This window comes from Neoarius graeffei, chromosome 5 (assembly GCF_027579695.1).
Source record: "Neoarius graeffei isolate fNeoGra1 chromosome 5, fNeoGra1.pri, whole genome shotgun sequence".
Lineage (NCBI taxonomy): Eukaryota > Metazoa > Chordata > Actinopteri > Siluriformes > Ariidae > Neoarius > Neoarius graeffei.
The window spans coordinates 37,077,883-37,149,971 of NC_083573.1; the positions used below are offsets into that span (position 1 = coordinate 37,077,883).

Consider the following 72,089-nt stretch of genomic DNA (forward strand, 5'->3'; position numbering starts at 1 on the left):
TAAGGGGTTTAACCCTTTGATGCAAAACATATGCACACCCCTTCTAATGCACAACATGGGTCAAAAATGACCCGCATTCATTTTCCATGTTATTTCATGCTGGCTGAGTTTTTCTTTGCTCTGTCTTTTGAAATCAATTTATTTTATGATTGAATATTCCAAGTATTCTTTAAATATCTTGTTTTTAATTACCACCAATCATTAATTGAATTTTTTCTTTCCTATTTTATGAACAAAAATACTTTTTATATTACTACACATGGGTCATCCAAGTGTGATTTAAAATTAAATGTCTTAATACTATAATAATAATTTGTTTCAAGTAATTACTTTAGCAGTGAATGGGGCCAGTTATTTATTTATTAACTATGTAGTTACAGTAGCTAAGCCAACTACAATAAAATTAGCTAACTAAAGTAGAATATGTCAACAGCTCGGTAGCTAATAGTAATTACTTGTAACTTTCTGACAAGTAATCTACTCACTCTCAAGGTAACCTAAACATAATCCATTTTTTTTCTAAGGTAATGTTAGAACAATTGAAAAACATTACTTACAGTACATGTATTAGATGGGCAAAGGGCGTTGTGCTGAGCTGTGAAATGTCTGACACAAGCACAATTCACAGTTCCCACCAAACGCTGTAGTAAATGCATGCGGGTCGTTTCTGACCCATGTGTGTAAACTTGATGTAGAATTACAAAAGCTGTGCTTGCTCATAACTTAAGAAAGGAAAAATAAAAATGATGATTTGTGCTAAACAAAAACAAGATATTTACTGCATATTTGGAAAAGTAAATGACAAAATGAATTTATTTCAAAAGTATATCATAGAAACACTCAGCCATACATGAAATAACCTGGAAAATGAATGCAGGTCGTTTTTGACCCATGTTGTGCATTAGAAGGGTAGTGATACAAAAAGGGGTTTTTATTCAAAAAGTAAGAAAGGAAAAAATAAAATAAGGATGTATGATGATCAAAAACAAGTTAATTAAGGAATACCTTGAATACTGAATGATTGAATTAATTTATTGCAAAGATATAGAAGATAAAAACTCAGCCGGGTCACTTTTGACCCATGTTTTGCATCAAAGGGTTAAGTATGACATACTGAGTTCATGCTATGTTTTCTCTGAATACTAAACAGGTTAAACAGGAAAGCTGTTTTACTCAAATCTTAAAACTCTAAACTTAAAGCTCTGTCACTGTCCTTTTGTGTACTTTGTACTTTGATTGGACAATCTGTGCTTAGTATGTGCACTTGAAGTTTGTCCTCTAAAAAGGAATTTGGTGGGGGAGAATGATAGTCAATAATGCACCTCATTACGCCTGTGACTATATTTCAAATGTTCCTTCTAAGTCTCTGCTTACAGATGTGTCTACAAAATGGACTGAAAAATATCAACCCAAATGGAGAGCCACCTGACATGGGTGATAGGCTGTGTGAATCTTAACTCTGCTAGCACATTTCTATCAGCCTCTCATGTTTTTAGCTCTGTAAATATACACATTTCAAGTGCAGTAAAAGGGTCTAAAGTAAAATTTATCGAAAAGCTAATAAAGTTCTGCTTTCTTATTGCAAATTGATTTAACGTTATAGGGATGTGATGGTTCAATAACTTTGTTTCCTCTGTCTGTAGTTAAGCCAATGGAGTATAACAGCACAATCTCAAGAGTCTCTTAGTGCAGAGCTTCACTCAAACTCCCAGACGTTCTCCCTGCGCCAGGCCATCACTGGGCCTCAAACTCCAACACCACGGTCTTACAACTGCACCAATCGGACTTTGGACCCCTTTGTCCTGGAGCCACAGAAGCAAATAAAATTAGGTGATAGTAGAGAAAACAGGAGGCACAGCACTACACTGCCACTGCTAGAACAGTGGAAAAATGACCCTGATTTAAATTTTCTGTTCCAAGATGAGAATTCAAAGAGAAGGTGTACATCATTAGGTCCTCTGACAGAGTTAAGTACTTGTTCTCCTCACCATGACATTGAGAACATCAGTGAGAGACCACTCTTTGGTGCTTCCTCTACTGTTTCGGCATTCTTTCCTCCCGAAGGGTTTTATTATGAGCCTTACTATCGGTTTCCACATCCATCCAATTCTTTTAACAGGTCAGAAAAATCAGGTATGACTCTTTACACTCAGCCAGATGTTGAAAAGAGGTGCCTTGAGCCATCCTGGCACTTGACCGCTCCTTATATATAAGCTATATATAAATTAAGTAGTTATATGCAGCAGGCAACTTATGGCTAATACTAGAGTGTTAGCCATAAGCTGCCTGCTACATATAGCTACTTAATTTATATATAGAGTTTATTGTGATGCAGTGACTTTGTGTGTCATTACGAGATGTTTAAAAAAAATTAAATAGATGGAAAGAAATGTGTAATAGTGAAAATAACACTTTTCAGATGTGTACTTACTTTAACTCTGTAATTGCAGTTTGGGGTCAGACCAGAATTCTTCACCATAAAATTTGTTAACTGTTAAATATCAGACTGTGTAATTTCCTCTTACAGAAGTGTACTGCAAATTTTAATTTGCTCAAATGCATATATATTAATCTGACTAATAATTCTTGGGAAGAAAAAAAAACCCACCATTTCAGTTTGACTGACATGTCACAATTATGTATTATTGTGATTTGGTCAGCATAACAGGATGGATGAACACGCCCAGTAGCAGTTGTGATGTGGAGAGTTTGTTTTCTGTAGGTTTTCCTGCCAGTAAGTCAGCCTTCTGTATGAGGTTTTTTTTCTTGTTTTTTTTTTTGATAATTGACACAAGTGCATGTGCAATAATAATGCATATGTACTAAAGGTTGATGTAATCACATTCAAGCAAGAATACAAATTTGTAATAAAGCATCATTTTATTTACATATTCATTTCTTCATATCTTTTTGCTTGTGTGTGATTTCACTTATTTAACAGGATTTAGGCTATTTTCTTTCTGTTCATTGTTAAGTCTCATCACAGGTAAATCATCACTTAAGGAAAATGTAATTAATAATTGGTACTATCTGTTTGCAGTCTTGCATAAGCTTCTATTATTTCATGATTCTTTAGTAGGAAACAACTAGACATGAAGCATAAATTTGTTAGGGCATTAGGTATGATGTCTCATCATCCATTTGTGACTGGTTCATAATATATTCTCTTTGTCTTGCATCGTCTTTCTGCTGTCCATTCTCCTCCATCTTGTCATCATCTTGGCTTTGACTGTTGCTGCTCTTTAAAGCTCTCTTAAGCTGCTTCCAGAACAGCCCCTGTGCCTTGACGGGATCTGTGCAGTCCAGGCCTGGCCACTGTAGATAAGTCTTTTTCAACATGACCTTTCTCATCTGATGATAGGCAGAGAGCTGTCGCTTTTGGATGTGCTCCAAAAAGACAAGTAAGAGCACGTCCTGCATCTCATCAAAAAGACGGTAGCTGGCCAGTTGGATTTCCAGGGAGCACCACTCACTGCGGAGGAAGTTTTGGCTGACCACACATACAGTCTTGCGGCTGTTGTAAACCGCTGCCACAATGTTGTCGATGATGTTACGGCCTGGCTCAAAGTCCCGGTGGTGGAGGCAAAGTCGGAACCCACTGCCTTCAAGATTTGGGAGAAGATGCTCCATCACCCATTCCTCATCTGCCGAGTTGTAGGAGATGAAAGCGTCGTATATGCATTTTTCTTCCTCTTCCCGAAGACGACGCCACTGCTCGCTAAACCAAGAGCGGAAGACGTAGTAGCCGTACTTAAATTTCCAGTAGAGCTTGACATGAAGTACTGGAATTATTGTTAGTAGCAATGTTACAGCATAAGTGGCGGCAAACAAATACTTTTCTAAATATGAACATACACGGGTGTCAAAGTTGTAAAAGTTTGCCCCTTTGACATCTGGACAGGTCAGGTTATAAAGATATACAACCTGTACTCTTTGGGTCTTGTATGTCCAGTTCTGGAGGTCGCGATTGGGACAGTTGCAGCTGAGAGGAGTATTTCTAACATCTAGATACTGTAGATTAGTCAGGTTTTCCAGCAAATCCACATCCATAGTCTGCATGACATTGCGGTTAAGATGCAATACTTTCAGTCCTGTCAGATTACCAAACACCTCTTTTGAGAATGACTCAATGCCCATGTTCTCAACCGTTAATTTCTCCAGCTTCTGAAGGTTTTTGAAAATTCCTGGCTTGAGTTTGGCCACGCCAACACATGAATCATCTAATGTTAAAAATTGTAAGTTTTTTAGGTCATCAAATATGTCAGTGCTGAGAAAAGATATATGATTGTTGCTGAGGTAAAGACTTCTTAGGGAAGTGAGACCACGAAAAAACGCAGGAGGTAATACAGTTATGCCATACGGCATCTGTCCATCTAACTTTAAGTCAGTCAGCTTTGTTAGGTTTAAAAATGGGGAGAATGCGCTTCTGTTTAAGTAATGGATGAAATTGCCCTGTAAATCTAGCACTTGCAGTGTGCGATGCAGGCTTCCAATCAGGTGACTGTCAATTTGTGTTAGACGATTGCGGTCTAAGTAAAGATTATTCAAGCTGACCAGCCCTTCAAATGCTAGAGGTGTTAAATGTGTTATCTTGTTCCCACCTAAATCTAAAATGTTCAGCTTATTGAGAAAGTAGAAGGTATTGTTAAAGATGACAGAAATTTGGTTATTGCGCAAATTAAGTATCTGAAGATTGTGAAGGTCCTGAAAGCTCTCGTTATATAGATCAGTCAGAAGGTTGTTGTCCAGACGGAGTGTAACAAGGTCTTTAAGGCCATTTAGTGCTTTGGGATCCAAGTAGGCAATTATGTTTATATTTAGTTGAAGAGTTGTAAGTTTTGGTGTATGGCTGAAGGCAAAGGAATTTACTTCAAGAATGCGATTGTAGCGGTAGCTCAGTTCTTTCAAGTGCAGAAATTTTGAGTGATTATTGCAACTTATTAGCTTGGCAAAATGGTTATGTTCAGCTTTGAGATTCACGAGATATTTTTGTCCTTCAAGGAATTGCAAACAGTTTATGTTCTTCAGATGATTGGATGAAAGGTCCAAAACCTTAGTGATAGTGGGGCAGTCAGATAATGTGTTATTATTCAGATTTGTTAGACCATTGCTTGTCAGATACATTTTTCCAATATTTTTCTTTGGATAGTGTGACAGTTGTTTGCACAATGAAACTAGCATTTGGGGCTCTGTTAATCCCAACCCTGAAAAATCTACATACCAAGGCCTCACATTGGTATGATTAAGGAGCGTCATTATAGAAATGTTGGTAGAATGCAGACGTAGATATGTCAAACTGCTCAGGTTCAGACCAAAGAAAGCCTGAGTTGTCAGCCCTCTATTATAAGAGAGATCCAGCACCTTGACACTACTTAGAAAGTCATTCCTGCATTCCAGTGTGGTCAGCATGTTATTACCGAGATAAAGATGGGAAAGTGACTGTGGCAGGCTGGCTGAGTGTCGTAAAGTGATAAGTCTGTTGAAGGAAATGTCCAGTTTCTTCAGCCCTTTCAGATTTGATATGGAGTGCACTACTGATGAGAAGTTCCTTAATTGGTTCCTGTTTAGATTCAGAATCTCTAATTTAGACAAACCAGAAAATAAGTCCAAAGGGATATTTGTCAGTTTGTTGCCAGTCAGGATCAAAATGCTGAGGTTCTGGAGCTCACGGAAGATGGAAGAATTGAGATAAACTATGTCATTGTTGGACAGGTTTAGTGTGTGAAGATATTGCAGATTAGCAAAGGCATCCTTGTCGATGTACCTAATGCGATTGTTGCTTAGTAGCAGGACACTGAGCTTTGGCAAGTGACTGAAGCTTTGAGAAGGAATTTTCACAAGTTCGTCTTGAAAGATTGAAATGTTTGTAGCAGAATCTGGTATATCATTAACAATGTCCGTAACTCTCCGAGCTTTGCGTTGTATGCATTTGAAGATTGTATGGTTTGAGTCAGGATGTTCTATGCAATTACTGAAACTGTAGCTCATGCTGAACTGAAACATCAGTGCAGTTATTGTTACTGAGATCAGTGCTTGGTTCCTGTATGATGCCATACTTCCTAGAGCAGTCTTTGTCCCAGTACGTTTTCAAAAACAAATCTTCAGGTCTTCATTTTGAGCTGTACCATTGTATATTTTATAATAGAGAAGATCTGGGCTCTCCAGGCTTTTATGGTCAGCCACTGTTGTTTGGAAAGAAAGTAGGAAAGAACAACTGTTAAGCAATTTTTACTTTCAAATATGTTCTTGACTATTTTGAAATGGCCATACTTGATAAAATAAATAAATAAAAATTTAAAAAGAGAAAGAAAGTACATAGGCAGAGACACAACAAATAATAATACCATGCTTTTATGGGTTATAACCGAGGCACTTCAGCTCTGTTTGTCTATTTGAAATTAGCACCCGCGACTTGCCAAATGCAGGTGATTTTGCGTAGTGGTGGGTGAATTTGCTCAACCTACCAGTCACAGTGGCGGGTAAATAAAAGTAGCATATACAAAGAAATAATGTAATTGTAATAGAACTACAACCCCGATTCCAAAAAAGTTGGGACAAAGTACAAATTGTAAATAAAAACGGAATGCAATAATTTACAAATCTCAAAAACTGATATTGTATTCACAATGGAACATAGACAACATATCAAATGTCGAAAGTGAGACATTTTGAAATTTCATGCCAAATATTGGCTCATTTGAAATTTCATGACAGCAACACATCTCAAAAAAGTTGGGACAGGGGCAATAAGAGGCTGGAAAAGTTAAAGGTACAAAAAAGGAACAGCTGGAGGACCAAATTGCAACTCATTAGGTCAATTGGCAATAGCTCATTAACATGACTGGGTATAAAAAGAGCATCTTGGAGTGGCAGCGGCTCTCAGAAGTAAAGATGGGAAGAGGATCACCAATCCCCCTAATTCTGCGCCGACAAATAGTGGAGCAATATCAGAAAGGAGTTCGACAGTGTAAAATTGCAAAGAGTTTGACCATATCATCATGTACAGTGCATAATATCATCAAAAGATTCAGAGAATCTGGAAGAATCTCTGTGCGTAAGGGTCAAGGCCAGAAAACCATACTGGGTGCCCATGATCTTTGGGCCCTTAGACGGCACTGCATCACATACAGGCATGCTTCTGTATTGGAAATCACAAAATGGGCTCAGGAATATTTCCAGAGAACATTATCTATGAACACAATTCACCGTGCCATCCGCCATTGCCAGCTAAAACTCTATAGTTCAAAGAAGAAGCCGTATCTAAACATGATCCAGAAGCGCAGACGTCTTCTCTGGGCCAAGGCTCATTTAAAATGGACTGTGGCAAAGTGGAAAACTGTTCTGTGGTCAGACGAATCAAAATGTGAAGTTCTTTATGGAAATCAGGGACGCCGTGTCATTCGGACTAAAGAGGAGAAGGACGACCCAAGTTGTTATCAGCGCTCAGTTCAGAAGCCTGCATCTCTGATGGTATGGGGTTGCATTAGTGCGTGTGGCCTGGGCAGCTTACACATCTGGAAAGACACCATCAATGCTGAAAGGTATATCCAGGTTCTAGAGCAGAGGTGGGCAAACTACGGCCCGCGGGCCACATACGGCCCGTTGGCGTTTTTAATCCGGCCCGCGGAAGACAATCATATAAACACGATTGAGCAGATCTATAAACTATAAGCGTCAGTGTTATCACGTAGACAGGTGTTCTAGAGATCCGTCTTTCCAGTCAGTCGTATTCACGCGAGATTACGGTACATTTGCAGAGTGGTGCAACGTGTGCCATGGAAGTCATTCTGGCACCCGTGCCACTGATGATCTCGAGAACACAGGATAAAACTTTACAATGAGTGGTCCTAAAAAAAGGAAAGTGGACAGTGAGTGCAGGGTGTTCAATAAAGAATGGACAACTAAATATTTTTTGCTGAAGTCCGATCAAAGGCTGTATGCCTTATTTGCAAAGAAACCATTGCAGTTTTAAAGGAATAAAACATCAAACGGCACTTTTCCTCCAAGCATGCTAATTATGCTAACAACCAGTCAGCGCAAGCACGGACGAATACAGCTCAGCGGTTGCTGAGTGAATGTGAGTATTAACACTTTCTCTTTTTAAAACTATGTTGGAGCTGTAATAAGATGGTAGTCACATGTTTACAGACAATAATAATATAAAAAGTATAACTCTTAGTAATTTTGGTTGTCGTGGGTGGCTGCTGTAGTGCTGGTGTTTGTTTTTAAGTACCGTGTGCTTTTGGGTGTCTGCTCCGCCCCTCATTTATGTCCCTGTCTGCTATTATAGGTGTATTATGAGCAGCTGACCTTGCTTCTGCTTATATCTGTTCCTGGACTTTTGCCTGTGGAGGTTATTCTGATCTATGAGTGGCCTTTTGGAATATGAAAACCTGTTTGGAACCTGTGTTTTGATTTTTTGAGGACTGGAAATATTTCAGTGAGTGACTTTGAACCTGAAAACCAGTTTGGAGTTTTTTGCTTTCTTGAGCTGTTTTGTTTGATTTTGTGGGCTGGATGGATCCAGTGCCAAACCACTGAACTGCAAACATGTTGGCATGGTGTGGTACCCAAACTGTTGAACTGCAAACATTTTGGCATGGTGTGGTACCTCTCCTACTAATGGTGGTTGGTTGTACTGGCAGGCTGGAAGTGGATGGTTAAAAAAAACACTCAGGTGTAAATCTACGAGTTCAGTGAAATGTACAGAAATGATATGTACTGATATGTAATTTAGTTCAATTTAATGATATGCAATTTAGTTGTATGTATAAAATGATACAAATATACAAATACACTGGCATCCTACTCATCCTGGCAGCTCAAAGACGTAATTTAAGAATTAAGTGTGCTACTTTTCTTACTATCGTGTGTGTGTGTGTGTGTGTGTGTGTGTGTGTGTGTGTGTGTGTGTGTGTGTGTGTTTGTTTTACTTTTCTGGATGGATCCAGTGCCAATCTATTGAACTGCAAACATTTTTCTGCTCTGCCTTTGTTGACTGAGAACTAAAATAAATGTCAATCTGATCTGCATTTGGGTCTCTGTCAGTGAAGGCCTTACAATAACACTAAAGCTTTTCCGGTTTATGTTTGATATGTATGAATTTGGTGTTGGCCCGGCCCGCCTGGCAAATTTCAAAAGTCAATGTGGCCCCTGAGCCAAAAAGTTTGCCCACCCCTGTTCTAGAGCAACATATGCTCCCATCCAGACGACGTCTCTTTCAGGGAAGACCTTGCATTTTCCAACATGACAATGCCAAACCACATACTGCATCAATTACAGCATCATGGCTGCATAGAAGAAGGGTCCGGGTACTGAACTGGCCAGCTTGCAGTCCAGATCTTTCACCCATAGAAAACATTTGGCGCATCATAAAACGGAAGATACGACAAAAAAGACCTAAGACAGTTGAGCAACTAGAATCCTACATTAGACAAGAATGCACTGGCGGCTCGTTAATAGGGGCGATTTGGGCGACGCACTCCCAAACAGGGAGGGAGATTTTTTTTTTAATCTACTCCTACTACCAACAGTAATGTCATTGTCCAATCAGGCTAAGGTCGCGCCTGGTGTAGCCACGCCCTTTTGGGGCGATTTCTGTCAGGTTCAGATTTGCCCCAAAATCTCCCATTGACACTAATGGTACGTACTTTTTTTCGAAAATCATGCTCCCAATGCATTTTCTATTAGGTTTTATGTGCTCGCACAAGCAGCGTGCTTACGTCATACGCCTGTTGCGCCGCGCAAGTGTTGCCAGATTGGTTTTAAGTGCATTTTGGCGGGTTTTGAACATAATTTTGGGCTGGAAAATGCAACTTGCGCGGGAAATGTGTGAACATTCTATGAAGAAGATGGCGAGTGTTGAGTGCAACAATACGATAGCGTCTCTGAAAGAAGTTCCCTTTAGTCGTCGTACCAATGAGGAGAAAACAGCAATCAAACAACTAGGACCTCCTAGACCGAATTTAAACATCAAGCAAGTGTCTACGAAGGGGGAGAAGACCTACTCAAGAGGTTTTAACAAGAACTGGTACTACCGGAAAACTTGGCGAGCTGGCTGTGATGTAGTCAATGCTCTTTTTTGCTACCCTTGCGTTCTCTTCCACCCTGGAAGTAGCACAGCAGACGGTACAGTGATATCTGATATTTGAATTTACTAGGCAAAAGTTGTTTTTGTGTGTGTGTGTGTGTGTGTGTGTGTGTGTGTGTGTGTGTGTGTGTGTGTGTGTGTTTTACCAATGGCAGTTTAACATTGCCATGTTTTTGTTTTACCAATGGCAGTTTAACATTGCCATGCTTGGAATATTTCAGTAGCCTCAAGTTCTCTCTGACTTGGTGTAAATTAAGCATATTTTCAGTTTTTATATATTGTACAGTATGTGTTCATTGGAGCCAGCAGCACCTTACCTTTTTTCCAACTTGTTAAGCCAAGTTGCACTGACTACAAAACCTTGTGTAACCTTGTGTGTATATAGCTAAATAACTAAAGCCTTTTGTGTTCATTGACATGCTTGTAATACTTTAAATTTCCTTTTAAGGCATGGCTTTCTGGAGGAATTCTTGGGGAAAAAAACTGCAGAATTTATTTAGAATTATTTGTTGTTAAAATGGTGCAATTCCATATTTAAAAAACCACATAATTAAGCTGCACGTTTGTTTGATGGTTATGCTTTTCTTCATCTTTTTCAAAACTTAAACACTTGTTTTGGATTTATATCCTGCCACTTTAATTGCATTCTTTAGAATTGAAGAAATTAGAATATGTTTATAATTAAGAATTTGTGTCTAATTATTATAGAATACTGGAATAATATGAGAAAATAAATGAGTAATGTAATATTAATTGATTGTGATGCCAAATGTTTTGCTTTGAAGGCTTCACAATGAATCTTCCTTAGTTTTAGCCTGGCAAGCCAGACTAAATGTGAATATTTGCCACTCGTAGGCAAAAATATTTTTGACCGCTAGGCGGGTGGGTCTGGTTTACTAGGCTACCTTAGTTTGCCACCTTTAACTTGTTCAGTGTTGCCACCTAGTGGAGAGAAGAGATATTGTCTATATTGATATCTGAATTTACCAGGCAAAAACAAGTTCGGCCAATTGATTTGCTACCTAGGTCAATTTACTTCAGTCCTGTGGACATTTACGGTCCGTGTAGACATAACGGGGGAAAATTGCCCCCCCTGAAAAAAAATTCAGGAGCCGCCACTGCAAGAATGGGTTAACATTCCTATCCCTAAACTTGAGCAACTTGTCTCCTCAGTCCCCAGACGTTTACAGACTGTTGTAAAGAGAAAAGGGGATGTCTCACAGTGGTAAACATGGCCTTGTCCCAACTTTTTTGAGATGTGTTGTTGTCATGAAATTTAAAATCACGTAATTTTTCTCTTTACATGATACATTTTCTCAGTTTAAACATTTGATATGTCACCTATGACATATCAATAATGAATAAAATATGGAATTTTGAAACTTCCACCTCATTGCATTCCGTTTTTATTTACAATTTGTACTTTGTCCCAACTTTTTTGGAATCAGGGTTGTATTTGTGACATTCCACAATGCAGACTGAATCGCGAGTCTTCTTGTTCTACTTGGACACTTTAACGAGGAGACAATCTCCTCATTAAAGTGTCCAAGTGAAACAAGAAGACTCGGATTCAATCTGGCAACTTGGGTATAAAATGCTAACTAGCACCAACTTGAGTGCAAAACATTAACTGGTACTAACCTGAGCATAAAACGCTAACTAGCAACTGACCGTTAAAGAGAATTACCTCAGGTCAAGCAGCCTAGGTTAGTGTTGCAGCAAACAAACAAAAAATGTTACATTGTAGGGGTTAGGAGGTCTGAAGAGAAAACCTCCCAGGAGCCACAGGCCAAAGAAGATTGAAAAACTTGTTCTTTTCTTTTAAATCGGAAGTGGAGAAAAGCCAATAATGGGAGTCCTATAAATAGTTAGTGGGTTTTTGTTTTTATCTGCCAACTTTTCAAATGCAACATTCATCAGTTCACGTGTGTGTGTGTGTGTGTGTGTGTGTGTGTGTGTGTGTGTGTGTGTGTGTGTGTGTGTGTGTGTGTGTGCGTGCGTGCACGCACATGCACATGAGCGAGAATGTCAGTATTTTCCTCAAGTATAAATATTTTACTTATGAATAGCCTATTTACCTAAATAATCCTGCTTGAATATTGTAGCTCTTACTGTATTTTCTACAAGCAGTTACACACTTTCAGTTAAAACAAGAAAGTGGCTGATAGATTTTGGAATCTACCAGTCACAGTGGCAGGTGGATAAAAAAAAAAGTTAATTTCAAACCCTGGTATAAATCCTAGTATCTACATATCTACAGTCATTATTAATTCATAAGTTTCCTTTTGCTGTCACTTCATAAACATTTCTATTAAAAGTTTATCTTGGCTGAATCTCAACAAGTCACAAGCTAGTAGGAATAAAACAATAATGCAGCACTTGGCTAAATAACATTGTCATAAATAACTAGCGGGGCGGCACGGTGGTGTAGTGGTTAGCGCTGTCACCTCACAGCAAAAAGGTCCAGGTTCGAGCCCCGTGGCCAGCGAGGGCCTTTCTGTGCGGAGTTTGCATGTTTTCCCCGTGTCCGCGTGGATTTCCTCCGGGTGCTCCGGTTTCCCCCACAGTCCAAAGACATGCAGGTTAGGTTAACTGGTGACTCTAAATTGACCGTAGGTGTGAATGTGAGTGTGAATGGTTGTCTGTGTCTATGTGTCAGCCCTGTGATGACCTGGCGACTTGTCCAGGGTGTACCCCGCCTTTCGCCCGTAGTCAGCTGGGATAGGCTCCAGCTTGCCTGCGACCCTGTAGAACAGGATAAAGCGGCTAGAGATAATGAGATGAGATAAATAACTAGCAGAGCATTACAGGAACATGAGAGCCAATGTTAGAAAGCCAGTCTTCTTGCAAGCAAATAATTAATCAATTAAAGGGTACCTGTAGTGAACTTTAATTACTAGCCATTTCAGAAGATCACATCTGATACCAGTGGTTCCGTCATGTAATGTTCGTCAGAGGCTCTTGTTAAGTACACGTGAGTTTTAAGTCACTGCTCCGTCAGTCAGGCATGGTCAGCGACATGTTGCCTCCTTCATGGGCTGTTCCAGCCATATGTACATTCAGTGCATTCTGTCGATCGTGACTTAAGCTTATTAGTAGGTTTCTGTTCTTGGCAGACAGAAGTGAAAGCTGATGATGTCTTCTGCTTTTATAGCCCTTCCACCTAGAAAGAGATGCTCACATGATGTGCATTTTGAGATGCTTTGCTGTACCCCGTTGATATAAAGAGTTGTTATTTGAGTTATTGCAGCTACCCTGTCATCTTCAACTTAACCTCACCTGTAACCTCTCTCATCAACGAGGTGTTTCCACTCACAGAACTGCTGCTCGCTGGTGGGGGGTTTTCCCCCCACTCCATTTTATATAAAGTCAGTGACCCCTCAGTCACCGGATCTAAATCCAATCAAACACCTTTGGGATGTGATAGAATAAGAGATTTGCTGCATGAATGTGCAACTGAAAAATCTGCAGGAATTGCATGATGCAGTCACGTCAACATGGACCATAATTTAAAAAGAATGCTTCCAACATCTTGTGGAATCCATACCATAAAGAACGGGTACTGTTTTGAGAGCAAAGAGAGGCCGCCCCAGTATTCATACAGTGTTCCTAATAAAATGCTCTGTGAATGTATTTGAATAATGTGTATTCATGGTCGATTGTTTGGCTACTTGGCTTTGCTATTTTTTCTAAAGATATGAGTATGCATCTAACACATTGTTTTTAGAATGTAATCAGAATGTTTAATCTAGTCATGCCTTATTAATGCTGGACTTGTAGTCCAGATACGTAAAACTGATACACATGTTTATTGACATAAAGCTGAAGTTTAAGAAGTGTTTCAGCTTAAAAATGATTCCAGTGATTAAGTGAAAAACATTAAAAATGTCTCTCACTGATTCAATAAATTTACTGGCTGACAAAAGCAAAACAATTGTGTATTATATTTGTACACCTACCTGTCAGATCCTGTTGCATAAATCCTTGTGAAGTGAATAGGTCTCTGTCTGGCTGTATTACATTTCTGTCTATCGTTTCCCTGATGTTCTCGTTTCTTCAAGAAGAAAACTAACATTATTTTTAGCAGAACAGAAAGAGGAAGTAAATTGAATGTAATGATGGAAGTGCAGTTTCAGCTTGTACAGTGGATATAAAAAGTGTATGTACCCTGTTAAAATGATAGGGAGGAAAACATTAAAAATAAAAAATGTACAATAAGCTGGGGGGCGGCACGGTGGTGTAGTGGTTAGCGCTGTTGCCTCACAGCAAGAAGGTCCGGGTTCGAGCCCCGTGGCCGGCGAAGGCCTTTCTGTGTGGAGTTTGCATGTTCTCCCTGTGTCTGCGTGGGTTTCCTCCGGGTGCTCCGGTTTCCCCCACAGTCCAAAGACATGCAGGTTAGGTTAACTGGTGACTCTAAATTGACCGTAGGTGTGAATGTGAGTGTGAATGGTTGTCTGTGTCTATGTGTCAGCCCTGTGATGACCTGGCGACTTGTCCAGGGTGTACCCCGCCTTTCGCCCGTAGTCAGCTGGGATAGGCTCCAGCTTGCCTGTGACCCTGTAGAACAGGATAAAGCGGCTAGAGATGATGAGATGAGATGAGCTGGTTGCATAAGTGTGCACACCCTTAAACTAATACTTTGTTGAAGCACGGTTTGATTTAATTACAGCATTCAGTCTTTTTGGGTTCACACCTGCCATCAATTAAAATGACTCTGATTAACCCCAAATAAAGTTCAGACATTTACTCAGTTGCATCCTCCATCAAAAACCAGGGTTTGTAGAGAGCTTACAAAGCATCAAAGGGATCTCATTGTTGAAAGGTATCAGTCAGGAGAAGGGTACCAAAACATTTCCACGGCATTAGATATACCATGGAGCACAGTGAAAACAGTAATCAAGAAGTGGAGGAAATATGGGACAACAGTGACATTACAGGGTGGCACGGTGGTGTAGTGGTTAGCGCTGCCGCCTCACAGCAAGAAGGTCCGGGTTCGAGCCCCGTGGCCGGCGAGGGCCTTTCTGTGCGGAGTTCGCATGTTCTCCCCGTGTCCGCGTGGGTTTCCTCCGGGTGCTCCGGTTTCCCCCACAGTCCAAAGACATGCAGGTTAGGTTAACTGGTGACTCTAAATTGACCGTAGGTGTGAATGTGAGTGTGAATGGTTGTCTGTGTCTATGTGTCAGCCCTGTGATGACCTGGCGACTTGTCCAGGGTGTACCCCGCCTTTCGCCCATAGTCAGCTGGGATAGGCTCCAGCTTGCCTGCGACCCTGTAGAACAGGATAAAGCGGCTAGAGATAATGAGATGAGTGACATTACTGAGAACTGGACGTCCCTCCAAAATTGATGAAAAGACAAGATGAAAACTGGTCAGGGAGACTGCCAAGAGGCCTACAGCAACACTGAAGGAGCTGCAGGAATTGCTGGCAAGTACTGGTTGTGAACTACATGTGACAACAATCTCCCATATTCTCCATATGTCTGGACTATGAGGTATAGTAGGGTCAAAGAAAAACATCCAGGCCCGGCTAAATTTTGCGAAAAAAAATTCATCAACTCTCCCAAAAGCATGTGGGAAAATGTGTTATGGTCTGATGAAACCAAGATTGAACTTTTTGGCCACAATTCCAAAAGGTAAGTTTGGTGCAAAAACAACACTGCGCATCACTAAAAGAACCTCATACCCACGGTGAAGCATGGTGGTGGCAGCATCAAGTTTTGGGGTTGTTTTTCTTCAGCTGGAACAGGGGCTTTAGTCAAGGTGGAGGGAATTATGAACAGTTCTAAATACCAGTCAATTTTGGCCCAAAACCTTCAGGTGTCTGCTAGAAAGATGAAGAGGAATTTCATCTTTCAGCACGACATCGACCCCAAAAAAGTTTTGGAACGGCCCAGCCAGAGCCCAGACCTCAATCCAATTGAAAATCTGTGGGGTGATCTGAAGAGGGCTGTGCACAAGAGATGCCCTCACAATCTGACAGATTTGGAGTGCTTTTGCAAGGAAGACTGGGCAAATATTACCAAGTCTAGATGTGGCAGGCTGATGGACTCCGACCCAAAAAGACTGAATGCTGTAATTAAATCAAAAGGTGCTTCAACAAAGTATTAGTTTAAGGGTGCACTGTAAATGCAAATATTCAAATTAATTAGAAATGATTAGTGAATCAAACTTAGAAATCATCAACCTGTTGTCAACACTAATATTAAATAAATAACTGCTAATTTCAAGTTGGAGAACATGCTTAACTTAGTGTACTCCACTTCAGTTAAATTAGAAAATATAATTTATTGTCCCAGAGTCCTTTGGGCGTTATGTTTAGACATGCGCAGACCTGCCCCATCTACGCGCGGTCTTTTCAGCACATGCACCAGGATTAACAAAAGTGGAACATGTTTCCAGAGCCTTAAATGATGCGTTGTTTAGCATTTAAAATAAATGTTAATTGCAAAGTAAATCCAATGTGTTCACCATTCATTTGTTTGGGGGCTCATTACCTTGTATTGTGTGTGTTTTTTTTTTTTATTAAATTAGCATGTGTCCTATTGTCTTTCGCAAAACTCTTTGGTCAAGAAAATTAAAGTTAAATTGGCCTCAATATGAAGGATGAGTAAAACTAGAGAATTAAGCTTTCACAATTCATGAATATTAAGTTAAATTTATGAAAAAAGATATCTGAAAGCCATTGATTTGAGTACTGTAAACTTAAAATAAATAAGTTAATGTAATCAAAATTATATAAGATGAGTACTGCAAACTCACAAAAAATAAGTTAACCCAATCTAATTTATCTAAATCAACATAAATGACTTTTTTTGAGGCAACGACTTTGCATATTTTTTTAAGTAAAGTCAACTTATTATATTTTACAGTGTGTGCACACGTTATGCAACCAGCTTATTGTATGTTTTTTATTTTTTATTTTATGTTCCCCCCCCAACAGATTTGTTTGTTTTTCAGTTGAATTGTACAGGCTATACAGTGGTACTTGAAAGTTTGTGAACCCTTTAGAATTTTCTATATTTCTGCATAAATATGACCAAAAATATCAGATTTTCACACAAGTCCTAAAAGTAGATAAAGAGAACCCAGTTAAACAAATGAGACAAAAATATTATACTTGGTCATTTGTTTATTGAGGAAAATGATCCAATATTACATATCTGGGAGTGGCAAAAGTATGTGAACCTTTGCTTTCAGTATCTGGTGTGACCCCCTTGTGCAGCAATAACTGCAACTAAATGTTTCCGGTAACTGTTGATGAGTCCTGCACACCGGCTTGGAGGAATTTTAGCCCATTCCTCCATACAGAACAGCTTCAACTCTGGGATGTTGGTGGGTTTCCTCACATGAACTGCTCGCTTCAGGTCCTTCCACAACATTTCGATTGGATTAAGGTCAGGACTTTGACTTGGCCATTCCAAAACATTAACTTTATTCTTCTTTAACCATTCTTTGGTAGAATGACTTGTGTGCTTAGGCTCGTTGTCTTGCTGCATGACCCACCTTCTCTTGAGATTCAGTTCATGGACAGATGTCCTGACATTTTCCTTTAGAATTCGCAAGTATAATTCAGAATTCATTGTTCCATCAGTGATGGCAAGCCGTCCTGGCCCAGATGCAGCAAAACAGGCCCAAACCACGATACTACCACCACCATGTTTCACAGATGGGATAAGGTTCTTATGCTGGAATGCAGTGTTTTCCTTTCTCCAAACATAACGGTTCTCATTTAAACCAAAAAGTTCTATTTTGGTCTCATCCATCCACAAAAGATTTTTCTAGTAACCTTCTGGTTTGTCCACATGATCTTTAGCAAACTTCAGATGAGTAGCAGTGTCCTTTTTGGAGAGCAGTGGCTTTCTCCTTGCAATCCTGCCATGCTCACCATTGTTGTTCAGTGTTCTCCTGATGGTGGACTCATGAACATTAACATTAGCCAATGTGAGAGGGACCTTCAGTTGCTTAGAAGTTACCCTGGGGTTCTTTGTGATCTCGCCGACTATTACACGCCTTGCTCTTGGAGTGATCTTTGTTGGTTGACCACTCCTGGGGAGGGTAACAATGGTCTTGAATTTCCTCCATTTGTACACAATCTGTCTGACTGTGGATTGGTGGAGTCCAAACTCTTTAGAGATGGTTTTGTAACCTTTTCCAGCCTGATGAGCATCAACAACGCTTTTTCTGAGGTCCTCAGAAATCTCATTTGTTCGTGCCATGATACACTTCCACAAACATGTGTTGTGAAGATCAGACTTTGATAGATCCCTGTTCTTTAAATAAAACAGGGTGCCCACTCACACCTGATTGTCATCCCATTGACTGAAAACACCTGACTCTAATTTCACCTTCAAATTAACTGCTAATCTTAGAGGTTCACATACTTTTGCCACTCCCAGATATGTAATATTGGATCATTTTCCTCAATAAATAAATGACCAAGTATAATATTTTTGTCTTATTTGTTTAACTGGGTTCTCTTTATCTACTTTTAGGACTTGTGTGAAAATCTGATTATGTTTTAAGTCATATTTATGCAGAAATATAGAAAATTCTAAAGGGTTCACAAACTTTCAAGCACCACTGTAGGTCACGTTAAAGGTGGGAAAAGTTTTGAAATTATTTATTGTGGTCTCATTTCTTTTACATCAGAAAAACCTGTCATTTTAATGGGGTGTGTGCACTTTTTTTTATCCACTGTATGTTGCGCTGGGCACCCCCACCCCCTTCAGTGCTTTAGTCCCAAACCCAAAAAATGAAATCATTAAAAAAAAGGACTTATAATTTCCCAAAATAACTAACAAAGACAAATAGAAATAAATTGTAGTATATAAATATAAATTTTAAAAATGTAATTTTTACAACCCCAAATCAGAAAAAGTTCGGATGGTATATTGAAATTAAAACTTAAAACAATGATTTGTAAATAACTGTTGACCTATAGTGCACTTAAAACAATAGAAGAGCACATTATTTGATGTTTTACCTTGTGAATTTTATTGGTTTTTAATTTTTTCTTTTCAAAATAAACATCTTGGGCGGCACGATGGTGTAGTGGTTAGCGCTGTCGCCTTACAGCAAGAAGGTCTGAGTTCGAGCCCCGTGGCTGACGAGGGCCTTTCTTTGTGGAGTTTGCATGTTCTCCCCGTGTCCGCGTGGGTTTCCTCCGGGTGCTCCGGTTTCCCCCACAGTCCAAAGACATGCAGGTTAGGTTAACTCTAGAAGTTAGAAGTTGACTCTAAATTGACCGTAGGTGTGAATGTGTGTATGAATGGTTGTCTGTGTCTATGTGTCAGCCCTGTGATGACCTGGCGACTTGTCCAGGGTGTACCTTGCCTTTCGCCCGTAGTCAGCTGGGATAGGCTCCAGCTTGCCTGCGACCCTGTAGAAGGATAAAGTGGCTAGAGATAATGAGGTGAGATAAACATCTCAATTTTGATTCTTGGAACACGTTTCAGAAAAATGTTGGGATGGTTTACAACTTTCTAGTGTTACCATTCCTTCTCACAACACTTAAAATATGTTTCGGGACTGAAGACACCAAGTGATGGAATGTTTCAGGTGTCTTCTTGCAAACAGGTCTGAAGCTGTGCAACAGTACGGGGTCATTGTAATTGATGAATTTTTCATTTCAAAATTCATCACGCATTCTCTGTTGTGGACAGAGGGGACAGGTACCTGCTCTTTCTGCATACATGCCTTTGTAATGTGTGCAGAATGTGGTTCTGCATTGTCTTATTGAAATATCCCTGGAAAAGATGTCATATTGAAGGCAGCATATTTTACTCCAAAATCTCAATGTACTTTTCTGCATTAATGCTGCTGTCACAGAAGTGTAAGGTACCTTTGCCACGGGCAGTGACACAACCCCATACCATGACAGACCTTGGCTTTTGGACTTGTTGCTGATAACAGTCTTTAGTCCAGAGCACACGGATCCCACTTCTTCCAAAAAAGCCTGGAATACTGATTTCTGACCACAACACATGGTTCCACTGTGTGATGGTCCATCCCAGATGTCTCCAAGCCCAGAGAAGTTGACAGCGCTTCTGGACACAGTTAACACAAGGCTTCCTTTGTGCACAGTAAAGTTTTAACTGGCATTTGTGGATGTAACTCTGTATTGTAGAGCTTGACAAAAGTTTGCCAAAGTAATCCCAAACCCATGTGGTTATATCAGCTATAGATGAATGACGGTTCTTGATGCAGTGCCGTCTGAGGGATCGGAGATCACAGGTGTTCCGCTTCGGCTTGCGCCCTTGCCCTTTACGTGCTGAATTTCCTCCATATTCCTTGAATCATTTAATGATGATATGCACTGTAGAGGGTGGAATATCTAAAGCTCTTCACATCATTCTTTAAGAAACATTGTTTTTAAACATTTCAATAATTTTCTTAAGCATTTGTTGACAAACTGGAGATCCTCGACCCATCTTTGTTACTCAAAATCTAGGCCTTTCCTGGATACTGATTATGTACCAAATCGTGATTACAATCACCTTTTGACATCAATTGTTTCAAATCACATCATTATTTAAATGGTTTAACTCATTACTAACCCTAAATTGCTCCGTCCCAACTTTTTTTTTGGAATTTGTCAGCTTGAAGTGAAGGAATGGATATATATATTAGGGTGCATCAGTTGCCCTCACTTTCATAAAATCTGATGCATTTTTATTTGGGTGTTCCTTTTCACCAATAAAGACATCCTGTAAAATTTTTTGACCATATTCAAAAGTCTAATGGTGGCACCATGAGGATCATTTTTTGCCAAAAAACGTTTATTTTATGTTTTCGCGTAAGGTTTGAATCACAATGTTGGACTCCATTTATTGATTTCTTGTGAGCCAGAGATCATGTTAAGAACCTTTGCAAGGGATTGAGAAGCATTAATGTGATTCATAATACATTTGTATTGTTTAAAAGTAGTTGAACAATGATTCAATGAACAGCTAAAACTCAAACTGTGCTTGATAATATATTTAGAATATGTACTAAAAATGTGTATCTAAGATATTTGGTATACTCTATAAGGTGCCATAATGTTTCATGAAAAGTGATTGAAATTTTGTCATAAAAGTCATAAAATAGCAGCTTTTTCCATAACTTTGAGCTCCTGGTGCCACCATTAAACTTTTGAATTTTGTCAAAATATTTCACCCAGTGTGTTTTCTTACCAAAAGGAACATAAAAACAAAAATGCATCATGATCGGAGGAACTTTTCATTTTTAGGGGGCAACTGATGCACCCTAATATATATATATATATATATATATATATATATATATATATATATATATATATATATATGGTTTATACTGTCTGCAATGAAATACAAATCAAAGTAAACTAAGAAATCACAACTACTTCTAATTTGGGGTTGCAGAAGAAATGTGCTAGCTAGGTTTTTGCTGCAGGCTACACATACGTGTACATACACATGATGAAAATGTGTGAAATTACATCCAGTGCTATGTAAGCTCGTTGGACAGGAAATAGAATATTGTCACCCTGTGTACAATAGCATAGCAAATAACATAGCAACATAGGCTAACAAACGTAAGTTTTATCACCCAACACTGTCACGGAAAGATGATTGACTGAGCACAGGTTGTCCAATAAAAGTAAAATTTATACAAAATTACCAATAACAAAACCAGAAGTTTAGTGAGGTTTTTTGTTTGAACAAAAAGCGTTACAACTTTTCTGTGTTCCATGTTTGTTATTCAGATGAAATGCAGTTCAGATTCAAATACCAAAACGTTATATATATAAACTTTTAAATTATATATTAGTGATATATATTATTCACTGTGCCCAATTAAAAAAAAAAACATGACCATCAGCTGCCACTGATCTGACTGCTTTTACTCTGCACTCGTACTAGGTGCACTATTTAATAACTGCCCCTGCTCCCCCTACCTTGATCTTCCAATGGAGGGACCTGAGGTCATAGTTCAACCTATCCCCACCCCCTCCCTCCTGATCTTCCCTGTGTCCAAAATCACTCACTACTGCACTATATAGTGAGTTTGCCATTTTGTAGTCCTGTCCGAATGTATAGTGAGAATTATTACACCCTATATAGTGCACTCATAGTATCCCACAATGCATCATGAAAAGTAGTGTACAATTAATGGTCACTAACCAAGCAATATATACCATCATGCATTGCAGTCACGCCGAAAGAAAAAAAAAAGTGTGTTGGGGTGAATGGACAGAGGAAAAAAACACATTATAAATGGACATTCAAGTACAATTAAAAATAGGAAGAGAATAGAAAAAAGCTAAAATAGAATAAGACAGATAAAATACAAGAATAAAAGTTACAGTGCAGAGTGAGGAATTAATCAAAAGCTTCAAATTTTATTTAATAAAAGGCAGCGGCGAAGAAGAAAGGATTCAGCCTTGATTTAAAAGAACTGAAAGATGCAGCAAAGACAAAGTACTTTATATTTATTAATGTGGGAAATGCGCTCAGTATAATATGGATTTATCACAAAAATACATGCATGTATTTATTACTTTGAAAACCCACCAGCCGACTGATCTGGCATGTTTTAATTGTGCAACAGTAATGACGTAAATAACGGTGCGGTGGAGTAGTGTCCGAAAATGTTTTTTGGGGGGGGGTTTGTTTTGTTTTGTTTGTTTGTTTGTTTGTTTGTTTGATTTTTCTTCATCTTACCAATAAGCTCACTATATAGTCCTCTATATAGAATTCCCTAATAGGGAGTAGGGAGTAGTGAACAAGTGAGTGATTTTGGACACAGCCACAAACTAATAGTAGGGTGCCCACTTCGACAGGTGAATTGACCCACACAGTTACATGATATCACTGATGTGACATGCAAATGAACAACAGAAAACTGATTATGGTAATCTCAAAATTCAGATATTTTTTGTGCCAGTGCCCCGTGTCGCCCCTGGCTGCCCATGTATAAATTCATCACTGAATGATTTTTACATGTGGAAACTCAAAGATTTTGCTTTTTGATTGAACGACATTCAAAGCACTGACAAAAGGACTCAAAACATATTTTACTGAAATGGCTAGTCACAATTTATGTATAATAATAATAATAATAATAATAATAATAATAATAATAATACACTGCCTAAAAATATTATACAAGGCAATCTACAATAAAGCACGTCTATGACTAGTTATTATTTATCCATAAATTAATATGTGAAAGAAGACGTTCTGTCATCAAGAAGCCACCAAGAGTTCAATCTCCAGCCCTTTTGGACTCCTCAGCCCCTCATCTTCTGTTCCCGAGCCATTTGGCAGAGGCCACATTGCATGCAGCAGGTCATAATTAACCAGTCATCACAGATCGTCCCCTGCATAAACATGTACAACCATTCATATGGATATATTATTGTACTGTATATATTATTATATTATATAGATGTCAGTGTTTTACTGGGAAATACACCACTTGTATTTTACATTCAGGACATGGAGAACCAAAACTGTGACATAAGCCTTTATATGTCACTCATGAGGAAATCACTGAATTGTTTTGATAAATTTGGGTACTTTTTGTGTGTGAATGTGTCGATGTAATTAAAAGACAATCACACAATGGCTTGAAGATATGAAGTTTATGTTCCGTGTTGAAAAACTCACATTTTTCATACGAAATACATCGCGGATCTGAGTGACGTATTTAACAGTTATTCCACGAAATCAAGTTGTACAACCCTGATTCCAAAAAAGTTGGGACAAAGTACAAATTGTAAATAAAAACGGAATGCAATAATTTACAAATCTCAGAAACTGATATTGTATTCACAATAGAACATAGACAACATATCAAATGTCGAAAGTGAGACACTTTGAAATTTCATGCCAAATATTGGCTCATTTGAAATTTTATGACAGCAACACATCTCAAAAAAGTTGGGACAGGGGCAACAAGAGGCTGGAAAAGTTAAAGGTACAAAAAAGGAACAGCTGGAGGACCAAATTGCAACTCATCTCATCTCATTATCTCTAGCCGCTTTATCCTGTTCTACAGGGTCGCAGGCAAGCTGGAGCCTATCCCAGCTGACTATGGGCGAAAGGCGGGGTACACCCTGGACAAGTCGCCAGGTCATCACAGGCCTGACACATAGACACAGACAACCATTCACACTCACATTCACACCTACAGTCAATTTAGAGTCACCAGTTAACCTAACCTGCATGTCTTTGGACTGTGGGGGAAACCGGAGCACCCGGAGGAAACCCACGCGGAGAACATGCAAACTCTGCACAGAAAGGCCCTTGCCGGCCACGGGGCTCGAACCCGGACCTTCTTGCTGTGAGGCGACAGCGCGAACCACTACACCACCGTGCTGCCCCAAATTGCAACTCATTAGGTCAATTGGCAATAGGTCATTAACATGACTGGGTATAAAAAGAGCATCTTGGAGTGGCAGCGGCTCTCAGAAGTAAAGATGGGAAGAGGATCACCAATCCCCCTAATTCTGCGCCAACAAATAGTGGAGCAATATCAGAAAGGAGTTCGACAGTGTAAAATTGCAAAGAGTTTGAACATATCAACATCTACAGTGCATAATATTATCAAAAGATTCAGAGAATCTGGAAGAATCTCTGTGTGTAAGGGTCAAGGCCGGAAAACCATACTAGGTGCCCGTGATCTTCGGGCCCTTAGACGGCACTGCATCACATACAGGTATGCTTCTGTATTGGAAGTCACAAAATGGGCTCAGGAATATTTCCAGAGAACATTATCTGTGAACACAATTCACCGTGCCATCCGCCGTTGCCAGCTAAAACTCTATAGTTCAAAGAAGAAGCAGTATCTAAACATGATCCAGATCTGCAGACGTCTTCTCTGGGCCAAGGCTCATTTAAAATGGACTGTGGCAAAGTGGAAAACTGTTCTGTGGTCAGACGAATCAAAATTTGAAGTTCTTTATGAAAATCAGGGACGCCGTGTCATTCGGACTAAAGAGGAGAAGGACAACCCAAGTTGTTATCAGCGCTCAGTTCAGAAGCCTGCATCTCTGATGGTATGGGGTTGCATTAGTGCGTGTGGCATGGGCAGCTTACACATCTGCAAAGGCACCATCAATGCTGAAAGGTATATCCAGGTTCTAGAGCAACATAATTATGCTCCCATCCAGATGACGTCTCTTTCAGGGAAGACCTTGCATTTTCCAACATGACAATGCCAAACCACATACTGCATCATTTACAGCATCATGGCTGCATAGAAGAAGGGTCCGGGTACTGAACTAGCCAGCCTGCAGTCCAGATCTTTCACCCATAGAAAACATTTGGTGCATCATAAAACGGAAGATAGGACAAAAAAGACCTAAGACAGTTGAGCAACTAGAATCCTACATTAGACAAGAATGGGTTAACATTCCTATCCTTAAACTTGAGCAACTTGTCTCCCCAGTCCCCAGATGTTTACAGACTGTTGTAAAGAGAAAAGGGGATGTCTCACAGTGGTAAACATGGCCTTGTCCCAACTTTTTTGAGATGTGTTGTTGTCATAAAATTTAAAATCACCTAATTTTTCTCTTTAAATGATAGATTTTCTCAGTTTAAACATTTGATATATCATCTATGTTCTATTCTATAGAAAATATGGAATTTTGAAACTTCCATATCATTGCATTCCATTTTTATTTACAATTTGTACTTTGTCCCAACTTTTTTGGAATCAGGGTTGTACATGAGCTGATAGCCGGCGAGGTGCATAGTGCCAAGTAGACTATAAGCCACGTACAATGAAATTGAGTGGAATAACTGTTTTATTCTATCCACATTCACTAGATTTTGAGAAACAGAGCATTTTTATTTTTTGCAAATTTGATGAATAAAAACTTTATACAAAATGTTCAACAAAATAATTTCCGCTTCAAATGTAAACAAACCAGCGAAATGACAGTAGCAATGTGTGAAAAATGCTATAATAATAATTCTTGAAAAATAAAAACAAATAGATTCTTTCCATCAAATACTATTATTCCAGGAGCGGCACGGTGGTGTAGTCGTTAGTGCTGTCGCCTCACAGCAAGAAGGTCCGGGTTCGAGCCCCGTGGCCGGCGAGCGCCTTTCTGTGTGGAGTTTGCATGTTCTCCCCGTGTCCGCGTGGGTTTCCTCCTGGTGCTCCGGTTTCCCCCACAGTCCAAAGACATGCAGGTTAGGTTAACTGGTGACTCTAAATTGACCGTAGGTGTGAATGCGAGTGTGAATGGTTGTCTGTGTCTATGTGTCAGCCCTGTGATGACCTGGCGACTTGTCCAGGGTGTACCCTGCCTTTCGCCTGTAGTCAGCTGGGATAGGCTTCAGCTTGCCTGCGACCCTGTAGAAGGATAAAGCGGCTAGAGATAATGAGATGAGACTATTATTCCATATTTTGTTGCTTTTTTTGGGAGGGGGGGTTGTTTTCAAGTAGAGTTTTTATTTTGTCCTTGGTTGGTTCAGCAATACGTTCCGCCATTTTATTTTTCTCTACTCATGGTATATGAGCTGATAGCCTAGTAGTACAGTAGCCAATCAGAGTGCGCTATTGCTCATATTCAGTGAATGTGGATAGAATAATTCCCGATATTTCACTCCGATAACATCATTCCCAGTGTTTTCCCGCTGACTTGACATGCATTGTCAAAATAGCGAACTGATTCAAAATTAAAATTCTTTTGATTAATTTGTTTTTTTTAATGTGTGTGTCCATATAATTTAAACTTTGTGTCCATATAATTTATGTGTGTGTCCATATAATTTAAAGCATTACATGGTGGTATAAAGATATGACATTTATCTTCTCATGTTGAAAATATTTTCACTCATTCGCTACGCTCACTCGTGAAATATACATTCACTTAAACTTCGTATCTTTGCACAACTGTGTAATATCCTCTATATATTACTTCTGTATGAGATACCATTCAAACATGATTGTATCATAGCAACCATAAAATACTGTATGTGTGTGTTTTTAAGTAAATTATATAACATTTTAATCATTCAGTTTAATTCAATACAGTGCTTTGAAAAAGTATTCATACCCCTTGAACGTTTTCACATTTTTCCACCTTACAACCACCAACTTAAAAGTTTTTTATTGAGATTTTATGTGATAGACCAACACAGAGTAGCACATAATTGTGAAGTGAAACGAAAATGATAAATGGTCTTCAAAATTTTAAACAAATAAAAATCTGAAAAATGTGATGTGCATTAGTATTCAGCCCCCCTGCGTCAATACTTTGTAGAGCCACCATTTGCTGCAATTACAGCTGCAAGTCTTTTATGGTATGTCTCTACCAGCTTTGCACATCTAGACACTGAAATTTTTGCCCATTCTTCTTTGCAAAATAGCTCAAGCTCAGCCAGATTGGATGGAGAGCGTCTGCGAACAGCAGTTTTCAAGTCTTGCCACAGATGCTCAATGGGATTTAGGTCTGGACCTTGACTGGGCCATTCTAACACATGAATATTCTTTGATCTAAACCATTCCATTGTAGCTCTGGCTGTATGTTTAGGGTCATTGTCTTGCTGGAAGGTGAATCTCCTTCCCAGTCTCAAGTCTTTTGCAGCCTCCAACAGGTTTTCTTCCAGGATTGCCCTGTATTTAGCTCCATCCATCTTCCCATCAACTCTGACCAGCTTCCCTGTCCCTGCTGAAGAAAAGCATCCCCATAGCATGATGCTGCAACCACCATGTTTCACAGTGGGGATGGTGTGTGCAGGTTGATGAGCAGTGTTAGTTTTCTGCCACACATAGCACTTTGCATTTAGGCCAGAAAGTTCAACTTTGGTCTCATCTGACCAAAGCACCTTCTTCCACATGTTTGCTGTGTCCCCTACATGGCTTCTGGCAAACTGCAAACGGGACTTCTTATGCCTTCCTTTCAACAATGGCTTTCTTCTTGCCACTCTTCCAAAAAGGCCAGATTTGTGGAGTGTACGACTTATAGTTGTCCTGTGCATAGATTCTCCCACCTGAGCTGTGGATTTCTGCAGCTCCTCCAGAGTGATCATGGGCCTCTTGGCTGCTTCTCTGACCAGTGCTCTCCTTGCTCGCTCTGTCAGTTTAGGTGGACGGCCATGTCTTGGTAGGTTTGCAGTTGTGCCATACTTTTTCCATTTTTGAATGATGGATTGAACAGTGCTTCTTGAGATGTTCAGAGCTTGGGATATTTTTTTATAACCTAACCCTGCTTTAAACTTCTCCAGAACTTTATCCCTGACCTGTCTGGTGAGTTCTTTGGTCTTCATGATGCTGCTTGTTCTTCAGTGTTCTCTAACAAACCACTGAGGCCTTCACAGAACAAGTGTATTTATGCTGAGAGTAAATTACACACAGTGGGACTCTATTAACTAATTAGATGACTCCTGAAGGCACTTGATTGTACTAGATTGTATTTAGAGGTATCAGAGTACAGGGGGCTGAATACTAATGCACACCACATTTTTCAGATTTTTATTTGCTTAAAATTTTGAAGACCATTTGTCATTTTTGTTTCACTTCACAATTATGTGCTACTCTGTGTTGGTCTATCACATAAAATCTCAATAAAAACTTTTAAGTTCGTGGTTGTAAGGTGGAAAAATGTGAAAAAGTTCAAGGGGTATGAATACTTTTTCAAGGCACTGTATGTGTACAAATGTGTAATATGCACTTTCAAATATTCTGTATCATAACTATTTCATTGTGAATTGAGATCTTTGGCATTTGGTAAAATGTAACAAATAATAATCCATTACCTTTTGGAAACATTACTTGCCTTTTTTTAAATTCAAGTACCCTCATTACTTGCACACAATGAAATATAACATTTTCATATAAATATAAAATTAACCATATTCTAAAAGACATATATGTTTAGTTTTCTGCCCCCTAACATTTACAGTGTTGAACAAAAAAAATCGTGAGCACATCCTATTTGAGATAAACTTACATTGATTTGGTATTTGTCACGAATGCTGGTTCTTAAAGCAATCATGGCTCCAGGGAGAAAGGGTAGGCAGCAGGTGTCACCATGGGCCTGTGCCACATTACAACCCAGGATGCAGGGGATAAATGCGCCACAGAGACCTGTGGAGAGCCAGACACACAGAGCAGCCATTCTTTTATAGGGAAGGGCTAGTTACTTTGAAATGCTGGTCTCCTTACATTTCTGATCATATACAGTTTCACAGTAATATATAGATTTAGGCACTGCCTAAAAGCGGAACTCCCATCTGTTTCTGGGTTGTAGAATTTTCTTATATCATAGCCAGCCTCTTTTGTTTTATTTCTTTACCTGCTATAACACTGCCCACTAGGCAGTTGTGTCTCATCTCATCTCATTATCTCTAGCCACTTTATCCTGTACTACAGGGTCGCAGGCAAGCTGGAGCCTATCCCAGCTGACTACGGGCGAAAGGTGGAGTACACCCTGGACAAGTCGCCAGGCCATCACAGGGCTGACGCATAGACACAGATAACCATTCACACTCACACCTACGGTCAATTTAGAGTCACCAGTCAACCTAACCTGCATGTCTTTGGACTGTGGGGGAAACTGGAGCACCCAGAGGAAACCCACGCGGACACAGGGAGAACATGCAAACTCCACACAGAAAGGCCCTCGCCGGCAACAGGGCTCAAAACCGGACCTTCTTGCTGTGAGGCGACAGCGCTAACCACTACACCACCGTGCCACCCCAGGCGGTTGTATATGACTGGTAATTACTAACACTGGCCACTAGGCGATGTGTCTTTCTGGTAATTACTAATACTGGCCACTAGGCGGTGTGTCTTTCTGGTAATTACTAACACTGGCCACTAGGCGGTGTGTATGACTGGTAATTACTAATACTGGCCACTAGGCAGTGTTTAGGACTAGTAATTACTAACACTGGCCACTAGGTGGTGTGTATGACTGGCAATTGCTAACACTGGCCACTAGGCGGTGTTTAGGACTGGTAATTACTAACACTGGCCACTAGGCAGTGTGTATGACTGGCAATTGCTAACACTGGCCACTAGGCAGTGTTTAGGACTGGCAATTGCTAACACTGGCCACTAGGCGGTGTGTATGACTGGCAATTACTAACACTGGCCACTAGGTGGTGTTTAGGACTGGTAATTACTAAAGGCCAATTTATGCTGACAACCCAGTCCTCGCAGATGGCGTCGCAGATGGCGTCTGCAAAGCCCCCCCCTTCGCAGACGCTCTGCGCGCACCTCCCAAAAATTGTGACCACCGCAGACAGCGTCGCAGACAAGAGGGCTCTGATTGGTCCACTCTACATCCGCTGTACACGCACTTCCGCTTCCCTACTTTCCCGGTTTGTTTTGTTTTCACGACCGCCATTTTTAAAAACACGAGTGAAGATGGAGCAGCACGAAGAGCGGTTGATCGAGGAAGTGAGGAAGTACGTACATCTATACGACTCTAGTTCTAGGCATTATAAGTAACCAGAGGATAAACACTCCACAAACCACACCCACCAACTACTCCTAGTGATTTCGCGACTTCGCGCCCCCTTGCATTGTGGCGGTGAATAACATCGCGCACGCCTATTACTCCCCGCTCAATGATAAATTACAACTGTCTGCGAAAAGCTATCTGCGAAAGCCTTGTCGCAAGAGCATGCAGAGGCCCTAACACTGGCCACTATGACTGGTAATTAGTGTGCTTGCTCAAGCCAAGGCAAGCACACTATTGTTCTTCTTCAGTTTACTTATTCTGCCTTATTCCGACACGTTTTTTGGATCCACTACTCCTCCTAGGGCGTTCGAGATAGAGACACCGTTCCAACTCTGAGACGTCTGGCCCGAAGTGGTGTAGTGTGCTTGTATACAGCTTTTGGATCAACGCACCCATTCTCTTGTTCTTGTCATTTTTCTTTTGTTTTTTTCCCATAGAGAATGAATAGTGCTCATGAATCGAATCGTCCTACTCGGACACACTCTATCGCAGATGCACCAAACCTCAAGTGATACTTCAGGCCAACTCCCCCGACACATACATGTAATCAGTTCTGACCTGCACTCATATTTTTCCTTTCTTTTTGCTCATCCCTTTTTCCTCCATAGGCTTGCATTGATTTTTGGCCCCATTGAAAATGAATGGTGTTTCAGGAGAAAAACTTTCACTTTCCATCAATTTTTTTTAACCAAGTGACCAAACTTCAAGAAACTTCACTTGATGCCTCAGGCCAAGTCCCCGCACAGATCCGTCCCCTCATCTGAGACCTGCACTCGTCTTTTCCTTGGTTTTCATGCATCTCTTTTTACCTCCATAGGCTTCCATTGATTTTTGGCCCCATTCAAATGAATGGAGTTTTGCTCAGTAACACTTCACACATCCACCAAACTTCATATGGCACCTCAGGCCAAATCACCCATCACACACATGATATCGGTTCTGACCCGCACTCATCTTTGTCTTGCCTTTCATCCATCCATTTTTTTTCTCCATTTTGCCGCTAACCAATGGAAGCTTGACTGAGTCATTCCTCCCTTCCCCCATAGGTGATGATGCATTTGGCAAGGATCTGCTCATTTGAGACTTTGACAGCAAATCAACTTCAACTCAATGGCCACTTTATTGGGAATACTTACACGCACACACGATAGCAATTAGCATATAAGCATTCATGTGTTACCATGCTAGCTGTTAGCATGTTACCCATTACATCATGCCTGCTGTTAGCTCGTGAGTTGTTAGCATGTTCACCATTAGCATGTTATCATGAGAGCTGTTAACATGTTAGGATTAGCATGGTAGCATGCAGAGTTCTCATGTTTGCTGTTAGCGAGTTCGCCTGAGCATGTTAGCATGGTAACTGTTAGCATGTCACCCTCAGAGTGTTAGCATGCTAAAAGTTAACATACTAGCCATTAGCATGTTAGCCTGTTAGCTGTTAGCATGATAGCTGTCAGCATATTAGCCTTAAAGTGTTAGAATTTTAACAAATAGCATGTTAATCATTAGCATGTTAGAATGCTAGCTGTTAGCATGTTATCTATTAGCATGTTAGCATTAACATGTTAACATGCTAGCTTTTAGCATATTAGTATGCTGTTAGCATGTTAGCATGCTAACTGTTAGCATGTTAGCATGCTAACTGTTAGCATGTTAGCATGCTAACTGTTAGCATGTTAGCATGCTAACTGTTAGCATGTTGGCATTAGCATGTTGTCATGCTATCTTTTAGCATGCTAGCATGATAGCTGTTCTGCTACAGCTCAGCAAGCACACTTTGCATTTTCTCTGCGGAAATGCAGTCTAGTTACTATAACACTAGAATGGTGGCAGGCACGCACAGGACCAAAACCATCAGAAAACAACTCGATGGGTTTCTTTATGTATCCACACTCTATGCCTATGGGGCTCCGCAACATGTACACTATGTTCCACTGTGTACATGTTGGGCCTGCCTTCTTCATTTAGTACATTTGAATTGGCCACTGGTTTCAGTCTCAAACCCAACTCTCAGAAAACAGAAAGCAAAGATCCTTCGTTACATCTGTTTTAAAATCTGATTAAAATCTAATGTTGTAAGAATTACTTAAATACTAAATCACACATTCATCAGATATCAGTCAGGACAGAGTTTCCACAATATAAAACAGGATCTGAGCTCAGAGTCATACATCAGCCATAATGATGCTCATCTCACTGTTGGCCAACACTACTCCGAGTACTACTACCAGTGATATTAATAATAATTCTTTTTCAGTAAGCTCTTTATCCAAGTCAAGGGTGCAGTGGAGCCAAAGCCTATCCCAGGAACACTGGGTGTGAGGTAGGAATACACCCTAGACGGGATGCCAGTCTAATGCAGGGCACCATGGACAAACACATTCACACCTAGGGCCAATTTAGACTAGCCAGTCCACCAACCGTCATGTTTTTGGGGAGGTCAGACAAACAAAACATGTAAAAGTCCACGTGCGCACACAAACTAACCTGAGCTAAGACTCAAACCAGGGACCCTAGCACTATGACACAGTAGCACTATCCACTGCACCACCATGCTGCCCATGCCCACTAATAAGAGTTAGTAGTATTACAATATTTCTCTTTCACTCATATACACAGACATACACCCACTTACAGATACCACAATCATCACAGCAGTCACAGAGATTGGAGCTCCAGTCAGAGGAACCAGTGGAGACAGTATAACTGGTAACTGTCAACTGAGGCTGTGTGTCGATCACTTCAGTCTGATATGTCATCACTGCCACAAACACACATAAATTATAAAAAAAATGTTAATGTCTAAAATAATATAGGATTTACTAGGCTTCAATATTTAGGCATGAGAGTTGTATTTAAGAGATATACCATATGCATAACACTTAAACCAGTGCCTAATTTTCTGATCAGTGTTACAAGCTACTGTTTTTATAATACCTAATATCAATTAAGACACTCCCCTGATGTACTTCAAACCTTCAAAATATCCTCCAAAATATTTCTGTAATATTAGAAAACTTACTCTTGGTCTGCTTAAGGTTGTAGATCTTGGCGAATGTGGGAGCTCACAGCCAGCAGCGCAACTGGGAGGAGATAAGAGGTCCTTACTGTTTGTACTTATAATGATGTCACAACCTTTTTCCGCAGTGCTAAGGCAACCTGTTGCCCTGATAAGAAGTACTGGGAGGGAGGCTCACCTGGCATGTTATAAAACAAAATGATGTTTGGTTTTTGGGTGAGCTAGGTTTCTGTGGGTTTTTTTTTCCATTACACATCCTTATCTATGATTCATGAATATAGTATACGTATGTAGAACAATTATTTTGGTGTTTGTGTGCATATGGAGGTGGTCTTACCATGAAAGGGTGAAGGAACTCTCATTATATATATATATATATATATATATATATATATATATATATATATCCTCCTAACAGATTTGTTTGTTTTTCAATTGAATTGTACAGGTTATAGGTCACATTAAAGGTGGGAAAAGTTTTGAAATTATTTATCATGGTCTCATTTTTTTTACATCAGAAAAACCTATCATTTTAATGGGTTGTGTACACTTTTTTATATCCGCTGTGTGTGTGTGTGTGTGTATATATATATAAACATTAAAAATAAAAAATGTACAATAAGCTGGTTGCATAAGTGTGCACAGCCTTAAACTAATACTTTGTTGAAGCACCTTTTGATTTAATTACAGCATTCAGTCTTTCTGGGTCAGAGTCTATCAGCCTGCCGCATCTAGACTTGGTAATATTTGCCCACTCTTACTTGCAAAAGCGCTCCAAATCTGTCAGATTGCGAGGGCATCTCTTGTGCACAGCCCTCTTCAGGTCACCCCACAGATTTTCAATTGGATTGAGGTCTGGGCTCTGGCTGGGCTATTCCAAAACTTTTTTGGGGTCATTGTCATGCTGAAAGATGAAATTCCTCTTAATTTTCAGCTTTCTAGCAGACACCTGAAGGTTTTGGGCCAAAATTGACTGGTATTTAGAACTGTTCATAATTCCTTCCACCTTGACTAAAGCCCCTGTTCCAGCTGAAGAAAAACAACCCCAAAACATGATGCTGCCACCACCATGCTTCACCGTGGGTATGGTGTTCTTTTGGTGATGCGCAGTGTTGTTTTTGCGCCAAACATACCTTTTGGAATTGTGGCCAAAAAGTTCAACCTTGGTTTCATCAGACCATAACATTTTCCCACATGCTTTTGGGAGAGTTGATGTATTTTTTTTTGCAAAATTTAGCCGGGCCTGGATGTTTTTCTTTGACCCTACCTCATAGTCCAGACATATGGAGAATATGGGAGATTGTTGTCATACGTAGTACACAACCAGCACTTGCCAGAAATCCCTGCAGCTCCTTCAGTGTTGCTGTAGGCCTCTCGGCAGCCTCCCTGACCAGTTTTCATCTTGTCTTTTCATCAATTTTGGAGGGACGTCCAGTTCTCGGTAATATCACTCTTGTCCCATATTTTCTCCACTTATTGATGACTGTCTTCACTGTGCTCCATGGTATATCTAATGGCATGGAAATTTTTTTGTACCCTCTCCTGACTGATACCTCTCAACAATGAGATCCCTTTGATGCTTTGTAAGCTCTCTGTGAACCCTGGCTTTTGCTGGAGAATGTAACTGAGTAAATGTCTGAATTTTATTTGGGGTTAATCAGAGTCATTTTAATTGATGGCAGCAGGGCTTTACATTAACTTTTTTGCTCACCGGCCACTCTGGCTAGTGGTTTTCCCGAGTCACTAGCCATTCAGCCTTTTCACTAGCCACAGTTTTGTTGCCAGGAAATTGCATTTTTTTCTTCGCCATGATACGTTAAAGTTCGGAAGATCTAGATTTAATTATGAATGTCAGCGTATAATGTATCTCTACAATAGCACTCAAGTATTCAGTGCTGTTAAGGTAGCTCCCTATATGAAAACATGCAACCAATTCAGACAAAAATATAAACAGAGTATTTTGTTTATTGAACTCAAATTCAAGCCCCTTACAATATGAAATATCGTATAATATGAAAAATAATATTCAGTACAACTGAACTGATTCTAATATTAAAAGTCCAATTCAAAACATTATCATTGAAAAACATTTGATGTATTAATATGCAAGTATTATGTGTATTATCAAGTATTATTATGTATATTATGTATTATCTATTAATAGTGTGTGTGTGTGTGTGTGTGTGTGAACATGTGTAGAGAGAGACATTAAATGTCCTCATGACATTCATCATCAGATGAGTCTGAATGGTCCATGAAAAATGGTCTTCGTGACCTGAGGCTTCCAGCAGGCCATAAGTTGATAGCTGGGGTGAGATCAACTTCTTTCCAATTGCGTGAATGTTTCTAAACAGCAGCTCCATCCTCTCCAGCTCAGCCGACTTCATGACAGCCAGAGACTGAAAGCAATGCTGTCCTGTAGTGAACCAGCCGTCTTTGCCTGCTTTGATGTTATACTACCGATGTGTGCATTTGACTTTTCGTGGTCCATTATAGTTTTGAGTTTAAAATTACTGGTGCCTGTCTTTGCCAGACTTTCTACAGTCTTCGCAGTACATGGTATTTTCGGTTTTGCTATGAACTAGCCAATCTCACCCTAACTTCCGTTTGTTATTGAACTGTTTTATCTTCCTATTAGCGTCTTGTTCATCTCCATGGCCGTAGCCAGCTATGAGGCCCCCGAGGTCCGGACCTCGGTCATTTTTAAGAGCTGAAAATACATTTGTACACTAAATATTCAACTGGATAAAAAAAAAAAGAATAACATTAAAACATCTCTGTAAAAAGTGCATTGTTAATTATGTTAAACATTGATTCTATCTTCTGTGTGTGTTTGGTGCGCGCGGCTCTGAGAGCAAGAACACAAAAACGAATGACCGCGCGACTCGGGGGAGGAACACAGTGCAGGAGACACGGGGTTTTCATTGTCACCATCAGCGCACTTTCATGAAGCTGTTAAATTTACATTTTCGAAGCAGCGCAGTTGTAGCCTACCTTGTTTGTGATTTTAAAAATAAATCATTTGATAAGCCAAAGCAATAGAGGGGAAAGTTTCAACTTATGTTTGCCTTGGATAACTTTGCCTAAAACACGGTGGTGTATACTGATTTTTTTTTCCCAGAATTTTTTTTTTTTTGTGTGTAGGTGTAATGGATGCCAGATTGTTAATGTATCTTACATAGTTACATAGGCAACATGGTTAGGGTATCTTTTGTCCTCATTGCTTGGGCCAGATCAAACCATTAAACAAGCTTAAATTATTCTTACTCTTGCCACATACATGATTTTTTTTTCAAAACTGATGATATTCAGTTCAAACACCATTAAAAGTAATTTCAGGAATAGAGCTCTTGTGTGGCGTGTAATTCACCCTCTCATTTAAATATGGTGAAAAGTTTTCAGCGTGCACTTTGCGCATCACGGACCTTGGTGATTTTAAAATGCTGTTCCGGCCCTGATCATCTCTGCCCCTTTTTCCCTGAGCAGCAGGGTTTGAAACTCCAGCTATATGCCGCCACATAGTGCGCTTGTCAGTCGTCAGCAACTTTGTTGCTTCGTTCATTAACCGCAGGTTACCGCATCACTGATTTTATCTGAGATGTTAACAAGCATTCTAAACAATTGTAACATGTCAGAATGTTTATACAGGTGCTCATGGGAGTTGTAGGCGCGTAATATTACATTGCAATGCGTTTATTATATCAGATGCCTTCAGAGAAAACTACAATGAAAATATATTGTCATACCACAGAATAAACCACCCGCCAAAGTGGCTAGTGGGAATAAAGTTATCACCCGCCAAAGCCGAATTTTACCCACATTTGGCAGGTGGGCGGGTGCTAATATAAAGCCCTGGATGGCAGGTGTGAACCCAAAAAGACTGAATGCTGTAATTAAATCAAAAGGTGCTTCAACAAAGTATGTGTTTAAGGGTGTGCACACTTATGCAACCAGCTTATTATACATTTTTTATGTTTTCACCCCCAAACAGATTTGTTTGTTTTTCAATTGAATTGTACAGGTTATAGGTCACATTAAAGGTGGGAAAAGTTTTGAAATTATTTATCATGATCTCATTTAAAAACCTATCATTTTAATGGGGTGTGTACACTTTTTTATATCCACTGTGTGTATATATATATATATATATATATATATATATATATATATATATATATATATATATATTGCATCTCAAAAAATTAGAATACCATGAAAAAGTTCCTTTTTTTCATAATTTAATTCAAAAAGGTAAACTTTCATATATTCTATATTCATTACATGTAAAGTGAAATATTTAAAGCCTTTTTTTTGTTTTAATTTCAATGATTATGGCTTGTAGCTCATGAAAATCAGAAATCCAGTATCTCAAATTATTAGAATATTCCCTAAGATCAATCAAAAAAAGGATTTACAATACAGAAATGTCCAACTTCTGAAAAGTATATTAATTTATACACTCAATACTTGGTTGGGGCTCCTTTACCATGAATTACTGTATCAATGCAGTGTGGCATGGAGGTGATCAGTCTGTGGCACTGCTAGGTGTTATTGAAGCTCAGATTGCTTTGATAGTGGCCTTCAGCGTATCTGTATTTTTGGGTCGGGTGTTTCTCATCATCCTCTTGACAATACCCCATAGATTCTCTATGGGGTTCAGGTCAGATAAGTTGGCTGGCCAATCAAACACAGTAATATCATGGTCAGCAAACCATTTGGTAGTAGTTTTGGCACTGTGGGTAGGTGCTAAGTCCTGCTGGAAAAGGAAATCAGCATCTCCAAAAAGCTTGTCAGCAGATGGAAGCATGAAGTGCTCTAAAATCTCCTGGTAGATGGCTGTGTTGACTTTGGACTTGATAAAATACAGTGGACCAACACCAGCAGATGACATGGCACCCCAAATCATCACAGACTGTGGAAACTTCACACTGGGCTTCAAACACCTTGGATTCTGTGCCTCTCCACTCTTCCTCCAGACTCTAGAACCGTGATTTCCAAATTAAATGCAAAATGTACTTTCATCTGAAAAGAGGACTTTGGACCACTGAGCAACAGTTCATTTCTTTCTCTCCTTAGCCCAGATAAGACACTTCTGACATTGTCTCTGGCTCAGGAGTAGCTTGATATTAGGAATGCAGAAGTTGTATCCCCTTTCTTGAAGATGTCTGTTCGTGATGAGTCTTGATACACTGATGCTAGCCTCAGTCCACTCCTTGTGAAGCGCTCCCAAGTTCTTGAATCAACTTTTCTTGACAATCCTCTCAAGACTGCGGCCATCCCTGTTGCTTGTGCACCTTTTCCAGCCACCCTTTTCAGCAATGACCTTTTGTGGCTTACCCTCCTTGTGGAGGGCATCAGTGATCATCTTCTGGACAACAGTCAAGTCAGCAGTCTTCCTCATGATTGTGGTTGTGTGTACTGAACTAGACCGAGAGATACACTGTGTTCATACTGTTTTACTCAAACTCGAAATGAAATATTCTAATATTTTGATGTTTTTTTAATGTTTTTGTACTGTATGCCATACTGATTAAAATTAAAATAGAAAAATGCTTGAAACATTTTAGCTTATGTGTAATGAGTCTATAATATATAACATATATATATATATATATATATATATATATATATATATATATATATATATATAGTGTTGTGCTCTGTGAAGGCTTCCACCTCATGGGTTTTAATTTCTACCTAGGTGTCATCCAGATACCTAAACCAGTGGCTGGGAGCAACTCCTGAAAAAGTGGTCAAAGCTTTGGTTCCAGTTCAATGAGTGTCTACAGACAGAAGCATCGATGCGCCATGGGCTCACTAGTGTCCCCTATAGTGGCCAATCTATTGAGGTATTTCACTCACGTGACCAAGTCATGTGACACTGCCATTTTGGACGGCACGGCTCGAATCAGTTTGAATGCGAGGAAGGCGACAAACGAAAAACATAAAAGAAAAAGGAGCGAGATGCAGAAAACACCTTCACTATCCAGCAACGTAGGGCATTTACAGGGTGAGCAGAGGGAGAGGTATTTGCAAAAATTGAGGTTAGCAGGCTTAGAGAACGACGTTTACCTGCTTCCACCAGGATTGTTCACTGACAGCTAAGATTTGTTCACATTTTCATTTACTTTCAGTCCTCAGGATAAACAAAATGTTATTAAATGTCATTGAAATAACTTCTTAGTCTGTTGAGACATGGCCCGTTATAAGTTTTTCCTTTACTGTATTTACTAGTTTACTGAGCGCGCTCCGGGGCGGGCTGGCTGGCTGGCTAGCTAGCGCTCCGGGGCTAGCTAGCACTCCGGGGCCGGCTGGCTAGTGCTTCGGAGCCGGCTGGCTGGCTAGCTAGCGCTCCGGGGCCGGCTGGCTGGCTAGCGCTCCGGGGCCGGCTGGCTGGCTGGCTAGCTAGCTAGCGCTCCGGGGCGGGCTGGCTGGCTGGCTAGCTAGCGCTCCGGGGCCGGCTGGCTGGCTAGCGCTCCGGGGCCAGCTGGCTGGCTAGCGCTCCGGGGCCGGCTGGCTGGCTGGCTAGCGCTCCGGGGCCGGCTGGCTGGCTAGCTAGCGCTCCGGGGCCGGCTGGCTGGCTAGCTAGCGCTCCGGGGCCGGCTGGCTGGCTAGCTAGCGCTCCGGGGCCGGCTGGATGGCTAGCACTCCGGAGCTGGCTGGCTGGCTAGCGCTCCGGGGCCGGCTGGCTAGCTAGCTAGCGCTCCGGGGCCGGCTGGCTAGCTAGCTAGCGCTCCGGGGCCGGCTGGCTGGCTAGCTGGCTAGCGCTCCGGGGCGGGCTGGCTGGCTGGCTAGCTAGCGCTCCGGGGCCGGCTGGCTGGCTGGCTAGCTAGCGCTCCGGGGCCGGCTGGCTGGCTGGCTAGCTAGCTAGCGCTCCGGGGCCGGCTGGCTCAGTAAACTAGTAAATCCAGTAAAGGAAAAACTTGAGACTGAAAGGTTTTAACAGTCATCCAAATGACTGAATGTAAACATTGCTACAGTAACATACCAGCTACTGTTGTTGACATTAGCTAACTTGCCGTCCAAAATGGTGGACACCGGGGCGTCACGTGACCCTGTGACGTCAGGTGAAATACCTCAATACATGGAGGAAGTGGAAAACAAAGCTTTGTTCCACTTTACACAATCTCTCCAGATCATCCAAGGTCTTTGGCGCTCTCTTGTGCACTCTCCTCTTCAGCTCATCCCACAGGTATTCAGTGAGGTTCAGGTCAGGGGACTGAGACAGCCATGGCAGAAACTTGATCCTGTTGTCAGCTAACCATTTTTTTTATTGATTTAGACATATGCTTTGGATCTTTGTCCTGCTGGCAGATCCAATGACAACCCAGTTTTAGTTTCCTGGCAGAGGCAGCCAGATTTTGATTTCAAATGTTCTGGTATTTCATGGAGTCCATGATGCCATGTACCCTAACAAGGTTTCAAGGGCCTTTGGAGGAAAAACAGCCCCAAAATGTCACAGAACTTCCACCATATTTTACAGTTGGGATCAGGTTCTTTTCATTATAGCCATTCTTCTTTTTACACCAAACCCACTTTGAGTGTTTATTGCCAAAAAGCTCAATTTTTGTTACAAAAGACTGTAGAACACGGTTCCAGTCAAAGTTGTAGTAGAATGATTCTATGAATTCGGTGCCCTTTCAGAAGACTCAGTGTCCCAAGATAAAATGCTGATATATTTCTTCAGAACATTGACAAAATTACATTTAAACTGCACTATTTCAAAATATTGGGTGTTTTTAGTATATTAAACTGAAAAGAAGGACATAATAACTATTATTTTCATTTTTATTAGTTTTAATATGTGAGGAGCACAGCAATTCTGCATGTCCCCATCACCAATTACAGTAACAATGTGGCCAATTTTATGTTTACATTCTTTAATTTTTTTTATTTATTTTTTGTTAAATGCATCACTGCTACTCCAGTTTCACATACAATGTGTTTTTTGGGGAAAAGTAATTATATTTTAGAAGAAATTTAGGCATTTTCCTTTGTCCCTATGTATAATTCAACTCCGTCACGCAACCGCCTCCGCCCCCTATTTGTATACATAAATGGTTTGACCCTGTGACATCATTTAAGGAAGTAGATTTAGCAGAGTCTCCAGAACAGCATGGTGCAACCAGTGGTAAGTGTTAACTCTCATTTCTTGAAATATTGTAAGACTTTTATAAACATATAGGTTCCGTCAAGCATAAGTACTCAACACTGTTGAGTGAAAAAGTCATAGTAGAGAAGTTTTTTATCGAGAAATGATTATATATTTATGAATTAGAAGAAGATCTAAACTGAATCACGCCATGTGCCACAGTCCTAGCATTTAGCATGAACAGTTAACAACAGATTAGCATAAAATCTTCAACCCCATCACATTCAACCCCGTCACACATTCTGTTGTTATGGGGTTGAATGACTGTTACAGGGTTGGTATGGTGCAGAGGTCCAGTCCGTCCACTTCGGCTCATCTCATGAGCAGGCTGTCCTGCACACTGGCGTCCTCTATGTTGGAGAGCAGGACCAGCCAACCTGCTTCACTAGCATCTCCCCATCACGCCACAAGGCTCCTCCAGCTATATGGGCGCACCTCAGCCCTGTGCTGGACTACATTAAAAACGAACACCCAAACATAAAAACAGTCCACTTTTTTAGTGACAGTCCGTGCACACAATACAGGCAAAAGGGCAATTTTTTCCTTTTTTGCACGGAACTGGAGAAGAGGGGCTTCAGGGCGGGGTCCTGGAATTATTTTGAAGCAGGGCATGGGAAAGGAGCACCAGACGGGGTAGGTGCAACTCTGAAAAGGACCGCGGATCGAATCATCAGCCAAGGTCACGACATTGTGGATGCATTGACCCTCTACACGGTCCTAAAAGATAATTTGACTTCCATCAAATTGTTCTTTGTAGAGGAAGAAACTATTGAGGAGGCATTGAAGCGCATGCCAGCCAATCTGCCTGTCATCCAGTCGCCGATGAGAATCCATCCAATTTGTGGTTTACATTTCTCCGGGAAAGTTTGCATACAGAGATGTAAGCTGCATGTGTTTAGTTCACAAGAAGACAGTGGACTGTCAGTGCTTCAATGCCCAACAGTTTACATTTCACAATGTTGCAGCCAATGTACCACAGACAGAGATCGACTGGGGTGAACAAAATCTGTGTGGGAAATGGTGCGTAATAAAATATGACCAGGAACTATACCCCGGAATCATTCTCGCCACAGATGAAAGCCATGCACAAGTGAAATGCATGAGCTGTGCTGGACCAAACCGTTACTTCTGGTCTCTGCATGACGACATCCTGTGGTATCCCTTTGAGGATGTCCTCGAAAAAATTGAAGCCCCTACTCATGTCACCTCTCGGCATATGGAGATAAAGAAGGAAGTGTGGACAAGGCTTCATGAACTATTGTGAACATGAATTGAAGAATACAACATTTTTGAAGCATTCCCATGATTTTTTAAGTTGAATACATGTTCTTGTAGTTCACTGTTGCCAAATGAGAATTCTTCTGAGAAATTTTTACTTCAGACCAAAGTGGACACGCGCGCGCGCACACACACACACACGCGCGCACACACACGCACGGAGGCACGCACTCACACACACACACACACACACACACACACACACACACACACACACACACACACACAGTCTCCTCCAGCCAAAATTCAAAACCACCAACACACACAGAACACGCCCAAACACAAGCATTCTCTGGCTGGCATGAACATTACCTCTCCTCACTCATGTTCAACACTAAACCTGACAGGGTATGACAACCACAGCAGAGGAGAGGAACAGGTTGGAGAGGAGATGAGACAAAAGAAGAGAAAAAGAGAAGCAAGGAAAGAAGTTAGGGTAGAGGAGAACAGGACAAGAACAGAGCCAAATGAGACTTCTGAGAAATGAGTTTTACCTGAGACCAAAGTGGACACACACACACACACACACACACACACACACACTATCTTCACCCACAATCAACACTTAACATGACAAGATACGCCATTCTCAGCGGAGGAGAGCAGAACTGTGGTTGAAGAAATGAGACAAAAGGAGAGGTGGAAAGAAAGTGACCAAAGTGGACACACACACACACGCACACACACAGTAACTATCTTCACCCACAATCAACACTATACATGACAGGATGGCATGCTCACCGGAGGAGAGCAGAACTGTGGTTGAGACAAAAGGAGAGGTAGAAAGAAGTTAGGGTAGAGGAGAACAGGACCAGAGAAGAGCCAAATGAGAATTCTGGGAAATGAGTTTCACCTCAGACCAAACAAGGCTTTGTTAATTATTGTTTTCCAGGTTTCAAGCATTTGAAAATGGATGTTGTTGACATTCATAGTTCATTTACTTCTGAGTAAATGCATTTTTTTGTTTTACCACATAGGGAAAAGTTCAAAGTTTTTCAAACGGACAAACTGAAAATATGATGTAATTGCTGATCCACGAATTTTAAATATAAAATATGTTCAATACCAAAAAAGTTGTTGCGTTTTTACTAATGATTTCATTTTTTGGTACATTAAAAGGCAACTTGCACAGTATTGTACAGAAATGCTTTTCAGGACCCATGTCTTCTGAGAGGTTTCCTCCTTCTCCTACACTTCACCAAGCGATTTTCTATTCCCTCAAAGACTTTTTTAACTGGTAAATTTTCTAAGTAGCTGCCTAACACTAGGAATGCCCTATTGACCCTACCATGGGGTTTTAGATCAGATTATATGTTTTTATAATGGATAAAAAGCATATATAATTTGATATATAATCCTTGCTTAGTCAACCCTGTTACAACAGGTCAACCCTGTTATGACCAATTCAACCCTGTTATGAGACACAATTTATAATTTTTAAAAATGTTCTCAACAGAAAACCTTCTAAGGTTACATATGGTTTGTATATTAGATTGTGATAAACATACCAATGTAAAGTTTGTACATATTACATGACGTTATTGCATATTTTGAGCAATTTACAGAGTAAAATAATGAATACTTGTCATTTTTTTCAGAATTGTGATAGAATATCAGTTTCCCCTTATGTTTTGTTTGGTATCAAAATGTTATAGTAAATAAAGGGACAGCTAAATTATTTAGTCATGCTAGTGCCTTCTCACTACCCTATTATAATAATCAGTAATGGCAATAAAAAATAACCGTGACGGGGTTGAATTAAATATCGACTTGTGTCTAATAAAAGCTCATAAATATTACTTAAAATATCATGTTAAGGTGGGAAATTATGTTTTTTGTACAGTAGACAAATGACAAAATCACATGAAATTTAAAAAAACACATTTTGGTTAAAAAATTCCTCTCACCCTCTTCAATCCAAAAGGGCACCGTTTCTGTAGAATCACCCAGTAATGTTTCACAGGCTTCAGATGCTTATGTTTGTAGTTTGACAGAAAAGGCTTTTTTTTCTGGCATACCTTCCAAATAACCTGTTGGCATGGAGGTGGCATCTGATGGTGGTTTTGGAGACTTGGAAACCCCAAGATTTAACTTTTTCTTGTAATTCACCAACAGTGAACCCCAAGGGTTTTTTTTTTGCCTCTCTTACCCTCCTCCTCACTGTACATGGGGGCAAAATGATCTTGGGTCCTCTTCCAGGCGAGTTTGTAACAGTTCCAGTTGGTCTCCACTTTTTTTTTTAAAAATTATTATTATTGCCCTAACAGTAGAAATGGGCATTTTCCAGTGAGTACCTATTTGTTTTTAACCATTCCCTGACTAATGAAGGTCAACACGCTTCTCCCTCATTTGGTTTACATGTTCTCTTATCTTTCCCATGTTGATGAATGACTAAGGGAATTTGAACTCTGTGTCACCTCATATTTGTACCCCAGTTAATCAGGAAGTCATGGATTACAGCTTGAAAGTTCCTACGCTCGCCAATCAACTAAAAAATGTACAATTTAAATGGGAAACATGCTTCAGTTACATTGTGTTCACTATAATTTCCACGGCTGCCAATAATAGTGGCACGTGTTTTTATTGAAAATAAATATTCTTGATGAGGGATTTGTTTTTCTCTGAATACATTTATTTCAATTCAAGGTTGGATTTTCCTCATATTTTCAGTGTGACATGAAGCTACTTCACCTGAATTTAAGCATTTAAGAATTTGTGTACTGTATATGTTTTTCCTATATCCTCAGGTGCTACTTGCCACTTTCTTTATTGAAACTCTTTCATTAAAAAAACCCACAATATTTATACATGTAGATGTTCTTCTCTCATTTAGATCACTCATTTACTTTGAAAAGGAATAGATGTACATAATTTTCAAAATACCTTAGATCCAAAAGGCATAACAGAAAAGGAATGACCCATATGGTGACAATACTAAACAATACAGCTTTGTTTAAAGTACAAAATGAAAGTCCCAATTGATGATTTTATATTTGAGGTACAAAAAGAGCACCTGGCCAAAATGGGAATGAAACAAGGATTTGCATAAAAGAGTAATAAGGAAGGCTTATCAGTGAACTGAATCTGTAGCTGTGTTTGACTTTACTATTTACTCACCAAGGCATGTCACTGATTGTGCACTCAGGATATCAGGCAGGCAGTAATGCTTTTTTCCTACTCTGAATGCAGTCACGGCCCTGGAAAATAAAGTTCTGTAGCGTATCTTAATAACGATGAAATGTTTTTATTCTTATAAAAGGAATTAAGTGATGTTTGAACGGTGCACTGAAAGGAAAGGCTGTTTTATTGTCCAACATTGAGACCACCCCAAATATATAATGCTGTCTCCAGAGACAAAGCACAACAGTTTCTGACTATTACACATAAAAATGCTCTTACTAGTTTGTGAGAAAATCAGGCTCAGGAATCTGTTCTGTTCTCACATCCTATATGCGCCGGATACTCATTTCCTAATTAGAAAATACTTTCAGTTGTGTTACAAAAGAGTTTGTTTCTACATGGTAGGCCTTTCCAGTACTACTGCTAAATCCCCACCCTGTGAATCCCAACTCTTATTAGTTTGGTATGTATTTTGCTTTTTCTTGAACTGCTTTTTGCTCCTTTCTAAAGTTCTAGTTATTAACCTGACAATTCTACAACAAAACACAATGATAATTTCTTTAAAAAAAAACAGTGAATTTAATATGATATCCCATAATATGGTTATTAATTACATTACATTACATTACATTAATATCAGCAATTTTTTTTCGGATTGGCTTGTCCATTACTAATAAAGGAACCAAGCAATCAGTAGACCACAAGTTTCTCTTTGAGCACTTTTATGCAACATGCTGCTGGAACAAGGTGTGCTAATACAAGTATTACGCACTACTGCCTGTCCTAAATCTGCATCTACTGTAAGTACATCCATTTCATACAAACAAAAGCAACAGTGCCACTCTGTGCTAAACGAAGTCACTACAGAAAAGAAACCTTAACTGAAAGGAAATGTAAAATTATTTTGAGTATTTAAAATATACAACCATATCATGATTTGGAAGGACTTCCAAACCAAATATGAAGTGATAAGACATTTGTAATTTGCAAAGCAAATATAAATTAGGAGAAATGTCAGCACTACTGCCTAATAACCTGAACACTAATGGCACAACAGAGTTTGTGGTCAGACAGTTTTGTAAACGTGCAGCTACAGTTGAGCAATTCATTAAACCATACTTTTCTGTCCACAGCTTTAGCTTTTTCAGTTCCTCTGTGATTGTCCCTGGTAATTCTGACGACAGTACTCTTCAAAACTTGCTCTCACAATCGGTTTTTATAGTCTATTACATGGCAGCTGAACACTTGCTCTCACTTTCTACACAGATTAACTGACAGATGCCTACAACTCATTGATAGAAGAGAGAGAGAGAGAATGTTCAAGCTTAGGTAGTAACAGAATACAGGGAGCAGCATTATGTACTTTTATGATATAAAAGGCAACTCTATTATGTTAAAGTTACACTCTAAAAATTCTGGAATGAAAATGACCAAATTTGGATTATTATTATTATTATTATTATTTTATTTATTTATTTTTTAACCCAGCCTCTGGGTAAAGACAACGTTGAGTTATCTTAACACAGCAAAATGGGTTATGCATTTAACACAGCAGATTGAGTGACAGATTTAACCAAAGTGTTGGGTTACTTTAAAAAGACAGGAGGAGGTTTCCTGATAGTGTTGCACTTTAGGGCTAAAGAGTGAGTTGAAAGTCGTTCTTAAGCAACGAATGTTGCGTCTGTATGTGGTTTTACCAAACCCACTCGTAAAAAGGAGTCTTAAAAGCAACTTTACGAAGAGCATCTTTGCAATGTGCGTCCCCAATATAGGCATTAGTAGTTGCTAAAGGCACCCTGCGATGACCTAATGACTTGTCCAGGGTGTACCCCACTTCTTGCCCATAATCATCTGGGATAAGCTCCAGCTTGCTCATGACCCAGTACAGGATAAGCAGCTACAGATAATGGATGGATGGATGGATGGATGGATGGATGGATGCTGAAGGCATTCATACTGTAGTTGCTGAAGGCATTAATAATTGCTAAATCCAGTCAATGAGGTCACATAGTGTTTGTTTTTAACGAAAAACCAATGAAATATAAAGTATTAAAATATGCTAATATATTGTATTGTCATTAAGCATTACATATATAGTGTGGCAATTAATAATTGAAAAGATTTTACCTTTTTGGACAATAACATTTTTTATTCCAGGCATTTTTTCTTCTTCTTCTTTTGACTGCTCCCGGTTAGGGGTCGCCACAGCAGATTTTTCGTCTCCATTGCTCCCTGTCTTCCGCATCCGTCTCTACCACACCTGCCACCTTCATGTCTTCTCTCACTACATCCATGGATCTCCTCTTTGGCCTTCCTCATTTTCGTGTGCCTGGCAGCTTCATCCTCAACATTCTCCTTCCAACATGCTCTGCATCTCTTCTCAGGATGTGCCCATACCATCTCAGTCTCATCTCTCTTAGCTTAATTCCCAAGCTCTCCACATGTGCTGTGCCTCTGATGTGCTCATTCCTTATCCTGTCCAACCTTGTCACTCCCATCGCAAACCTTATCCTCAGCTCTGCCACCTCCAACTTTGCCTCCTGTCTCTTCGTTAAGGGTATGGTCTCCAATCCATACAGTACATCACAGCTGGTCTCACTACTGTCTTATACATCATACCTTTCACTTTTGCTGGGACTTTTCTATCACAAATGACTCCCGAAATCCTTCTCCAACTGCTCCACCCTGCCTGCACTCTCTTTCTCACCTCATTATCGCAGCCCCCATTTTCCTGCACAGTTGACCCCAGGTACTTGAATTCACCAACTTTCTTTACATCTACTCCTTGCATCTTCACTACACTCTCATCCCCATTCTCATTGATGCACATGTATTTTGTTTTGCTCCTGCTCACCTTCATTCCTCTTCGTTCCAATGCATACCTCCATCTCTCCAAACCCAGCTCAACCTCCTTTCTACTTTCACCACATATCACAATATCATCTGCAAACATCATGTTCCATGGTGACTCTTGCCTCATTTCATCCGTCAAGCTATCCATCACTATGGCAAACAAGAAAGGACTCAAAGCAGATCCTTGATGGAGTCCCACCTTCACCTTGAACCATTCAGTCGTTCCAACTGCACACCTCACTGCTGTTTCACTGTTGTCATACATGTCTTGCACCACTCTGATATACTTGTCATTCACTCCAAACTTTCTCATACAATACCATAACTCATCTCTCGGCACTCTATCGTATGCCTTCTCCAGGTCTACAAACACACAATGTAGTGTTCTCTGGCCTTCCCTGTACTTCTCCATTAACATTCTTAAAGCAAAAATTGCATCCGCCATGCTCTTCCTTGGCATAAACCCGTACTGCTGTTCACAGATTGCTACCTCTCTTCTCAATCTCGTCTCCAATACCCTTTCCCATAACTTCATAGTGTGGCTCATCAATTTTATCCCTCTGTAATTACTGCAGCTCTGTACATCTCCCTTATTCTTGTATATTGGGACTAGCACACTCTTTCTCCATTCATTTGACATTTTCTCATTCTCTAGGATCTTATTAAACAATCTCATTCGGAACTCCACAGCCGTCTCACCCAAACATCTCCAAGCCTCAATCGGGATGCCATCTGGTCTGACTGCTTTCCCGGTCTTCATTCTTTTCATGGTTGCCCTCACCTCATCCTTACAAACCAACTCTGCTTCCTGATTTGCTGTCTCCAATTAATCTGACCTTTTCTCTCTTGGATTCTCCTCATTTAATAAATCCTCAAAGTACTCTTTCCACCTTCTTAATACACTCTCTTTGTTTGTCAGCATATTTCCATTTACATCTTTCATCACTCTTACCTGCTGTACGTATGCAGGTTAGGCTAATTGGTGGCTCTAAATTGAGCGTAGGTGTGAATGTGAGTGGTTGTTTTTCTCTATGTGTCAGCCCTGTGATGACCTGGCAACTTGTCCAAGGTGTACCCTGCCTCTTGCCCATAGTCAGCTGGGATAGTCAGCATAGTCAGCTTGCCTGTGACCCTGTACAGGCTACAGATAATGGATAAAACAGTTATTCCATGAAATCGAGTCACACATGAGCTGATAGCTGACAAAGTGCATAACTTGGTGCATAACAATGAAATGAAAACAATGAATTCATCATAAAACAATGGAATGATATTGACCCAGCTGCTGAGTGGATTATGGTCACATCTGGTGGAGGGGCACTGTCTTCAACCACTAACCCAGCAGCTGGGTTTCAGAAAACAACCCACACCTGAAAAAATAACAAAAAAAAAAAAACCACACGCACATTATAAAAAACAGCCTTAACCCAGTTTTTGGGTAGAAAAAAAAAAACCATCTTTTTTTAGTGTACAGAAATAAAGCCGTAGTTGGATTACCCATATGCTACTTTAGTAATAATTAGGATTATTTAGCAGGATTGCTGCTTTAAAAACAGGCTTCTTTTGGGCTGCATCAGCTAATCAATAAATCAATTTAAAAACATCAGTAATAAAAAAAATTGGCAACAAACTTCATTAGTTAATTAGCTGAAATATGTTATGAAGCAGACTGTAGTGCGCGCGCTACATTAGTAGGTTGTATTCAGTCCTGTGGCTTTTGCTTGCAAGTTTACTTCTGGTGAACGAAGTGGTGGTCAGGCAAACTGATTTGGCTGCCATTATGCAAAGAGCTTGTGAAACCATCTCTGACTATTTTTGCAGTTTAGAGGCCAAAGCACGGTCAAGATACCTTCAGAAAGTTGCTCTTTGCAATGAGATAGATCCTTATATGTTATCAAAGAAGGATTTTTCGTATGAGTTGGAAAATTATCCATCCTTTGAGTCCCCCAAAATCTCAAACTACCTGGTGCTGCAGACATCGCTCTACAAGGACAAACAGATGAAAACCTGGAAGAGCATGCAGCTGGGTTAAAGATCTGGGCATCAGGACACTGCAAGGTAATTCTTGTATCATTTATGCCCAGGTAAATCGTCATTTTTGAGCTTTTTGTATGGGTCTCCGCAATGAGTACTCAATGATTGCGCAATGATTGTATAGGACGGTACATGTTTTAGTGTCGGGTGTAAATAAACCACAGTCGCTTGATTCTCAATCCTCCCTGGTCTTCTCTTCCAGATAAATCATTCACAAAGATCCACAGAAACCCCTTTAAAGACCTGGGTATTGGTGAAACAGGATGGAGAAGTTACTGTAACTGCATGGCTGGGGAAGGGGTTTCATGCTGTTAAATCGTGAGCTCTGCTTTTGTGTTTCCGTGGATCGTCTCAATTATCTTATCTCTTTAGTTCAGTGTAGGAGCCCAGTCTACGTCATCATCCTTGTAAAGACTGCTAGGACATCCTGATAAATAATGTGAAAACATACACTGTCATGATCGGCCCCGGACTTCCACTCCGGAGATTTACTATCTCCCAGTTCAGCGCAATCGGGATCCGGGACGGGACTTCCGTCTTGCCGGCATTCCCTTCCTGGTCTGCTCTGCTGTGTATAAATAGGCCGTTCTCAGAAGGGGACTTTGCCAGAACGTCTTGTCTGTTTCTCATGTTGTCTCTGTGCCATTTTTTGCTTCCTGGATTTTTGCTCTCTGTTTTGCCTAGTCTTAGCCATAGTTTTTTGCACTCACATTTTGTCAGTTTTTCATGTTTTTTGCACTACGTTTTTTGTCTCCAGTTTTTGTCAGAACTATTTTTCATGTTTTTTCATATTAGCACTTTGTCTACCTCGTTGTTGTCTGGATTATTTTGCTATTTTTGTTCATTGACTCTTTTTGGACTTTGAGCTTTTTTTCATTATTAGGGGCCTATATATGAGACAAGTATAATGTTTGTCACAGATATAACATGTTTTTCTGATAGTACTGTAACATGTCTCATATATTATGTCTCATGTCTTATTGCTAACTGATTAATATTGTTATCTTTACATGTTTTAAACTTTCTTAACTTTTATAGTCTCTGCATGTTTTAAACTTTTACTTAACTTTTATTCTATTTTATTCTGCTGTTTTTTTAATGAACTTCATTTTATTATTTTATTTCTACTATTGTTTAATTCTTATTATTTTTCTTCCCCATTTATTTTATGTAATTTTATTTTCTATTGTTTACTGTTTTGCTTTTACTTCTGTAAAGCACATTGAACTGCCACTGTGTATGAAATGTGCTATATAAATAAACTTGCCTTGCCTATTAAAAAGAATCAGACATTTGGTGTCATTAAATCTGGAGATATAGGGAGACAAATGTCCTACCATGGACAAATGTGCATTCCAGGAAGCCATATTTGGCATGCCATAAATCTGCAAATATGTCACATACAAAGCTCTCCTTCTGTGTACATAGCTTTATTATATCAAATAATCATGTGTGCAAATTTGAACCATTTGGTATGAACAGTTCAAAAGTTATTAGCCATCAAACTATGGATGTTTGATTGTAACACTTGTTTTTATGCTAAATATGGGGCCACGCCCCCTTTTGGAAGGCTTAATATCTCCAAAACTAGTGGAGATATTGGCCTAAAATTTTGCACAGTAATTATTAGTTACAAGGGCATAAAAATAAATTATGAAGCAAATCTGAGATGGTAAGTCAGGAGCCTTCTGGTAATTTGGCACAGAATTACCCAGCACTTATCTCTAGAGACTACTTAGATTTTAGTTCATGCTTTTCAAAGATTCAAAGATTTTTTATTGTCAATTCACTATATATCCAGGACATATAGGAGAATCAAAATGCTGTTTCTCTCTCACCTTACTTGTAAAAACAGATAAAGATTACCAAAAAATTATATTAAGAAAAACAATATATATAAATATAGATAAAAATACACTAAAATCAATGTAAAAATAGCAGTAGTGCAAATACAGTACAATATCTAATGGAGAAGGTGCTAGAAGAGTAGCTTATGAGGTGTATATGAACAATAGTGCAAATGAGCAATAGCAGCAGATACAGCAGTAATGCAAATGTTTGTAGTGTGATGTGCAAATGGATGAGATAGTTTCTTGTGTGAATGAATGTGTTACAGACCAGGGGTAGGGGGTAGGTAGTGGACAGAGTTCAGCATCCTGACAGCCTGGTGGATGAAGCTGTTCAGCAGTCTTGTGGAGCAGGCCCGGAGGCTCTGGTACCTTTTCCCTGAGGGTGGGAGGGAATGTGAAGGGTGGGAGGTGTCACCAGTGATGCTGATGGCTCTGCGGGTGAGACAGGAGTGATAGATGTCTGTAAGGGAGGGCTGAGGGGTACCAATGATCTTGCTGGCCGTGTTCACTGTGCGTTGCAGAGTCTTCCAGCAAGAGGCACTGCAGCCTCCATACCACGCAGTGATGCAGCCATTGAGGACACTCTCAATGGTGCTCCTGTAGAATGAGCACATGATGGGGGGTGGGACTCATGCACTCCTCAGTTTGCGGACGAAGTAGAGGCGAGTTTGAGCCTTCTTGGCCAGCGATGCGGTGTTGTTGGTCCAAGAGAGGTCCTCAGCGATGTGCACCCCTAGGAATTTGTTGCTACTCACCCTCTCCACTGCAGCACCATCGATGGTCAGAGGGGAATGCTGTGAGTGACCTCTCCTGAAGTCGACTACAATCTCTTTGGTCTTCTCCACGTTCAGGAAGAAATTGTTGTCTTTACTCCACTGGACCAGTTGGCTCACCTCATTCCTGTAGTTGGCTTCATCATTGTTAGTGATGAAGCCCACCACAGTCGTGTCATCCGCAAACTTGATGATGTGGTTGGTGCTGTAGATTGGTACACAGTCATGGGTCAGCAGGGTGAAGAACAGCGGGCTGAGCACACACCGTTGTGGGGCCCCTGTGCTCTAAGATAGATAGCTGTAATGCTCTGCTTTTTGGCCTTCCTAAATATTTAGTCAACAAACTTCAGACTGTCCAGAATGCTGCAGCCTGGGTTATTTATATGAAGGGCAAATACAATCACATAACGCCTGTCTTACATGAGCTGCATCAGCTGCCAGTTGAATTTAGAATTATGTTCAAGATTAATCTACTTACTTTTAAATGTCTGAATGGTCTTGCGCCTTCCTACCTACAAGAGCTTTTGACAGTGTATAGACCTAAAAGAACCTTACGTTCCTCTACTTTTGCTATCCGGCTTGTCCCAGTCTCCTACAGACTGAACAATTATGGTTTTAGGTCTTTTTCTTCATATGCTCCGTTTCTTTGGAATAAATTGCCTGACCATATGCGCATTTCCAAGAATGTTAATGTTTTCAAAGCCAGACTTGAGATGCATCTTTTTAGGCTCACTTTTAATCTATAGCTGTTTAGTCTTTAGTTATTAGCCTTTTTTAATTAGTTATTGAATTATTATTTACTAGTTTGTGATTGTTAAGTGCTTAGAGCATATTTGTATAGGCGCTAAATAAATTGTATATTATTATTATTATTATTATTATTTTGAATCAATTAGCTTGTAAAAGTTTAAACCAGCCTATTTTTCCGACCCAGTAGTGCTGATAAACGATTATATATTCTGAGCACACACAATATCCTGAATGTATGTTTTGTGTGGGCGGCACGGTGGTGTAGTGGTTAGCGCTGTCGCCTCACAGCAAGAAGGTCCTGGGTTCGAGCCCCGGGGCCGGCGAGGGCCTTTCTGTGTGGAGTTTGCATGTTCTCCCCGTGTCCGCGTGGGTTTCCTCCGGGTGCTCCGGTTTCCCCCACAGTCCAAAGACATGCAGGTTAGGTTAACTGGTGACTCTAAATTGACCGTGAGTGTGAATGGTTGTCTGTGTCTATGTGTCAGCCCTGTGATGACCTGGCGACTTGTCCAGGGTGTACCCCGCCTTTCGCCCATAGTCAGCTGGGATAGGCTCCAGCTTGCCTGCGACCCTGTAGAAGGATAAAGCGGCTAGAGATAATGAGATGAGATGAGATGTTTTGTGTGTCATCAAGTCTCCATTCTTTTTTCAGTTCACATCAAAGTCAGTCCTAAAAAAAAAAAAAATTCAATTCACTAATCTCAGGCTTTGAAAACTAAGAGTCAACTGAAAAACTGTGGAGTCGATTCCACACTCTGTAACTGATTCATCTCACGCACACACAGGAGAGCTTCAGGGATAGAAACAGGCAGCAGATTTTTATTTTGTCTTTATTTCGTAGGCTATTTGTTCGAAATTTGAACAAATCAAGGCTTGAAATACAGACACACTGTTGCAAAAAGTATGGTAAGTGACAAAAAAATGATAAACGTACATAATCAACTCTTAGGAGGAATGTGTAGAAAACTTACACAAATTATATGTAGCACTGTAGTTTATATATTTAGTGTCAGTATGTCAGGTGTTTTACATGTGCAATTTTGTCTCAGTTTCAACACATCCTTTGCATACCATCACTTTGCGCAAGTCTGAGTGTCTCACATGAGCACTTGATAATATTCTCATGCTGTGACAGAGTATGCAATCAATGTCAGTAATGTTGTGTTGTGATTAGTGAATTGCAATTAAAGCCAAGTTAAGAAAAAAGGTTCTGTACTACCATTGATTAACATACTGTAAATAAATATTTTAAATAGCCTAAATATCTTTTGATTTCATATGTTTTTTTGTAAAAAATAAAACCAATTGATTTTTTGAAGAAAATAATCAACAGATTAACTGATTATCAAAATATTCCATAGTTGCAGCCATAAAATAGCCTGCATTATAAAATAAAGAAGTATATACAGTACTACCATTCACATATGCACACATTACAACAATATCTCTCAATTCCAGTTCTCGAGTGAAATCATCTCATCTCATCTCATTATCTCTAGCCGCTTTATCCTTCTACAGGGTCGCAGGCAAGCTGGAGCCTATCCCAGCTGACTACGGGCGAAAGGCGGGGTACACCCTGGACAAGTCGCCAGGTCATCACAGGGCTGACACATAGACACAGACAACCATTCACACTCACATTCACACCTACGGTCAATTTAGAGTCACCAGTTAACCTAACCTGCATGTCTTTGGACTGTGGGGGAAACCGGAGCACCCGGAGGAAACCCACGCGGACACGGGGAGAACATGCAAACTCCGCACAGAAAGGCCCTCGCCGGCCCCGGGGCTCGAACCCAGGACCTTCTTGCTGTGAGGCGACAGCGCTAACCACTACACCACCGTGCCGCCCGAGTGAAATCATAACTAATCTTACAGCTGCCAATTCCTTATCATGGCATCTACTGAAAAAAAATCTTTCACTAGGGGGAAATTTTGCCACTATGTTGTCATTAAAGCTGAAAAGGGGATCAACATCATATATACCGTGTAAGTTATGCCTTTCAGCTGTAAAAATCCTGTCATCATCCACAGTAAAGTTATTGTGACACTTGGATTAGGTTAGTGACTACACTTTTTAACAGGTAATTAGTAATTGTATTGGAATAAATTTTTAAAGTAACCCTCCCATCCCTGGTCATGACATCCCTCACACAGAGCTCAGGGCTAATCTTACTGTCTTAGATACCATCCATCTATCAATCTACCTGTTGTTGTTGTTGTTGTTCGGCTACAACATTTCTCTTTGTGTTTTTTTGTAATTCTTTTCTTACAATTATATGTGGCAAAACCTGGGCCCACTTCCCTTTGTAATGCTTATGCATTTCGAAAGGATCCCGTTTTTGTAATCTTCACTTCCTTTTTCTCTTTCCATCACTTCATCTCTCTGTGTAATACATGCTGAACAGACAGAAAGACAGGAGAGACTGTGAGGTGCCTTTTGACACTGTTGAATGTCCAGTCTTTTTGGTGACAATGACAACTACTGAAGAATATGTAAGATTGTTTGTAAAATTCTTACTTGTTATTACATCACATTATTATGTGCATTCTATTAGGTGAAAGAGATTTTTGTGTGATGCATGATGACATTGCCTGTTCATTGATAGTCTATTTTAAGCTATATTATGTTCATTTCCGAGTTTAAACAAAACCAAAGGAGCTTTACTAGCAACTTTACTGGGTAGATGACCGGGGGTACAGACTTATGAGAAACTGGAGAGAATATTGGTGATTAAATCTTGAACAAAGGCAACTGATGTATTTATCTTAATGCATAACATTTTACAAAACTGATGCACATAGGTTTTTGGCATTGGCTGGACTGTGAAGCTTATCACTATTGGTTAGTGGTGTGTATTTCCAGTTTTAAAACTTCAGATTATTATAAACATGATTAAGGAGTCATTATAAAAATCCTTTAATAGCCCGATGAAAAATATGTTAGTCAACATCCTGGATGTAGCTCGTTAGCTTGTATGAAAAATATGAGTGGTGTATTTCCCAGTATATATATATATATATATATATATATATATATATATATATATATATATATATCAGAGGCGATTTCTCAGAGACAACAAGGGAAGCCGAACTTCCCCTAAAATTCTCTTCCCAAACTGCGGCGTCTACGACGTTGAATTCTCATTAAAACAATAACTTGCATAACATAATATATGCCCAAGATTGTATTTACGTTCATAACTATCCCTGTGTCATCCTGTAACTTATTTGAATGATGTCTGACGACCTTGCAGTTCGCTATGGACTGGCAGCCGGGTATCTGTTGCAGTCTACGAGACGGCTCTGAACAGCCAATTTCGGCTAGTTGTTATTGGTTAAAATCGACAAAATCGTCACTTCCAGGGAAGCCGGGTATCTCTTGGGGTAAACGGGACATTGGGAGGGCCAAGAAGCCGGGCTGATAAAGGATTATTGGAGGTGGTGTTTGAAAGACATGAGGAGGGCGGTACTTCGGCGAGGAACACGGAAGCATGATCAGTCAGTCCCTAGTGGATGTCAAGAAAGTGTAGTCGTGTGCCAAAGTGGTGTCCGAATTTCTTTTCACGTTTCTTCTCATTGATGTCTCTGTACATTACTCTGTAAATAAATGTAAATATTACTCGTTGTGCTCCGTTAAATTTCATCCATTCTATCAGTTTGATCATTCGTGAATTCACTCGTTTATTTCATTTGTAGTTCAGTCAACGTGGTTGTAGGCTAGCTTGAGCCTTATTGGGATCTGCAGTGCTAGCTGCTAACAGCTGGTATCTATCTGCTATAATAGCAAAGTACAGCCAGTAATTTTGCCCCGCCCCCACCTCGCGCTCCTTCCGGTGCGGTAGTGATGTCCCGTTGCTCGCGCGCCACAGCAGAGACCCGCGCGACCTTCAGCCGGTACAGTCACTGTTCTTTTACCACCTCCGTTATTCTCATCTTTCCGGTGCGTTCTTGATTTTTCCATTGTGTCCTATTTTGCCATATCAAGACCCAAAATGGTATCGTATTATTCATATTTAAGTGAATAATCAATTCAGTCATCATAACTTGGCATTTTTAACCCAAGCAATCAAAAAGAGGAAATTTATTCAATATTTTCAAAAAATTTTACAAAAACATTTGAATTGTAATTTAAAAAAAAAATTCCACAGCAGAGGCCAGATAAAGCAAGACACTATCTTTATCCTTATTAAACATGATAAAAGAAACATTGAGTGTTAGGTAAATGCAAAAAAAAAAAAAGTAAAATTAGAAAATTAATTTTTTGACCATAATGTCCCAAATGAGAGACCAGTTTCTGAGACAGACCCACATAACAACAAATTGACTCATGACAAATAACAAATAATTGAAAAATTGTATTACATAGACCTAAAACTGAGCTTCCCCTATTTCAAAGCCCACCAGCCGCCACTGATATATGCCCCAAAAAATAGTTTTAGTATTGCAGATACCGAGATATGCCCGCTGTTTTTTATTTAATTAAGAACGTTTAAAAAATAACCGAAATAAATTATGGTGGATTGAGCTGAAGAGTTTATGGTATAAATTTATATTTAATAGTAGGGCCTAGCTTAGGTTTTTTGGCTCATGACACAAATGCAGTGAAAAGCAAGCCTGGCGAGTCCTGTTGGATTTTAACAGGGTGCAAGAACTTTGTGCATCGACATAATAACATACCGTATTCCCAGACTGCACTGTAGACTACATGTAAAGGGTGTGCACCATCCTTTTATGTTCATGGTATCGTTAACACACATGTTCACAAGCCAAAATGGTAAGATGCTGCAGCAGGCTTACTGCATACACACACATGTCGGCTGTCTGGCTACTGTTTGTATTCATTAATAGGGTATCCCTGTACTTACTATACCCTGTGTATGCAAATGGTACATGTGCCGTTTGGGGTGAGCCTCACTTTGATTTTTATGACAGTGGCTGGATAGGTCTGTGAGAGATGTAGATTTTTGCTGTGGCTCTAAAGAAAATCTGCTTGAAATCCCCTGAGTCTTGGGAACTAAGACTTATTATAGGACTTGTTCACATGCAGCTCACACAACCATTATATAGTTATCTCAGTCTATTAGACTGAGGAGCTCAGCTTGCAGTTACTGTCTTTGTATTATAGACATGCAACTCTCACAGTCTTTGTTTATAGTTATCTCGGTATTAAGCTCTGTCTTAAGTGGCCACTTACATTCCCTCAGTTTACCTGAGTATATTCACTGTCTTCAGCCCTGTGATGACCTGGCGACTTGTCCAGGGTGTACCCCGCCTTTCGCCCGTAGTCAGCTGGGATAGGCTCCAGCTTGCCTGCGACCCTGTAGAAGGATAAAGCGGCTAGAGATAATGAGATGAGATGAGATATTCACTGTCTTATATGTACATTAAATGTCCTGAGCAGGAGCTCAGATTGCAGTTGCTAAATTAGTAATAATTTATTGATATAAGGTGTTTTGTGGTTAGCATACTACACTGTAGTGTGTCATGCAGTAATGCATTATATGACAATGCAACTTTCATAAATATCACCATATATCAGTTGTAATTATGTTCTATGCATATACCTGCAACTCTAACAATATCACTTTCAGTGACTAATAAAATGGTTTTAAAAGTTCCTACTTTTAAAACATATTTTTGATATGGTAATTTTCTTTTAGAGATTTCATTTACAACATGTCTCTGACAGCTCAAAATGCATCTCTGGGCATTTAAAAACTGCAGAACTTCCAGGGGCCTCTGGTGGCCCCCGGACCCCCGACCTTACTGGGTTGACCCCCCCCCTTCCCATTTTCCTGGATCTGGCCCTGTATGTATATAGACATTCACATACATTTACATGGCGGCACGGTGGTGTAGTGGTTAGCGCTGTCGCCTCACAGCAAGAAGGTCCTGGGTTCGAGCCCCGGGGTGAGGGCCTTTCTGTGTGGAGTTTCCATGTTCTCCCCGTGTCCGTGTGGGTTTCCTCTGGGTGCTCCGGTTTCCCCCACAGTCCAAAGACATGCAGGTTAGGTTAACTGGCGACTCTAAATTGACCGTAGGTGTGAGTGTGAATGGTTGTCTGTGTCTATGTGTCAGCCCTGTGATGACCTGGCGACTTGTCCAGGGTGTACCCCGCCTTTTGCCCGTAGTCAGCTGGGATAGGCTCCAGCTTACCTGTGACCCTGTAGAAGGATAAAGCGGCTAGAGATGAGATGAGATACATTTACATACATACAAACCCAATTCCAAGAAAGTTGGGACACTGTGTAAACTGTAAATAAAAACCGAATGTGATAATTTGCAAATCATGGAAGCCCTATATTTCATTGAAAATAGTACAAAGACAACATATCAAATGTTGAAACTGAGAAATTTAATGTTTTTTGAAAAAACATGTGCTCATTTTGAATTTGATGTCAGCAACATGTTTCAAAAAAGTTGGGACAGGCATGTTTACCTCTGTGTTGCATCACCTCTACTTTTAACAACACTCTGGAAATGTTTAGGAACTGAAGAGACCAGTTGCTGTAGTTTTGAAATAGAAATGTTGTTCCATTCTTGCCTGAGAGACAATTTCAGTTGCTCAACAGTTCAGGGCCTCCTTTGTCGTATTTTGCACTTCATAATGTGCCAGATGTTTTAAATGGGAGACAGGTCTGGACTGCAGGCAGGCCAGTTTAGCACCCGGACTCTTTTACTACAGAGCCATGCAGTTTTAATATGTGCAGAAAGCAGTTTGGCATTGTCATGCTGAAAGAAGGAAGGCCTTCCCTGAAAAAAGATTTTGTCTGGATGGCAGCATATTGCTCTGAAATGTGTATATACTGTATATAATTCAGCATTAATGATGCCTTCCCAGATGTACAAGCTACCCATGTCATGTGCACTAATGCATTCTCATAGTATCTGTGACTGTTTTCACAGATTATGGTTTTCTGAAATGTTCCTGAGCCCATACAGTGATTTCCACTAGACACATGTCTGCTTTTAATGCAGTGCCGCCTGAAGGCCTGAAGATCACAGGCATCCAATATCAGTTTCCAGTCTTGTCTCTTGCATACAGAGATTTCTCCAGATTCTCTGAATCTTTCTATGCACCATAGATGATGTGATCCCAAAATTATTTGCAATTTTACATTGAGGAACATTATTCTTAAATTGTTGCACTGTTTGCTCATGCAGTCTTTCACAGAACAGTGAACCCCTCACTGTCTTTACTTCTGAGAGACTCCACCTCTCTGGGATACTCTTTTTATACCCAATCATGTTACTGACTTTTTGCCAATTTAACACATTCGTTTCTTTTTGTTGTTGTTCTTGTTTTTACCATTACACAACTTAAGTCTTTTGTTGCCCCATCCCAGCTGTTTTGAAATGTGTTACTGACATCAAATTCAAAATGATCATATATATATATATATATATATATATATATATATATATATATATATATATATATATATATATATTTTTTTTTTTTTTTTAAACAATAAAATTTCTCAATTTCAGCAGTTCATATGTTGTCTTTGTACTATTTTGAATTAAATATAAGGTTTCCATGATTTGCAAATCATTGCATTTTGTTTTTATTTATGTTTAACACAGTATCCCAACTTTTTTGGAATTGGGGTTGTAATATATACAGGTGCTGGTCATATAAATAAAATATCATGAAAAAGTTGATTTATTTCAGTAATTCCATTCAAAAAGTGAAACTTGTATATTATATTCATTCATTACACACAGACTGATATATTTAAAATGTTTATTTCTTTTAATTTTGATGATTATAACTGACAACTAATGAAAATCCCAAATTCAGTATCTCAGAAAATTACAATATTACTTAAGACCAATACAAAAAAATTATTTTTAGAAATGTTGGCCAACTGAAAAGTATGAACATGAAAAGTATGAGCATGTACAGCACTCAATACTTAGTTGGGGCTCCTTTTGCCTGAATTACTGCAGCAATGCGGCGTGGCATGGAGTCGATCAGTCTGTGGCACTGCTCAGGTGTTATGAGAGCCCAGGTTGCTCTGATAGTGGCCTTCAGCTCTTCTGCATTGTTGGGTCTGGGTCAGGTGAGTTTGCTGGCCAATTAAGAACAGGGATACCATGGTCCTTAAACCAGGTACTGGTAGCTTTGGCACTGTGTGCAGGTGCCAAGTCCTGCTGGAAAATGAAATCTGCATCTCCATAAAGTTGGTCAGCAGCAGGAAGCATGAAGTGCTCTAAAACTTCCTGGTAGACGGCTGCGTTGACCTTGGACCTTGGAAAACACAGTGGACCAACACCAGCAGATGACATGGCACCCCAAACCATCACTGACTGTGGAAACTTTACACTGGACCTCAAGCAACGTGGATTCTGTGCCTCTCCTCTCTCCCTCCAGACTCTGGGACCTTGATTTCCAAAGGAAATGCAAAATTTACTTTCATCAGAGAACATAACTTTGGACCACTCAGCAGCAGTCCAGTCCTTTTTGTCTTTAGCCCAGGCGAGACGCTTCTGACGCTGTCTCTTGTTCAAGAGTGGCTTGACACAAGGAATGTGACAGCTGAAACCCATGTCTTGCATACGTCTGTGTGTGGTGGCTCTTGAAGCACTGACTCCAGCTGCAGTCCACTCTTTGTGAATCTCCCCTACATTTTTGAATGGGTTTTGTTTCACAATCCTCTCCAGGGTGCGGTTATCCCTATTGCTTGTACACTTTTTTCTACTGCATCTTTTCCTTCCCTTCGCCTCTCTATTAACCCTTTGATGCAAAACATATGCACACCCCTTCTAATGCACAACATGGGTCAAAAATGACCCGCATTCATTTTCCAGGTTATTTCATGCTGACTGAGTTTTTCTTTGCTCTATCTTTTGAAATGAATTTATTTTATGATTGAATATTCCAAGTATTCTTTAAATATCTTGTTTTTAATTACCACAAATCGTTAATTAAATTTTTTCTTTCCTACTTTATGAACAAAAATACTTTTTACATTACTACGCATGGGTCATCCAAGTGTGATTTAAAATTAAATGTCTTAATACTATAATAATAATTTGTTTCAAGTAATTACTTTAGCAGTGAATGGGGCCAGTTATTTATTTATTAACTATGTAGTTAGCTAAGCCAACTACAATAAAATTAGCTAACTAAAGTAGAATATGTCAACAGCTCGGTAGCTAATAGTAATTACTTGTAACTTTCTGACAAGTAATCTACTCACTCTCAAGGTAACCTAAACATAATCCATTTTTTTCTAAAGTAATATTAGAACAATTGAAAAACATTACTTACATGTACACTACCGTTCAAAAGTTTGGGGTCACTTTGAAATTTCCTTATTTTTGAAAGAAAAGCACTGTTCTTTTCAATGAAGATCACTTTAAACTAATCAGAAATCCACTCTATATATTGCTAATGTGGTAAATGACTATTCTAGCTAAATTCTACTAAATGTCTGGTTTTTGGTGCAATATCTACATAGGTGTATAGAGGCCCATTTCCAGCAACTCTCACTCCAGTGTTCTAATGGTACAATGTGTTTGCTCATTGCCTCAGAAGGCTAATGGATGATTAGAAAACCCAAGTCAATCATGTTAGCACAGCTGAAAACAGTTTAGCTCTTTAGAGAAGCTATAAAACTGACCTTCCTTTGAGCAGATTGAATTTCTGGAGCATTACATTTGTGGGGTCGATTAAATGCTCAAAATGGCCAGAAAAATGTCTTGACTATTTTTCTATTCATTTTACAACTTATGGTGGGAAATAAAAGTGTGACTTTTCATGGAAAACACAAAATTGTCTGGGTGACCCCAAACTTTTGAACGGTAGTGTATTAGATGGGCAAAGGGCGCTGTGCTGAGCTGTGAAACGTCTGACACAAGCACAATTCACAGTTCCCACCAAACGCTGTAGTAAATGCATGCGGGTCGTTTCTGACCCATGTGTGTAAACTTGATGTAGAATTACAAAAGCTGTGCTTGTTCATAACTTAAGAAAGGAAAAATAAAAATGATGATTTGTGCTAAACAAAAACAAGATATTTACTGCATATTTGGAAAAGTAAATGACAAAATGAATTTATTTCAAAAGTATATCATAGAAACACTCAGCCATACATGAAATAACCTGGAAAATTAATGCAGGTCGTTTTTGACCCATGTTGTGCATTAGAAGGGTAGTGATACAAAAAGGGGTTTTATTCAAAAAGTAAGAAAGGAAAAAATAAAATGAGGATGTATGATGATCAAAAACAAGTTAATTGAGGAATACCTTGAATACTGAATGATGGAATTAATTTATTGCAAAGATATAGAAGATAAAAACTCAGCCGGGTCACTTTTGACCCATGTTTTGCATCAAAGGGTTAATGTATTTGGACACAGAGCTCTGTGAACAGCCAGCCTCTTTAGCAATGACCTTTTGTGTCTTGCCCTCCTTGTGCAAGGTGTCAGTGGTCGTCTTTTGGACAACTGTCACGTCAGCAGTCTTCCCCATGATTGTGTCGCCTACAGAACGAGACTGAGAGACCATTTAAAGGCCTTTGCAGGGGTTTTGAGTTAATTAGCTGATTAGAGTGCGGCACCAGGTGTCTTCAATATTGAACCTTTTCACAATATTCTAATTTTCTGAGATACTGAATTTGGGGTTTTCATTAGTTGTCAGTTATAATCATCAAAATTAAAAGAAATAAACACTTGAAATATATCAGTCTGTGTGTAATGAATTAATATAATATACAAGTTTCACTTTTTGAATGGAATTCCTGAAATAAATAAACTTTTTCATAATATTTTAATTATATGACCAGCACCTGTATAATGTGCGCGTGTGTATGTGTAGTTGCCACTTGTCATCGATTAGATTTGCCGTTATACCGAGGTAGTTATGGTTGCTTACTGATGTCCATTGATTTCCAATCAGTGCAATATATGTAGATTGTGCCATCTGCTCCATTTGCATTGGCTTTTCACTGACGTACAATTCATGAATTCTTGTGAGAGTTTTTCCCCTTGAAGGTGGCTTGTATGATGGGTCTCCTGAGAGGACCTGGCTAATTTCTTGAAGCCCCTGGTCATCAACAGTGTTAATGAGCCAACAGTCTGTGGCAATCCATTTAGCAATTGCACTGGTTAAAGGGGAACTGAAGTCATTTTTAAACTTGCTTTATTTCTTAATTAACATGTTATTCAATTACGTTTTCGGTTTTATTAACCTTATATCGTGACTCGTATCATGACTTGGCATATTATATTACACTTATCAGCCTTTTCGGTTTTTAGCCATGTTGAATGTAGTCCGTATGGTCCACGGCAGGCGTCGCTTATCCGCGCGATCTTCACGAGACTTGTGCGAGACTTCAAACGTGAAGTGTCAGCACCGCCATTTTGAAAACTGTTTACCCAGTGGCCAGATCGCCATATCATTCTAATTTAGATTAATTTTGAGATTTGTCAGTTTCATCAGTGATGGAGTGTCAGTCCTGCGTGCTGTGGCGCGTGCACCTGAAGGCACGCCTCAGGCTACGTGCGCGCCAAGTGGACTCCAGCACGCGCGCCGTGAATAAGGCGCACCTGAGCTCAATTAAGGAACTATGTGTTTTCCTATTTAAGGACTGTGCTGATGCATTTGCATCGCTAAGTATTATGATATGAATGTACGCATTACTGAGCCTTTCTGCCAGTTGTCTTGATTTCCTGTCTCATGATCCTTGTGCCTGTTTCTCGTTCTTGTCCTTGCTTAGCCTTTGATGTACAGTTTGCGCCTCGACCGATCCTTTTGCCTGTATTCTCGTTTTTGATCTAGCCTGCTGTTTTGGATTGTTTGCCTGTGTATATATTGTCTCACTGTATATATATTCTGCACTTTATTAAACTGTGTCCTTCTGCACATACATCTGCCTCCCTCACATACGTGACATGGAGATTATTCCATACAACTTCCAACCAACATGGAGTAGAGAAGAGTTGGAAAGATGACAGGATAAGGACTAGTCCATCGCGCTGGTATTTACGTCATTACTGTCGCACAATTAAAATGTGCCAGATCAGGCAAGGGTGGGTTTTCAAAATAATAAATACATGCATGTATTTTTGTGATAAATACATATTATACTGAGCACATTTCCCACATAATCCTCACTAAGGTTTCGGACAGCACTACAAAATGGTGTCCCCACTATATAGTGCCCTATATAGTGAGTAGGGAGCGATTTTGGACACAGGGAAAACTTCCGGCTTGATTATATCAGCATTCGAAAGAGGGCGTGTGTGTCTTTTGACAATGTTGGCAGATGTTGGCGACTTTGATTTCCGCTATACGTTTTACTTCTGTCCTATGATGTCTTGCGCAGGTCTCAGCGAATCTCGTTTACGGCCATTGCTTTGACATATGGATTGATGTATTACATCACATATTTCAAACACTCATAACTTGCTATAGCAGTGACAAAATAGCTGTTGTAACTTTGTTGACAGACCTGCCCTGGCTGTACTCTGGCAATGAAGTTTGACAAACACAGCTAACATTAGATCCTGTCTCAGTGCTAGCATCTTTGCTAACATATGCAATGATATGTTTTGCTCAAAGATGATACTTCAGACTTGTATTTTAGACTATAATATTCAAGATATAGCTAAAGTCAACACTAACCTTGATGTGTTTGTGTCTTAGTTATTCCCATCTATTCCAGAATATACGGACTACGATGAAACAAAAGAAGACATGTCCTCACCCTGCGATGTGGCAGAGACATGGCATTTCGCTCGTCTGTTTGCCCCTGTAGCCTACATTGTGGTCTTCATCCTGGCTGTAGTGGGTAACGTGCTAGTGTTGTTTGTAATCCGACGCTATCGTCAGTCCCACCACAGTCCCTGCGCCTACTCTCTGACCGACACATTCCTGCTCCACCTGGCAATCTCTGACCTTCTGCTAGCCTTGACGCTGCCCTTCTTTGCAAGCCAGTGGATCAGCGGGTGGGTGTTCACCGTAGGCATATGTAAGGTCGCAGGTGCACTTTTTTCACTGAATGTCTACTGCGGCGTGCTTTTCCTTGCCTGCATCAGTTTTGATCGCTACTTGGCCATAGTCCATGCTGTCCATACCAGCTGGAGGAACAATACATGCCTGGCTCAGTTCGCCTGTGCAATGATCTGGATCTGCTGCATTGGTCTTTCTGCCATCGACATCCATTTCCGAAATGTTGGGGTGCTACATGGCTATGATAAGAACGTGTGCTTTTTAGACTTCAAGAGTGAGAGTTTTGAACAATGGCAGCTTGGCATGCAGCTCATCAGCCTGCTGCTAGGATTTGGCCTCCCACTACTGGTAATGCTCTACTGCTACTTACGCATTTTCCATGCACTGTGTCACAAAAGCACACGCAGGCAGAAGCAACGCTCCCTCAGGCTCATCATCTCCCTAGTGGCTGTGTTCGTGTTTTGCTGGGCACCATACAACATCTTCAAGATGGTTGACAGCCTGGTAATGCTGAAAATAATCAGCCCCAGCTGCACACTGAATTATGTGCTTGATATCAGCATCCTGGTGACCCAAACCCTAGGACTGGCTCACACCGCCCTCAACCCACTGCTATATGGCTTTGTGGGTGTCAAGTTTCGTCATGAACTTTTCCAGATGTTCAAGACAACTCTGGGTTCGACTAGGTGCCTCAGAACGACCAAATTCGTGCAGGGTCAAGGAATGAGTCGCAAGCCACCAGGTTCCTTCAGCTCTGTGGAGAGCGAGAACACCTCCTACTTCTCAGTTGTGGCATAAGTAAAGTGATTAACTGGGTTTTTAAATTTTTTTTTTATTTCATTGAAGAAAAAATGTACATATTGTTTGTAAAACAAATCTTATTTTCATATATTGTATTTTTTGCTATATAAACAATTTCAGCATTTTCCACATTTATAACAGATTAATTAAGTTTTCTTCCTTCTTTTATTAATGTTTAAATTAAGAAGGATATATTTCATGCTTTATTGATAGTTGAATATGCGTAAATGCCACTGCTAAAAATTTCTTAAGCAAGAAGTGAAACTATTTTCAGACACTCATTTTTAATTTTATGTCTTCTTTTTTTCCCCAAACCTTGTTTCCAAGTATCTTATCAAGAATCACGAAACTTAATCATCAGTTTGTTCTTGTTTTTCTTTAAAAGGTGCTATACATTCTACTAGTGTAACCAAACCAAAAGCTCATTAAAAACATACTATTTTAGTATTTTGTTTTGGGTGATAGATTCCCATATATTATGTGTATTAATGCAGCAGCTGAAGTGGGTTTGAAATATGGGTGCTAATGGCAGATCCCTTTCAATTTTTAATTTTTTAATTTTTTGAAATTTTAAATAAATAAATAACCAACCAACCAACCGTGTGTCAGTTTCTTCTACTGATAATACAACCCCAATTCCCAAAAAGTTGGGACAAAGTACAAATTGTAAATAAAAATGGAATGCAATAATTTACAAATCTCAAAAACTGATATTGTATTCACAATAGAACATAGACAACATATCAAATGTCGAAAGTGAGACATTTTGAAATTTCATGCCAAATATTGGCTCATTTGAAATTTCATGACAGCAACACATCTCAAAAAAGTTGGGACAGGGGCAATAAGAGGCTGGAAAAGTTAAAGGTACAAAAAAGGAACAGCTGGAGGACCAAATTGCAACTCATTAGGTCAATTGGCAATAGGTCATTAACATGACTGGGTATAAAAAGAGCATCTTGGAGTGGCAGCGGCTCTCAGAAGTAAAGATGGGAAGAGGATCACCAATCCCCCTAATTCTACACCGAACAATAGTGGCGCAATATCAGAAAGGAGTTCGACAGTGTAAAATTGCAAAGAGTTTGAACATATCATCATCTACAGTGCATATCATCATCAAAAGATTCAGAGAATCTGGAAGAATCTCTGTGTGTAAGGGTCAAGGCCGGAAAACCATACTGGGTGCCCGTGATCTTCGGGCCCTTAGACGGCACTGCATCACATACAGGCATGCTTCTGTATTGGAGATCACAAAATGGGCTCAGGAATATTTCCAGAGAACATTATCTGTGAACACAATTCACCGTGCCATCCGCCGTTGCCAGCTAAAACTCTATAGTTCAAAGAAGAAGCCGTATCTAAACATGATCCAGAAGCGCAGACGTCTTCTCTGGGCCAAGACTCATTTAAAATGGACTGTGGCAAAGTGGAAAACTGTTCTGTGGTCAGACGAATCAAAATTTGAAGTTCTTTATGGAAATCAGGGACGCCGTGTCATTTGGACTAAAGAGGAGAAGGACGACCCAAGTTGTTATCAGCGCTCAGTTCAGAAGCCTGCATCTCTGATGGTCTGGGGTTGCATTAGTGCGTGTGGCATGGGCAGCTTACACATCTGGAAAGACACCATCAATGCTCAAAGGTATATCCAGGTTCTAGAGCAACATATGCTCCCATCCAGATTACGTCTCTTTCAGGGAAGACCTTGCATTTTCCAACATGACAATGCCAAACCACATACTGCATCAATTACAGCATCATGGCTGCGTAGAAGAAGGGTCCGGGTACTGAATTGGCCAGCCTGCAGTCCAGATCTTTCACCCATAGAAAACATTTGCTGCATCATAAAATGGAAGATACGACAAAAAAAGACCTAAGACAGTTGAGCAACTAGAATCCTACATTAACAAGAATGGGTTAACATTCCTATCCCTAAACTTGAGCAACTTGTCTCCTCAGTCCCCAGACGTTTACAGACTGTTGTAAAGAGAAAAGGGGATGTCTCACAGTGGTAAACATGGCCTTGTCCCAACTTTTTTGAGATGTGTTGTTGTCATGAAATTTAAAATCACCTAATTTTTCTCTTTAAATTATATATTTTCTCAGTTTAAACATTTGATATGTCATCTATGTTCTATTCTGAATAAAATATGGAATTTTGAAACTTCCACATCATTGCATTCCGTTTTATTTACAATTTGTACTTTGTCCCAACTTAGAGCGGCACGGTGGTGTAGTGGTTAGCACTGTCGCCTCACAGCAAGAAGGTCCGGGTTCGAGCCCCGTGGCCGGCGAGGGCCTTTCCGTGCGGAGTTTGCATGTTCTCCCCGTGTCCGTGTGGGTTTCCTCCGGGTGCTCCGGTTTCCCTACAGTCCAAAGACATGCAGGTTAGGTTAACTGGTGACTCTAAATTGACCGTAGGTGTGAGTGTGAATGGTTGTCTATGTGTCAGCCCTGTGATGACCTGGCGACTTGTCCAGGGTGTACCCTGCCTTTCGCCCATAGTCAGCTGGGATAGGCTCCAGCTTGTGGAAACCTAACAAAAGACAAACAAAAGATGTTGCCATAAAATTGTTTCCTAAAATAGGCAATGATAGTGCAAAAATAATTAACATTGGCAAACAACACAAAAGATAAAAATTGGTTTGTGCTTCAATTTTTTTATGAAAAACTGATAAATAATAGAGCACACTGCTTCTCTTATTTTATTATCCTTCTCCTCTTGTGATATCTTCTGTGATAATGGCCTTGATTTTCCTGGTTACGCGCTGAAACTAGATAGCTTCGGTTCAGTTTAACATGAATTAATCTAATTAATGTGAGGTCGTTGAATTTCATGCAAGTGCTACATGATTTAATCATGTTCACCTTGGAAACATTAATTTATTTCATAGAAAATACATGCTACACTTACATAAATGTTACAGCAAGCCAGTTTCCTTTTTTTTGAGTGCATGTTCTCCCCATATCTCCATGGGTTTTCTTGGGGGATCTTAGGTTTCCTTTCACTTCCCAAAAACATGTCAGTAAGTGGATCAGCTATGCCTGTAAGTGCTGCCTCATATATACTGTTCTCAGAATACTCTCTGTGGGCGGCATGGTGGTGTAGTGGTTAGCGCTGTCGCCTCACAGCAAGAAGGTCCAGGTTCGAGCCCCGTGGCCAACGAGGGCCTTTCTGTGTGGAGTTTGCATGTCAAGTTTATTTGTATAGCGCTTTTAACAATAAACATTGTCGCAAAGCAGCTTTACAGAATTTGAACGACTTAAAACATGAGCTAATTTTGTCCCTAATCTATCCCCAATGAGCAAGCCTGTTCTCCCCGTGTCCGCGTGGGTTTCCTCCGGGTGCTCCGGTTTCCCCCACAGTCCAAAGACATGCAGGTTAGGTTAACTGGTGACTCTAAATTGACCATAGGTGTGAATGTGAGTGTGAATGGTTGTCTGTGTCTATGTGTCAGCCCTGTGATGACCTGGCGACTTGTCCAGGGTGTACCCCGCCTTTCGCCCGTAGTCAGCTGGGATAGGCTCCAGCTTGCCTGCGACACTGTAGAACAGGATAAAGCGGCTAGAGATAATGAGATGAGAATAGTCTCTGTATCCACTACAAGGATGTATTTTGGTTACTGAAAATGAACTTATCAATGAATGAACAGGAAAATGAACCATCTGAAGCATACATCTAAACTTTGCAAAAACTATTTGGTCAATAAACAATGAGCCAGAGTACTGTCATTGATGGATTGGCTGGAAAAACTGCCATAACTTAACCCTTTTAAGCTCTTGTGGAATTCTTTGATGAATGTAAATTTTGATAATTTGAAGTTATCTCATCTCATCTCATTATCTCTAGCCGCTTTATCCTTCTACAGGGTCGCAGGCAAGCTGGAGCCTATCCCAGCTGACTACGGGCGAAAGGCGGGGTACACCCTGGACAAGTCGCCAGGTCATCACAGGGCTGA

General features: G+C 40.0%; 3 protein-coding genes across 3 annotated transcripts; 1 reads left to right on the forward strand and 2 right to left on the reverse strand.

Moving 5' to 3' along the window:
* Positions 1-2,861: 2,861 nt before the first annotated feature.
* On the reverse strand, positions 2,862-14,129 carry tlr21 (toll-like receptor 21). Its single transcript, XM_060921598.1, has 2 exons — positions 14,050-14,129; positions 2,862-6,182 (listed from the first exon to the last, which is right to left on the reverse strand). Exon 2 carries the CDS (start codon positions 6,052-6,054, stop codon positions 3,109-3,111), a length of 2,946 nt encoding a protein of 981 aa, XP_060777581.1. The 5' UTR covers positions 6,055-6,182; positions 14,050-14,129; the 3' UTR covers positions 2,862-3,108.
* A 9,216-nt stretch (positions 14,130-23,345) lies between these two features.
* On the reverse strand, positions 23,346-33,298 carry cnfn (cornifelin). Its single transcript, XM_060920491.1, has 3 exons — positions 33,175-33,298; positions 29,022-29,158; positions 23,346-23,435 (listed from the first exon to the last, which is right to left on the reverse strand). Exons 1-3 carry the CDS (start codon positions 33,296-33,298, stop codon positions 23,346-23,348), a joined length of 351 nt encoding a protein of 116 aa, XP_060776474.1.
* A 23,470-nt stretch (positions 33,299-56,768) lies between these two features.
* On the forward strand, positions 56,769-68,731 carry cxcr3.2 (chemokine (C-X-C motif) receptor 3, tandem duplicate 2). The gene is made up of 2 exons (XM_060920492.1): positions 56,769-56,861; positions 67,027-68,731. Exons 1-2 carry the CDS (start codon positions 56,841-56,843, stop codon positions 68,128-68,130), a joined length of 1,125 nt encoding a protein of 374 aa, XP_060776475.1. The 5' UTR covers positions 56,769-56,840; the 3' UTR covers positions 68,131-68,731.
* Positions 68,732-72,089: the final 3,358 nt, after the last annotated feature.

Bases quoted from the DNA above. Each gene is read 5' to 3' on its own strand.
- cnfn (XM_060920491.1), bottom strand. From the start codon at position 33,298: ATGACATATCAGACTGAAGTGATCGACACACAGCCTCAGTTGACAGTT. The intron at 29,159-33,174 runs GTAAGTGGGTGT...GGCTCTCCACAG, and splicing joins CTGTGATGATTGTGGTATCT to GTCTCTGTGGCGCATTTATC. The intron at 23,436-29,021 runs GTAAGTTTATCT...ATGTTTATGCAG, and splicing joins GTGACAAATACCAAATCAAT to GGGACGATCTGTGATGACTG.
- tlr21 (XM_060921598.1), bottom strand. From the start codon at position 6,054: ATGGCATCATACAGGAACCAAGCACTGATCTCAGTAACAATAACTGCA.
- cxcr3.2 (XM_060920492.1), top strand. From the start codon at position 56,841: ATGACAACTACTGAAGAATAT. The intron at 56,862-67,026 runs GTAAGATTGTTT...TTTGTGTCTTAG, and splicing joins TGACAACTACTGAAGAATAT to TTATTCCCATCTATTCCAGA.